This window comes from Coptis chinensis, chromosome 8, assembly GCF_015680905.1.
Source record: "Coptis chinensis isolate HL-2020 chromosome 8, ASM1568090v1, whole genome shotgun sequence".
In the NCBI taxonomy this organism is placed as follows: domain Eukaryota; kingdom Viridiplantae; phylum Streptophyta; class Magnoliopsida; order Ranunculales; family Ranunculaceae; genus Coptis; species Coptis chinensis.
Window position 1 is genome coordinate 63018041 of NC_141463.1, and position 72089 is coordinate 63090129.

At 38.5% G+C, this 72089-nt stretch overlaps 1 protein-coding gene, 1 non-coding gene and 2 pseudogenes across 3 annotated transcripts; 3 read left to right on the forward strand and 1 right to left on the reverse strand.

Annotated features, from left to right (window-relative positions):
* Positions 1 to 1030: 1030 nt before the first annotated feature.
* Positions 1031 to 5708, forward strand: LOC147482348 (phosphoinositide phospholipase C 6-like; annotated as a pseudogene). Its single transcript, XR_015205177.1, has 9 exons — positions 1031 to 1452; positions 1526 to 1722; positions 2693 to 2828; positions 2939 to 3169; positions 3248 to 3485; positions 3598 to 3715; positions 4527 to 4670; positions 4747 to 4833; positions 5277 to 5708. The product of XR_015205177.1 is annotated as a phosphoinositide phospholipase C 6-like (transcript).
* A 7328-nt stretch (positions 5709 to 13036) lies between these two features.
* Positions 13037 to 14603, forward strand: LOC147482349 (protein DETOXIFICATION 46, chloroplastic pseudogene; annotated as a pseudogene).
* Positions 14604 to 18849: 4246 nt separating this feature from the next.
* On the forward strand, positions 18850 to 19485 carry LOC147482350 (uncharacterized). The gene has a single exon (XM_086579293.1). It carries the CDS (start codon positions 18850 to 18852, stop codon positions 19483 to 19485), a length of 636 nt encoding a protein of 211 aa, XP_086435419.1.
* Positions 19486 to 50250: 30765 nt separating this feature from the next.
* LOC147482351 (small nucleolar RNA R71) lies at positions 50251 to 50354 on the reverse strand. The gene has a single exon (XR_015207101.1). It is a non-coding gene; the product is annotated as a small nucleolar RNA R71 (small nucleolar RNA).
* Positions 50355 to 72089: the final 21735 nt, after the last annotated feature.

The following is a 72089-nucleotide window of genomic DNA, read 5'->3' on the forward strand; positions in this document are numbered from 1 at the left end:
ATCCAAATTGCCAAATTTGCGAACAAGAATGCGAACAGACAGGTGATGCGATCGAATATACTACTACCTAAAGTTGGAATTCCAGAAAATTTCGAGTTTTTTTTTTTTTTTTTTTTTTTGATTTTGAAAGGTAATACTACCACCTAGAAATACTCTAATATAATAAAATGAAAATACTCCTATTTGTTGTCCCGTTTTGCACATGGATTTGCTCTATCTACTTACGCTTAGACAAACCTACTCAATATTTTAGATCCATTGGTCTTGTCATTCAGTTTTTAAATTAACCCTTGAAGACAAGTTGTCTGGGGAGGGGACGAGGGGTGGGTTAAGGATATGAGTTTAGCCTAATATATAGACATTCTCTAGTGAAAGGGAAAGGGCGGATAAACGGCATAAACCTGCCGTATGCAGATGGTCCAGTCTATACCTTGAATCAGCTGATCAGGTGTAAAAAAAAAAAACCAAAAGTCAGAACCAACCCTTCATCTCTACACTATATATATTAGCCGGGTTATCAGAAACTACACTTCCTCAATTGAATAGGCTATATCTAATCTCTCATATTTTATAATTTAGAAACACCTCCATCAATTATTCTAATTAACTCCCTCTATTTTAAGTAATTTACAAAAAAACTCTCATCTCACTGAAATTAGAATTAGTTTTTATATTATTTAAAATAATTTAGTCTCTACACTATATGATAGTCGGGTTATCAGGAACCACATTTCTAAACCAAATAGGCTATTTCTAATCTCTCATGTTTTACAATTTAGAAACACTTTTTTCAATTATTCTAATCAGCTCAATCTGTTTTAAGTAATTTACAAAAAATTCTCCCTCACTTGAAATTAGAATTAGCTTTCATATTATTTAAAATAATTTATAAATCTTCTTTGACAGTTATTCAAATTATAATCAATCCCACTTAATATTTTTATATTGTTTAGGCAAATTTAAAGATTCGAAAAAAACCGATCCGTAGCATGGTTCACATAATTGTTTAAAATATAAAACGTGAGTCATGAGTTCCAACTGCTCCAAATATATAGAGAGCCACTTGAATCACCAAAACTTTGTTTTCGATCATTTCAAAACTTGATACGTTAATTTTATATTTAAATTAACAGATGAAAATCATAAATAAAAAAGATGGGGAGTTCGTTATAAGATGTGCATGTGTTTTACAAGAAAATATAAGATAAATGAGGTACAACCGCCGCTGCGTTTGCCAAGTTTACAGATGGAGGAACATTGATGACAGCTGAACAACTTTTGAATTTCTTGATTCATTTTCAAGGTGAAACTTCTGCTAAAGCTTCTGATGCTGTTGAGATTATTCGTCCCGACGACATCATATGTATTGCGTTTACTAGACATGCTTTGACACCGGAAGATTTTCAGTCTTGTCTCTTTTCTGATGATCTTAACTCCGCTATTCGAAACCAGGCGTGCAAACTTTTTTTAGTAAATTATTGCGCGTTTTCGCTACTGTGATTGATGGTATATATTTTTATTTCAGGTTTACCATGATATGACGGCTCCACTGTCCCATTATTTCATCTATACAGCTCACAATTCATATCTAACTGGGAACCAACTAAGTAGTGAATGCAGTGAAGTCCCAATTGAAAAGGCGCTGAAAAGAGCTGTCAGAGTAATTGAACTAGATATATGGCCTAATTCTTCCAAAGATGATGTGCATGTTCTTCATGGACGGTATGTAAAGTTTAGTTTCTTTTGATTTTGAAACTGAATCAATCATGCTTTATGCTTTTGGGACTTGCTTATACCTTCTGTTCGTTTGTTGCTCTAGAAATGCTCATTAAGTATTTGTCTACTCATGGAAATGATTGGGTATAAGGCTATAAGACCAAAAAAATTATAATCTTTAGTTATGGATACTTGAGGTTATGGCCTCCTGGAAATTAATAAATCGAGTTGGGATTCAAAGTATTGATTGCTTGGTTTTCAAGTTTCATGAGGTTCCACTGTTCAGTCTCTTGGTTCGTCAAGGTATTGGTTATCCCAAACTCTTAGTCTGAATGGACTTGGTGGCGGTTAACCTGACACAAGCTGTGCTTCACTAGTTTGAGCGTGCTGCTGAAGTGAATGCAAGAGATTGTACGTATTCTTTAGACAAATATAGGTGACGCTAATACCATTACAAAAAACCTATGAATACTCGATTTGGATTTTTGTATTGTTTCTTGAATCCAACAGAAGCGCTGGGTGGATTGCATGATTGTAATGAATCTTGGTCGGTCTTACAATTATATATCCAAATCACAATCAATGTATATGATGCTAACGAGCTTAAACCAAAAGGGTACTCTGTGCTAAAACTGTGGAACCAAAACACTTACGTGTTAGTGTTAGTAAAACGGCCCATTTCCTGAACGTTTTCTGCATGGAACACTAGTTTACTTGCTCGTCACACATTGGCAAACATGTTACAACTTCGCCCTTGGAACTCTAGTCTACTCACTCTTCACACATTTGCAAACATGCTCAGCTGTTGACCTCGATTTGTACCACTCTTTAAAGTTTTTTTGAGTCAATCAAGGGTAATCTTTGAACGAGTGGCCAGAAAATTAAGCTATCTCAGCATATCCATGATTAATTTTAACCAATATGCTTTTCTGATTAACTTGAACTAATATGCTTTCTCCAATCTCCATAATTCTAGGACCCTGACTAGTCCTGTGGCACTCATTAAATGCTTGAAGTCCATTAAGGAGCATGCATTTTCCACATCGCCATATCCTGTGGTAATAACATTAGAAGACCACCTTAGTCCATATCTTCAAGCTAAAGTAGCCGAGGCAAGTTAGTATTTCACTTTGGAAGTATCTAAATATTTTCTTTTCCTAAAACCTCTGCAACTATCTACCTATCTACTTTTCGCTTCTTATTCATAGCTGTTTGTCTCTAGATGGTCACTCAAGTATTTGGAGAAATGTTGTTCTACCCTAATTCGGAATGTTTAGAGGAGTTTCCTTCGCCGGAAGCATTGAAGTATTGCATTATTTTGTCCACCAAACCACCAAAAGAATACCTTCAACTGCTTGAAGGTAAGACTTATAGGGACAAGGATTTGTTTGAGGAAGATTCGTGGGGCAAGGAGTTACCCGACACTAAACTTGAACTTCCAGTTGATTATAAAGTAAGGAAAAAAATTGTATTTTCTTTTTCAACTTAGTATTTTGCTTACTCCATTAACCTTTGCAATGTTCATTGGCAGAGTGACAGTGAACTGAGTGATCAGATTCAGGATGAAGAGGATATAATTGGCAGCGGTCGTAAATCATTTCAGTTAGGAGCACCACAATACAAGCGTTTAATTGCCATCCATGCTAAAAAGAGTAAGGGTTTGGCTTGAAGGAGTCATTGAAAGTGGATGATGTTAGCGTTAGACGCCTCAGTCTGAGTGAACAAAAACTTGAAAAGGCTAGAGCACATCATGGAACTGCCCTTGTCAGGTATTTAGGATACTCAAGCAACAAGATCTCAGTTCTTCTTTGTTCCACAATGCACTTTTTTATGTTTCTATTATAACCCAGGTGATATTGTGATGCTGGGTTTTTCTATTAGGTTCACCCAGAGGAATCTTCTGAGAGTGTACCCAAAAGGTACTCGTTTCAACTCCTCTAATTACAACCCACTAATTGGATGGATGCATGGAGCTCAAATGGTTGCTTTCAATATGCAGGTAAGGTTTTATCTTTGGTGATGAGAATTATATATGTTCCAGATGTTAAGTTTAAGCTTGGTTTTTGTTTTAGAAACACTTGATTTTCATTCACTATATCTAATAGGCACTAACTTGGTGTTTCATACTGTCTTGTAATCCTATTAGTAGCACTTACACTTTGGATTAAGCTAAATTACAGTCTTCAGTGAGAAAAGCAAGTCGAAGCCTTAGTCTGACATTAGTACTGAAAGGAGTTAATGACAGTTTATTACTTTCTGTAAGGGATGGTTTGGTGTTCACTCTAACATTGCGAAAAACGTATCATTTCCAATGTTGAAGAGGCCGTGTTAAACCTGTAACTCTGAAAAAAATTTGAAATGTGAAAATGCTACAGTGTTCTTCTTCTTTTGGAGTAACTTTGGGTTGTATGAATCTTTGAAACAACTTCCGCATAGCCTTCTAAGGAACGAAATGTCTGAAGGCCAACTCCTTTCAGTTCCAATATGACCTTTTAACCTTTGGGGAAATTATTCACCCTGTCCTGCCAGTTGACCAAGTAGACTAACTTCTCCTAGGACAACAAAGTTTTTCATCCTAGTTCTCCGAGTCAAGTAACCGCGGGATAGATATTTAACCTTAGTCTGCATTATAACATACAGTACTGCTCCTAGACTAATTCGTTTTGCTTACTAACAATTATCATTATTATAATGTAGCCTTTTAGAAAAGAACTGCATCCTTCATATCTTGTACCTTCAGCTTAAAAGATTTGGTTCACTGTAAATGTTGCTACTTCTTATTAGACTAAGAGGTGAATTTTCCATGACAGGGATATGGAAGAGCACTCTGGTTGATGCAGGGAATGTTCAGATCAAATGGTGATTGTGGCTTTGTGAAGAAACCTGATATCCTGATGCAGTCCAATCGACTGTTTGATCCTAAAATTAAACTACCAGTGAAGAAAACCTTGAAGGTGTGTAATATTTATGTTCATGGTGCATGCTTCTTCCTGAAGTAGACCTTGTTTGAGCACTCATTTTGTTGAGCAGGTGAGAGTATATATGGGGGACAGATGGCGTTTGGATTTCAACCCAACACACTTTGATGCCTACTCCCCACCGGACTTCTATACAAGGGTTAGTTCTGGTGTGGTTTTTCTTTATCTAATTTTTTAGTTCATCAGAAGCAGATCTGATCCTTGGTAACCTTCCCTGATCCATGACTATGCCAGAAATATATCCTATTTGCTTGAGGTTGCTTGGCTAAATATTTAATATTCTTCTAGCAGAGTAACAGGAGCACTTAAATTCAGTGACTGGGTGCAGAGTTTCAATCTTTTACTATCTATCTGGGATATGGCCATGGTTCTTATAATATGGAAAGTGGAGCCGTTGGCCTTGCATATATTGAATTAATTGAAACACTGCAGTTAAACTGTGACTCTTTGTGAACTTCGTTTGGTAGTTTTCCTCTTAATATTATAAGACAGGATGGCTATACTGAATTATCCTGATTCTCAGAGGTGTTGCAGGATAGCTTTATTCCCTGAACGCAGTAATTACTATGATTTATCTGGCAGGTTGGGATAGCAGGAGTACCGGCGGATGTCAAGATGCAGAAAACAAAGATAATGGAGGATGATTGAACACCTGTCTGGGACAAAGAGTTTTCTTTCCTATTGACTGTGCCAGAGCTAGCATTGCTTCGGATTGAAGTGCACGAGTATGACATGTCTGAGAAGGATGATTTTGGTGGTCAAACATGTCTACCGGTTTGGGAGTTGAAGGAAGGAATCAGGGCAGTCCCACTCTTCAACCGTAAAGGGGAGAAGTTTCGATCTGTAAAGCTTCTTTTGCAATTCAAGTTTGTTTGACATGGTTTAGTTTGGGTCTTCTATTTAGTGATGCTCTTGGAATGTGCTTAGTATCAGTTGTACTTTTAGAGCTACTGTTTAGTTTTGAGAGGAAGCTCTGCTGGAGTTGGTGCTGATTGGAGACTATCCTTTGTGGATTCTCATGTCGAGCTGCAGGTCAATTTTATTCAAGAAGATTCCATCCCACGAGTATTATTCATGAGAAGGAAAATGTATTATATGTACAGAGAAACGCATGCATCTAGCAATTATCAACATCATGATGATTTCTAAAGCATTCCTTTGTTCACTAAATCGGGCTCCAGAATGCCTAGTATGTATAGAGAACCAACTCTTCAATGTTAAAATAATAATAGAATCCGCAGTATGTGTTGTCAGTCTGCACTCTGCAATAGAATACTCGTGTGCAGATGAAGGGAAAAGATCCAATTCTTTCTAGAACTTTTAGAAAAGCTTGTTAATAAAGGATTATCAACCATGTCCATGTTAACACCACAGCCATAATATTGTACCGAACAAGTATTAACGAAAACATGAAGTATGAGCAGATACTAAAAATGTAATTCACTTGATTCTTTGGCTCTCAGCTCTTCACACATTTGAGTATTATATATTTGTATTTTTAGCATAAATACCTTCCTTGACAACTGAACACACCTTAAAGTTGGGGCCACGGAACATTTAAATCAATAAATTGGGCCGAAGGCCCAATTCCATTTCAAAACAACTCTAGAGAACAGGGTTTTGTGATAATCATTCACAAACCCAATTTCCACGTTTAAATAGCCCATAAACCCAGCTTTTAAATTTTAATAACTCTTAAGGACAAAATAAGTTGGCCCGACTATTTTTATATTTGTTAAATCCCACTTTTACCCTTCCCCGTTTAGTATATAAAGGAAACTAATTTTCAGAGTTAGAAAATCACAAGTCACACTGTGCGCTATGATTTTCTCAAATCTCAAATCTCAAATCTCAAATCATTCTCGAAGATCATTATACCAAACCCTCTAAAAAGGCTTCTAGAAAGGTATATTCAATCATTATACCAATTTGAAATCATATAAGAATTTTTTGTTTAAAACATTTTCCCATGTTGTTATGCTTTTAATTTTGTTTAAAAACATTAATTTAATTTTAGTTTTTAATTTTGTTTGTTCATTAGTTAATATTTTGTTCATTAGATTTTAGATTTAGTTTTTAAAGTTTTGTTTGTTATGTTCATTCTTAATTGAAAATTAGTATTTTGATTTGGTTTTTGCTATGTTTTTGAAGATTATACTATTAACAAAGTATGAACAATGATTGTTCATAGTTTACTAAGAGTATGAACACTGAATGTTCATACTCTTGTTGGACTATGAACATTCATACTCTTGTTTTCACTATGAACATTTAGTGTTCATAATCCACTATGAACAATTGAATTTTCATAGTCAACAAAGATAGTCTATGAGCATTTAGTGTTCATAATCCACTAGTCCAGAGTATGAACACTAAAACATGTTGACAAGAATTGAACATTCATAGTCCATGTTTTTGAAGATTATACTATTAACAAAGTATGAACAATGATTGTTCATAGTGTTTATAGTCTAACAAGAGTATGAACATTCTGTGTTCATAGTGTATGAACAATGAATGTTCATAGTCCACTAGTTCATAGTGTTCTTCATAAGTGTATGAACAATGAATGTTCATAGTCCAGTTTTATAGCACCCCCTAAAACATTAAGACAAGATTGACAAGAATTGAACATTAGTATTTTGATTTGGTTTTTGCTATGTTTTTGAAGATTACATGGACTATTAACGGATTATGAACAATGATTGTTCATAGTTTACTAGGAGTATGAACACTAAATGTTCATACTATAATCCACTAGGAGTATGACCACCGAATATTCATAGTCCAACAAGAGTATGAACATTCTGTGTTTACAGTGGATGAATATTGAATGTTCATAGTCCACTAGGAGTATGAATACTGAATGTTCATAATCCAATAAGAATATGAACATTTAGTGTTCATAGTCCACTAGGAGTATGAACACTGAACATTCTGTGTTCAATGTTTACTAGGAGTATGAACATTAGTATTTTGATTTTAATGTTTTGTTTGTTATGTTCATTCTTAATTGAACATTGTTTGGTATGAACACTAATTGTTGTCTATTTATTTTTGCAGTTTTATATGGATCATACTGTGATTAGTGTTTTTTGCTATAATGGCCGCACTTTTTTCTATTTGTATTGGGTTGAATTCTTCTATTGATGGTGTTACACAAGAGTTATGTGGCAAATGGCTTGAATTGGGATTGATGAGTTTTAACATGTGTTTCTCTCGTGACGCGAGAGATAACTTGATTCAATCTGATGGGGAGTTGCATTCTTTAGCTTGCTATTGTTTTGCAAAGAAGATTCAAATTATTGAGATTAATTTGGTTGTTTGTGAGAGTTTGTTGATTACCTCTAATCATGCAAGTTCATCAAGTTGTGTTGGTGGTGGTGAGGTTGTTGCTTATAAAACTTACAAGTCTGATTTTTGGTGGCATAACCTTGGTGGCGGTGTTGGGCAATGATTTGCTTTAGGTGCACCTGAGTTTTGCTGTAAATTGATAGAGTATTCTATTGTGAGTGGTTACAAATATCAATTAATCAAAAATGAAGAGTTTAGAGTAACCACAGTTTGTGAGAATAAGAATGAGCGAAAATATGAATGGTATATACACTCTTGCGATTCATATGGATGTTTTGAGATTAAGAAGATTAATCTCACACACACTTGTGGTTTTGTATTTAAAGACTACAAACATCCACCTCTCACTTCTTATCTTGTAAAGACTCATATTTTAGATTTTGCTAAAGATAAACCTTCTTTGTCATTGGCGGATATCACATTTTTTATAGTCGTGAGTATGGGCTTACAATTACAAAACATATGGCTTATGTGGGTAAGAAGTTGGCATGGACATAATTGTATGATGATGTTGCTTCATCCTATAATGAACTCTTGTGGAATACAAAAGAGTTGAATCGAAGAGATCTTGGGAATTGTGTTGATCTTCAAGTGAATGATGATGATAAGAAGTTTAAGAGGGTATTTGTTGCTTTTGAATCAAGTATTCATGGTTTCAAATATTGTCACCCAATAGTATATTTAGATGGGACATTCTTGAGATCTAAGTATAAAGGTGCTTGTTGGCTGGTACTGCCAAAAATGGCAATCAAGGTGTGTCCCTTATCTTACTTGCATGTTTTACACCTAATTTAAGTATAAATATGAATTGTTCATACCTGTTTTAGGTATGAACACTTATTGTTCATACCTGTTTCCGCTATGAACACTTAGTGTTCATACCTTTTCAGTTATCTCATATTTTGTTATCATCCATTTTATTAAGTTTTTTCTGTTTTGTATAGTTATTGAGGTATGAACAATGGTTGTTCATAGTCCAACAAGAGTATGAACAATCATTGCTCATAGTTCAATGCTATGAACACTGAATGTTCATAGTCCAACAAGAGTATGAACATTCAGTGTTCATAGTGTATGAACACTGAATGTTCGTAGTCCACTAGGAGTATGAACACTGACTGTTCATAGTCCAATAAGAGTATGAACATTCTGTGTTCATAGTGTATGAACACTGAATGTTCATAGTCCAGTGTTTATAGTGTTCATAGCACCCTAAAGCATTAAGACAAGATTGACAAGAATTGAACATTAGTATTTTGATTTGGTTTTCGCTATGTTTTTTAAGATTATACTATTAACGGAGTATGAACAGTGATTGTTTATAGTTTACTAGAAGTATGAACACTGAATGTTCATAATCCAACAAGAGTATGAACACTAAATGTTCATAGTAGTCCAACAAGAGTATGAACATTCTGTGTTCATAGTCCAGTGTTCATAGTGTTCTCAGTCATAGTGTTCATAGCACCCTAAAACATTAAGACAAGATTGGCAAGAATTGAACATTAGTATTTTGATTTAGTTTTTGCTATGTTTTTGAAGATTATACTATTAATGGAGTATGAACAGTGATTGTTCATAGTTTACTAGGAGTATGAACACTGAATGTTCATAGTCCAACAAGAGTATGAACATTCAGTGTTTATAGTGTATGAATACTGAATGTTCATAGTCCAACAAGAGTATGAACATTCTGTGTTTATAGTGTATGAACACTAAATGTTCATAGTCTACTAGGAGTATGAACAGTGAATGATGATAGTCCAACAAGAGTATGAACATTCAGTGTTCATAGTCCACTAGGAGTATGAACACTGAACACTCAGTGTTCACTAGGAGTATGAACACTGAATTGAACATTAGTATTTTGATTTTAATGTTTTGTTTGTTATGTTCATTCTTAATTGAACATTGTTTGGTATGAACACTGATTGTTGTCTATATATTTTTGCAGTTTTATATGGATCATACTGTGATTGGTGTTTTCTGCTACAATGGCGACACTTTTTCTATTCATATTGGGTTGAATTCTTCAATTGATGGTGTTACACAAGAGTTATGTGGCAGATGGCCTGAATTGGGATTGAAGAGTTTTAATATGTATTTCTCCCGTGACTCGAGAGATAACTTGATTCAATCTGATGGGGAGTTGCATTTTTTGGCTTGATATTATTTTGCAAAGAAGATTCAAATTATTGAGATTAATTTGGTTGTTTGTGAGAGTTTTTTGATTACCTCTAATCATGCAAGTTCATCAAGTTGTATTGGTGGTGGTGAGGTTGTTGCTCATAAAACTTACAAGTCTGATTTTTGGTGGCGTAACTTTGATGGCGGTGTTGGGCAACGATTTGCTTTAGGTGCGCCTGAGTTTCGTTGTAAATTGATAAAGTATTCTCTTGTGAGTGGTTACAAATATCAATTAATCAAGAATGAAGAGTTTAGAGTGACCGTAGTTTATGAGAATAAGAAGGAGCAAAAATGTGAATGGTGACTACACTCTTGCGATTCATATGGATGTTTTGAGATTAAGAAGATTAATCACACACATACTTGTGGTTTTGCATTTAAAGACTACAAACATCCACCTCTCACTTCTTATCTTGTAAAGACTCATATTTTAGATTTTGCTAGAGATAAACCCTCTTTGTCATTGGCGGTTGGCGGATATCACCTTTTTTTATAGTCGTGAGTATGGGCTTATAATTACAAAACATATAGCTTATGCGGGTAAGAAGTTGGCATTGACAGAGTTGTATGATGATGTTGCTTCATCCTATAATGAACTCTTGTGGTATACAAAAGAGTTGAAGCGAATAGATCCTGGGAATTGTGTTGATCTTCCAGTGAATGATGAGAATAGGAAGTTTGAGAGGGTGTAGTAGCTATTTTTATAGATGGACCATAGCATGTATTGGGCAAAGAGATAGGGTCCAGACCACAGTATGTATTGGGTCAAGAGAGTGGGCCCAAGGTGTGTGGCCCATGAAGTAAACCTAAGAGAGGGATATAAAAAGGAAGAGAAGAGAAGAGCAAGAGGGGGAGGGGAGAGAGTGGAGGTGAACTACGCGGCTTGATCCCAAAATGGGTACGTAGGCAACCTTATTGGTGCAGCCGATCCAAAAGAGAGCGGGAGTACGAGTAAATTGAGAGGTCTCGGTAATTGGATGCGACAAATGGCTCCGTCTGTGGGGATGAGCACAAAATCAGATAAGTTTGATATTTCATTATATAATATCGGCTCCGCTCTGCAAGGGGTTTCTGAGATTGAGATGTCGTTTTCAAGTTCCCATCTTTTTTGGGCTAGAGAAGGTAATCGGGGTCGTGCTGTCTTTTTTTAAAAAAAAAGTTGTTTATATTGTATGGAATGAGATCGAGTCAGTTAGAGGGAGTTGGTTCCAGCAACATAGTTTGAGAGAGAAATAAGAGGGGTCTTTGGGAAGTGCAAGTAACAGCGTGGTTGCCTCGGTAATAGTCGTTGCCGCATCTACCCTCGCTCTTACCTCCTCCAATCTACGGTAGAGTTGCAGCTCTGGTGGTTGTTGTGGTTCATCGACCAAGTCATCGCATTTTGAATTTGACGCAAGGGAATTTAATTCATGAGATTGTATTTGATGATTTGTACAAGAGAATGTAAATGTTCAAACTAGTGGGGATCTTGAAATTGAAGACGTAAGAATGGATTTTTGTGCTGAGGAGGAGTCTTTGTATAATGTTATGGTGGGTCCAAATTCAGCTGCTGAGGTTATCTTTGCGTTTACAGTGAGTAGTGGGTTTGAACCAGAAACAATTGCGCTTTCTGAGGACGAACAACATAATGATGTAATAATGGTGGAGACTATGATGCCTATAACTGAAATCTGTGTGGAGCAGTGTGAAGGTGCTAGTACTGTGGATTATGATCGAGCTGAGGGAGTTGGTGGAAGGACAGAATCTGTTTCACATGAGGAAATTTGTACCAAAGAAGATATAAAGGGAGAAGATAGTTACTTTTTAGAGGTTCAACTAGCTGAAGGTCATTATACAGGAGATGAAGAGCGGAAAATGGGAGTTAATGGTGGCAGCACATGTGTTGGGTTTTCCAATATAATTAGTAGATCATTGGTTGATGAAATGAGAGTTGGCAGTGGAGAGGAACTTGCAGTTGTGGAGGAAGGAGCGGATCTTGAAGTGAGAGATGTAATATTTGAAGTTTATACCTCGGAGGAGGTGGTGCTGGATGGAAACATTGAATCATTTTCAAGAGAGAAGCTTGTCCTCGAGGAGGATACTTGCACTGTAGATGGGTGTGGTTGTCCGCATATATGAAACGATACCTAATCAGCTCAAGGAGAATCTGGGCGAAATCTGTGTTACAGTGGATTCAAGCCAAGTACATAATGTTGGTGATGTCAATTCATTCTTGGAGATTGGAGTTACGAAAGGTCATCCTTCAGAAGATGAGGAGGGAGAAAGTGGTGTTGAAGTGGTAAAAGAGGGGCATGTAGTGGCTACTCATGAAGTGTTAGTTAAGCAAATCCAAGTTATCGTGGGAAATGGATTTGGAATGAAGGAAAAGGGTGAAGAGGAGAGGATACCTCAGGGATTGGGGGATTTGTCGTCGGAGGCTTAGATTACATTCGGACTTTGAAATCGGAGTGGGCTATTGTTGAGAAGGTGTTTGATGAAGTGGGTGAGAGAGGTGTTTCTTCTAATTCTTGTAGTTTTAACGTAATGATCGATGGGCATTGTAGAGTCGGAAGTGGAATTTCGGAGGTGGAAAGATGGTTGGAGGTGATGTAAGCGAAAGGCTATTTTTTGGATAATGGGGAGTGTACTTTGGTTGTTGGTTTTTTAGGTAAGATAGGTTGTGCTGGTAAGGTGTTTGTGCTTTTTGAGAAGATGGTTGAGAAAGGGAGTGCATGTTACGTTAAGAGTGGACTGCTATTAGGTGATTGATGAAGATGAGGCGAGATTAATTGTTGTTGTGCCTGTGAGGTTAATTGCTCGTCATGGGGAATGCTTGTAGTGAATGGCCGCAGGACATTCTATTTCGTATACTCTCATTGGTGACTATTAGAGATGCTGTCAAAACAAGGGTGTTATCTGCGAACTGGAGATATCTTTTGTGTTCACATACCGTTGAAGCTGAGTTGGTTAGCTGGATGCGACAATTACGACGTCAAATAACAATTTCATGCATTAGTCCTGTTGACCAAAAATCGTAATTTAACCACCCCACATGAAGAAGAAGAAGAATTTTTTTTCTAGTACTAGTAGTAGGACTGTAGGAGTAGTACTACTGAAGAAGAAGAAGAAGAGAATATAGATGAGTTTGAAGCAGGGAATGAGAGTAATATATTAAAGCAGATAAAAGAGATAGGATTATTTGCTGGACCAGCGGTGGGTTTATGGATATGTGGGTCTTTAATGAGTTTAATTGATACTGTTGTTATTGGTCAAGGGAGTTCTCTTGAACTTGCTGCATTAGGTCCTGGGAATCTAAGTTTTTGGTTTCACTTGTATATCTATCTTGCTATTTGTTGGTTTCACTTGTGGAGTGGGAATGCTACTGCTTACAAAAGTCATGGGTGCACAAATATTAACTGCTTTTACTGGACCAAAGAACTTGAGTATAGTACCAGCTGTGAACACATATGTCCAGATTCAAGGTTTAGCATGGCCCGCTATTCTTGTTGGATGGGTTGCTCAAAGTGCAAGTTTAGGCATGAAAGATTCTTGGGGCCCTTTGAAGGCGTTAGCGGTTGCCAGTGCTGTAAATGGCATCGGTGATATTGTGCTCTGCTGTTTCTTAGGCTATGGTATAGTGGGTGCTGCGTGGGCAACCATGGTGGTCACAAATTATTGCAGTTTTTATGATGAGTGAAAGTTTGAACAAGAAAGGATTCAATGCTTACTCTATTTCTGTTCCATCACCCAAAGGACTTCTGAAAATATTTAAGCTTGATGCTCCAGTGTTCATAACAATGATTTCAAAGGTGGCCTTCTACTCCCTGCTTACTTATTTTGCTACATCTATGGGTACAAATACCACTGCAGCCCATCAGGTTATGATTCAAGTGTTCTACATGTGTACTGTATGGGGTGAACCCTTCTCAAACTGCACAATCATTTATGCCTGAGTTAATATTTGGGATTAATCGAAGTTTGAAGAAGGCAAGAATGCTTCTCAAGTCTCTCATGATCATTGGAGCAATAACTGGATCTGGGTTAGGAATCATTGGAACAGTAGTCCCTTGGTTCTTCCCCAATCTTTTTACTTCTGACCTTGAGGTCATTGGAGAGATGCACAAAGTGTTGCTTGCATACTTCATTGCGTTAATGGTGACACTAGCGACTCATAGCCTTGAAGGAACATTGCTGGCTGGTCAGGATCTTCGGTATCTAAGTTTTTCAATGGGCGGATGTTTTTCTTTGGGCTGTCTTGTTGTACTGCTGCTTAGCAGTAGAGGCTATGGTCTACCATTAGGGCAGGAAATGGAGCGGGTTCGGGTCAAATCAGACTATATCCATGCCCAGATCCATTTTTTCAATACAAACCCAGATCCGGATCCATGACCCGAATGGATCCAAAATGGCATACCATATCCGAACCATTTTGTAAATGGGATAATCGGATCCGACCCGAATTGCAAACCACAAGTTCTCAATCACCCACGTGTCTACAAACAAGAGAGACCTATTATTATTTGGAAGATATATTAACAAAATTTTATATTTTGGATTCGGATCTAGGAGGATCCGAACCGTTTAGAGTAAAACCATATTTGAATCCAAATTAAAAATGGATAATCCATATCCAACCCATTTTCTTATTCGGACTCATTATTAAGGTCCAAACCCGTTGAAATGGGTTTGGATCGGGTCGGATTCGTGTCAAAACCTGCACCATTTCTAGCCCTATCTACCATGCTGCTGGTGGGCCCTTGTAGGATTTCATTAGGTCGGTTTTCAATCGCTTTAAGGCGATTGACTTCTTCTAATGGCTTACTTTATTCGGAGGAGTTCAGCCAAAGTCAATTGGAGAGGATGAAAATAGTGTAAAATTCTTTAAGCCTACACAGATCATCAGGACCATTACGTCAGCTGATTGTATGATTGTGCGCTACATGCTTCGGCTTCTTTTGGGAACATTATGAAAGCGGGAATACTCACCACTATGCTACAAAGACTTGGTTCTCTGTGAATTCGGATGTGGTTCATTGTTGTGGTGGTGGTCGACAGATGAGAACAACGATGCAGTAAGTTGTGTGTCTCGAGTTTAGTTGAGCTTGCACATATGCAGGAGGGCGGATGGGAGGAGACATCTATAGACCCACATGTAAATATAGAATTTGGGGCAGGTTGAGCTGTTCCCGAATTTGCATTCTGAAGGAGAGCGGAGGGGTTCGAGAAAACCCTTCGTGGATATGTCGTGGGGCTATCCGAAGGAGTGCGGGGGGGGGATGAGCCATCCGCGGACCCTCGTGTCCGAATCAAACAGGGGGCAGGTTGAGCTGTTCCCGGATGTGCATTCCGAAGGAGAGCGAAGGGGTTCGAGAAGACCCTTCACGGATATGTCGTGGGGCTATCCGAATGAGTGTGGGGGGATGAGCCATCCGCGGACCCTCGTGCCCGAATCAAACAGCATGTGTGGGGCAGGCAAAGTTGTCTCGGACCATCATGTCTGAAGCATCGAGCGGGATAGAATCCGTGGACCCTCATGTCCAAACATTGCGTGTGGGGCAAGTAGAGCTGTCCCGGACCGTCGTGTCCGAAGCCTCGAGCGGGATAGGATCCGTGGACCCTCATGTCCAAACAGCGCGTGTGGGGCAGGCAGAGCTGTCTCGGACCGTCGTGTCCAAACAGCGCGTGTGGGGCAGGCAAAGCTGTCCTGGACTGTCATGTCCGAAGCCTCAAGCGGAATTGGAACTGCGGAACCTCGTGTCCAAACAGCGCGGGTGTGGAGGGTGAACCCTCCACAGACATGAGATCCGAGTCAAACCTGGGGGCAAGCTAAGTTGCCCCTCATCAGACTCCACTCCAGAGCAGAGATAGCGGGGGGATGAGCCCTCCGCGGACATGAGATTTGAGTCAAACCTGGGGGCAAGCTGAGTTGCCTCTCATCAGGCCCTCCACTCCAGAGGCGAGGCAGCAGGGGATGGATGAGCCCTCCACGGACATGAGATCCTAGTCAAGCCTGGGGGCAAGCTGAGTTGCCCCTCATTAGACTCCACTCCAGAGCAGAGATAGCGGGGGGATGAGCCCTCCGCGGACATGAGATCCGAGTCAAACCTGGGGGCAAGCTAAGATGCCCCTCATTAGACTCCACTCCAGAGCAGAGATAGCGGGGGAGATGAGCCCTCCGCGGACATGAGATTCTAATCAAACTTGGGGGCAAACAGAGTTGCCCCTCAATAGACTCCACTCCCGAGTAGAGACAGTGGGGGGGATGAGCCTTCCGCGAGCCAGAGTTCCAAATTGCAATTGGGAGCAAGCTACATATCCAGAAAGAACAATACTATTGAGTTCGACAAAAGAGAAATAGAGGGGAGGGGGCCCTTTGCGGACGGGATATCAAATTCCATGAGTAAGTGCAAGGGGGATGAGACCCTTGGCGTATACAATGTTGAGTTCTAAGAAAGGGTGAGACACTCCGCGCACATTGTAGTAAGTTATGTGGAGGAGAGCTTATGGCGGGATGAGACACTCCGCGGGTATGGTAGTGAATTTTGTAGAGGAGAGTGGATAGCAGGGTTGAGACACTTCGCTGGCATGAGGATTGAGCTTGAAGAGTGAGAGCGAAGGGGATGAGACCCTTCGTGGATACGCTAATGAGTTATATGAACGAGAACCGATAGAGTGAGACACTTCGCAGACATGATGATTGAGGTGGAAGAGGGAGTGCCAAGGGAAAGAGACCGTTCGAGGAATGGTAGTGAATTATGTAAGGAGAGCTAATAGCAGAAAGAGAATGAGGATTTCGAGTCCCAGACTTCTTCAGCCCAGACTATCAAAAGAGGGATCGCGGAGTAGAGTTTACTTATGGTTGACGGTCGTGGAACTATTGGAGGTTTGCAAAAAGAACCATAGCAAAGAGGCTAGAAAGATAGAGAAAGCGTAACCAAGAAAAGGGGTTAGAAGAGATGTAATGCACCTACATATAACAGAGGCCTACGGAGATCTAAGATACACATAATTTATTGGCTGAGGTTGGAGAACTGGGGTAAGTAGTGGTGAAGGAAGAGCAAGACAAGGGGAGGACTATAATATAATTCGCGGCCAACAAAGTCACAGAGTCAAGAAAGATGAGAGTGCAAAATGCAAGAGTACGCAGACAAAGAGAATATGGACGGAGTACTTTACAGACATACGATCCAGTAGCAGAGTATATGGATATGGAATGTCCCGAGGAAAAGAAGACTGCATACAATCTCAGGATACTGCGGATATTTAGAGTTTAGAGAGAGACAAGGAAGTTCAGAGACTTCTCGGCCTACCGTCGTCATCACCGCCAAACCCGAGAGGGGGCAAATGTAGTAGCTATTTTTATAGATGGACCATAACATGTATTAAGCCAAGAGATAGGGTCCAGACCACAGTATGTATTGGGCCAAGAGAGTGGACCCAAGGTGTGTGGCCCATGAAGTAAACCTAAGAGAGGGGTATAAACATGAAGAGAAGAGAAGAGCAAGAGGGGGAGGGGAGAGAGTGGAGGTGAACTACGGTGGCTTGATCCCGAAATGGGTACGTACGCAACCTAATTGGTGCAGCCGATCCAAAAGAGAGCGGGAGTACGAGTAAATTAAGAGGTCGTGGTAATTGGATGCGACAGAGGGTATTTGTTGCTTTTGAATCAAGTATTCATGGTTTCAAATATTGTTGCCCGATGGTATATTTAGATGGGGTATTCTTGAGATCTAAGTATAAAGGGTGCTTGTTGGCTGCTACTGCCAAAAATGGCGATCAAGGTATGTCCTTTATCTTACTTGCATGTTTTACACCTAATTTAAGTATAAATATGTATTGTTCATAATTGTTTTAGGTATGAACACCTATTGTTCATACATGTTTCTGCTATGAACACTTAGTGTTCATACCTTTTCAGTTATCTCATATTTTGTTATCATCCATTTTATTAAGTTTTTTCTATTTTGTACAGTTATTAAGATATGAACAATGGTTGTTCAAAGTCCAACAAGAGTATGAACAATCATTGTTCATAGCACACTAGGAGTATGAACACTGAATGTTCATAGTTAAACAAGAATATTTCAGTTATATCATATCTTGTTATCTTTTGTTGTTTTGTAGGATTGTTTCCTCATGTTGTTGGTGTTGTTGATATTGAAAATGAATCCAATTAGCTTTGGTTTATTGATATGTTTAAGAAGGCTTTTGGGTATGATAGGAGGTATACCTTTCTGAGTGATAGACATCATGGTTTGCTTGTGAACATTCCTCTTGTATTTCCTGGTTCATCAGTTTCTGCTTGTGGCACATAGAGAACAACCTTAAAACAACTTTGTCAAAGAAATGTGGTTTGACAAAAGTTTTGGTGGCCTTATTCAAGAAATGTGCTTATGCTGCCACACATGAGGTGTTTGAGGAGCGCATGGTTGAATTGTTGAATATAGGTGGAGATGCAGTTTCAAATTTTCTGTCTAGGGCACCTTATGAGAATTGGGCAAATACGTACTTCTGTGGTGCCCGGTATGGTGAGATGTGCTCTTCTCTGGCGGAGTGCTTCAACAACTGGATATACAAATAGCGTTATCTGCCTGTTACAGCCATGATAGATGAAATTCGCATTACGATGATGAATATGGCATCTAAATGGAGGAAGGAGTGCAAGAACTGGAAAACTGTTCTTTGTCTTAAAATGGAATCGAAGTTGGTTGAGAGGATTAAGGAGGCTCGTGGTGTGACTGTGATAAGGTCAGATGAGCATGTGTTTCAAGTTGTTACAGAGAAGCATGAGTATCGGGTAGATTTGCGAGAGTGCACTTGCAACAATTGGGGCATAGATGGGTTTCCTTGTCGACATGCGATTGCGAATATTTATTGCAAAAGAGATTCAGTGTATTCATTTATTGAAGTTGCATTTCTCACCACTTCTTTTAGCAGCACCTACTTTCATGGCATCACTGCAATTAGCCGCAATGAGATATGCTCGGATGTTTCGGATGATTTGGGCATTCTGCCACCAGATATGAAGAGGGCTTCGGGTAGACCACGAGTTAAGAGGATTGAGAGCATGGGTGATATGCGTTATACTGCCCACAAATGCAGAAAGTGCTACAAGACCGACCGACATGACCGAAAGACTTGCCTTGGGAAATCTGTTCATGTGCCAACTGACGATGGGGAATCTAGATCAATGGTAGAGTTGCCTAGTGACGATGGGGTATCTAGGGTTTGGCAATGTTTTGATGTGGTAAGCACTAGTAAGGCTGTTTGATGTTTTGTTTTTGATTGACTTATTAATATGAATACAGTTTTGGAATTTATTTTTTAAAGTCTCTTATGATTATCATCCATTTTATTTAGTTTTTTGTGTTTTGTACAATTATTGAGGTATGAACAATGGTTGTTCATAGTCCAATAGGTATGAACATTCATTGTTCATAGTCCAACAAGAGTATGAACACTGAATGTTCATAGTCCAATAGGTATTGTTTCAGCAAGATTTGCCAAAACACACCAGTTGAGGGTTGTGAGTAATGTTTTTTGGAGATGGTGAAGGAGATGGTGATTGGGGAAAGATGAGACTGGACTTCGGTTTTGAAGTTGCCTACGTACCCAAAGATATTGCTTGGGATCAAGTCTCGATTGCGTAGTTCTAGAAAAATGACGAAGGTTGGATTTTATAGGTAGCATTGGTGATAGTTACTTCCTCGTTCTCCAATATTCCAATCGTGGGATGAAGTTGGAGAACTGGCGGAGAACCTGTCCAATCATGGGATGAAGTTGGAGAGGCTGGGACAACAACCGTCGGCTTAATGAGATGAAGTTGGAAAACTGGCGGGACAACTGTAGCTCGTGGAATGAAGTTGGAGAACTGGCAGGAGAACTGTCAGCTCGTGGGATGAAGTTGGAGAACTGGCGGGAGAACTGTCAGTTCGTGGAATGAAGTTGGAGAACTGGTAGGAGAACTGTCAGCTTGTGGGATGAAGTTGGAGAACTGGCGGGACATCTGTCAGCTTGTAGGATGAAATTGGAGAACTGGCGGGACATCTGTCAGCTCGTAGGATGAAGTTGGAGAACTGGCGGGAGAACTGTCAGTTCGTGGATTGAAGTTGGAGAACTGGCGGGAGAACTGTCATTTTGTGGATTGAAGTTGGAGAACTGGAAAGAGAACTGTCAGCTCGTGGGATGAAGTTGGAGAACTGGCGGGACATCTGTCAGCTCGTGGAATGTAGGCTTTGAGCATGGGCTTTTTCATAGATAAGCTCTGAGCATGGGCTCTGAGCGTGGGCTTGTTTATAGTTGGGCTCTGAGCGTGGGCTTGTTTATAGTTAAGCTCTGAGCATGGGCTTGTTTATAGTTAAGGGCTCTCGAGCATGGGCTCTTGGCTCTGCGTGGGCTTGTTTATAGTTGGGCTCTGAGCATGGGCTCTGAGCGTGGGCTTGTTTATAGTTGGGCTCTGAGCATGGGCTTGTATTGAATTGGGCTCTGAGCATGGGCTCTGAGTGTGGGCTTGTTTATAGTTGGGCTCTGAGCGTGGGCTTGTTTATAGTTGGGCTCTGAGCATGGGCTTGTATTGAATTGGGCTTATATTGGGCCACATTTGTGGGGGCCGGAACAGGTATGAACATTGAATGTTCATAGTCCAACAAGAGTATAGTATGAACATTCAGTGTTTATAGGTCAATGGTATGAACACTGAATGTTCATAGTCCAACAAGAGTATGAACATTCATTGTTCGTAGTTCAAAGGTATGAACACTGAATGTTCATAATCCAACAAGAGTGTGAACATTCATTGTTCATAGTTCAATGGTATGAACACTGAATGTTCATAGTCCAACAAGAACATTCAGTGTTCATAAATAAAGCTACATAAAAGCAAACACAATTGGAAATGTTTAATTAAATACGTTATCACCTAATACATCACTTAAACTAAACAAATTAATCAAAAAAATTTCTTAACTTTCTTAATTACCTTAAAAAAAGCAACTCAAATGATAAAAAAAACATTTTTTTTTCACTTTTAATTAATTACCCAAGCTTTCATCCATTTTATTATGTTTTTTATGTTTTGTACAATTATTGAGGTATGAACAATGGTTTTTCATAGTCCAATAGGTATGAACATTTAGTGTTCACAGTTCAATGGTATGAATACTGAATGTTCATAGTCCAACAAAAGTATGAACAGTCAGTGTTCATAGTTCAATGGTATGAACACTGAATGTTCATAGTCCAACAAGAGTATGAATATTCATTGTTCATAGTCCAATATAAGCATGAACACTGAATGTTCATAGTCCAACAAGAGTATGAACATTCATTGTTCATAGATAGTCCACTAGGAGTATGAACACTGAATGTTCATATTCTAACAAGAACATTCATTGTTCACACTTGTTAGACATGAGTTTATAATAGTTTCCAATAAGATAATAAAGATTAAGAGAACACATGATAAACATCAATAATAGTTCACTTTCATAACAAAATTGATTCTTGATTTGTCTTTCATAACAATTGATATACAGTTATATTGACGCACTCACACACATTCATACACGTCAAAATATAATGTTTTATACTTCCTTACATTCATTAATCATTAAACAACCCATTCCGATAATTTTTCATAAACTCATGATTTTATAGAGTCCAGCTTCTTGGGTTGTTTGTCAGTAACCGGCATACAAGTTTAGGGCGCATGTTGTGTGCTTCTTTTGCATTTGTTACTTCAGAGAAATCACATCGACCATTTAAAAAAATAATTTCCATCATTTTGCAAACATGGAGTCCACAATCAGTGCTGCAATTTAGAAAATACAAATCTCAGGTCAATTATAACTTTCTTAATGTAGAAGTTTATAAGAATTTCAATGAATAATTATGCATTTACCTATTGGTTTGCTGCGTACATTTTGGAGACTGTATTCTTACTTGACTACTGAGCAAATGAATTGTCTTTTTCTCCTTTCTGATTTGAAGATTTATTTTCTCAACCAATTTCTTCTTCTGCAAAATAACAAGAAGTTATTCCTTTATTTATATTAGAATATACAAAAGTTTCTTATTATTTTAGTGTTGAAATTACCATGTCTTTTGCAATTTTGGATGACTTTTTCTTGTAGCTTACGGAGTTGAAATGTAACCATTTCTCTTGTTTTCTCTCTATGAACTCGACCACCAGTAGTGTCCAATGGTTTTCTGAATGTAGTGGAATTGCCAAGAATGTGGCACTCAAGTTGATTGTGTCCACTATTTCCATTATATTTTGTGACATTGAGTGCGTGAAATAATAAGAATGTGAGACCAACCATAATATAGATATGAAACAATAATTTGAAATAAATAATTCACCTTTGAGTTCGCAGATAGTAGCATGTTTCTTTTTTGTTTGGGAACTTTTTGCGAAGTTGGACAGACCACCAGCCGATGACCTGTTAAATTGAGCATTTTTGAGATTCAAAACAAAGTATAAATGAAGTAAGTTCTACAAATAAATGAAGGTCAGATATCGAAATTAAAAAATAACAAAGTATATATATTATTCTGTTGATGTAAGGTCAGGTATGAACATTCACTGTTTCTAATTCAATGGTATGAACACTGAATGTTCATAATTTAATGGTATGAACATTCATTGTTCATAGTCCAATAGGAGTGTGGACACTGAATGTTCATGTGTTCATAGCCCAACAAGAGTATGAACATTCAGTGTTCATAGTCCACTAGGAGTATAAACACTGAATGTTCATAGTCCAACAAGAGTATGAACATTCAGTGTTCATAGTGTATGAACACTGAATGTTCATAGTCCACTAGGAGTATAAACACTGAATGTTCATAGTCCACTAGGAGTATGAACACTGAATGTTCATATTTAACAAGAGTATGAACATTCATTGTTCATAGTCCACTAGGTATATGAACAATGATTGTACCATAGTCCAACAAGAGTATGAACATTCATTATTCATAGTCCAATAGGAGTAAGAACACTGAATGTTCATAGTCCAACAAAAGTATGAAAATTCATTGTTTATGGTCTAGAAAGGAGTATCAGAATTTACTTGACAATCAATTTCCCTATCAAACAAAAGGTTTTCTACTAGAGAACCACCTATTTGGAAATTGTCACCATCTCCCCAAGCGATTGTGCTTCAAAAACCACAAGAAATTAGCATCAGTCAAAAATGTTATTTGATGTCATTTTAAACTTGTAAAACACTACAGTCTTCCTAGACTTACCTAGTGTCTCCCACTTTAAAGAAAGTGTTGATAACTTGTTTGTGGCTTTCTTATAATCCATCATAGTAGGGACTTGTCTTAGGGTCTAGCAGTGGGCCGACACTGTCAATATCTCTGACTTGCTTCCCCTATCAACAATTACTTTGCCAGTGTCAAAGTTCTTTACTTTTTTAAGTGGCTTCGTCTTCCCTTCTTTGGTGAAATTGGGGTCCATCTGCTTAGTTTTCCTATCTCTATTGGTCTTCACTTTCCTGGTTATGGAAGTCATTTTAATTTCTATCTCAGCTTCTTTCTCCCCATCATTTCCTTGTTCTTTGTTCTTTTTCCTTGAGTATAGATGACAGAGGAATACCGAGGGAAAATGATGGAGCTCTAAAGTCTGGAGACTCATTTGGCACCATTTCTGCATCCTTATTCGGTACATGATGGTGGACTGCTTTATCAGTTTGAGGTTGCACTTGTTCCTTATCCCCCTCTTGCTGGTCCTTCTTTTTCAACTCTTCCTTCAACTTTTCATTTTCTTCTTTACACAACAGAAGTTCTTGTTCGAGTCTGTTAACCTTCTTTTTCAACTCTTCTTTCAACTTTTCATTTTCTTCTTTGCACAACAGAAGTTCTTGTTCAAGTGTGTTGACTTTCTCCCTCAACTTTTCCTTCAATTTTTCATTTTCTTCTTTGCATAACAGAAGGTCTTGTTCGAGTGTATTGACCTTCTCCCTCAAAATTTGGTTCTCCAGTCTTATTGACATGACCTTATCATCTTCTTCAGTCGTAGGCTAGACAATCATTTCTTTATCTGAGGGTACAACGTCACTGGATATGTTCTGTAGCAATGTTCTTTCCTCATCTATTATAGCTTCAACATTAACAATTACCTGATAAAGTTCAACATCAACAATTAGTGTTTGAAATTTGGACCATGAACAATCAATGTTCATACTCTTATTGGACTATGAACATTCAGTGTTCATACCTATTTGGGGGTATGAACACTAATTGTTCATAGCTACTGGAGTATGAACAATGATTGTTCATAGCCAGTTTAGTAGTACGAACAATATTTGTTCATAACTACTTTTGAATATTAATAATACTAATAATATAGTATATTTATACACTAATACTATAATGTGTATTTATACACTTCATATAGGTTGAAATCTACTTGATCAGAGGGTACAGCGTCACTGTATATGTTCTGCATCAATTTTCTTTTCTCATCTGTTATAGCTTCAGCATCAACAATTACTTGATAAAGTTCAGCGTGAACAATTAGTATTTGAAATTTGGAATATGAACAATCATTGTTCATACTCCATTGGCTATGAATAATCAGTGTTCATACCCCCAGTATGAACACTAATTGTTCATAGCCAATGGAGTATGAACAATATTTGTTCATAACTACTTTTGGATATTAATAATACTAATACTATAGTATATTTATACACTAATACTATAGTGTGTATTTATACACTTCATATAGGTTGAAATCTGATGTTCACCTTTTGAGTATCTTAAAGATTTGATTCTCTAATTGGACAAAGTGCGAAAACAAAGAATTTTCCTTACTCACGATCTTCGTGTGCATATAGTTTTGATTAGGGATTCGAACCAACCTAAATTCTATGACCACTTACAACTTGGTTTTGCTATTTTAGGAAACTAGTGAGTAAGTTTAGCTATGATTGTATTAATACTAACTACTTGGTTTCTTTTAATGCACAAAATGAAAACTTTAAGTTACGTAAACATGCAACGAAAACAAAGATAAAAATTGACTAAGACAAAAGTGGAGAGTTAATTTTCCTCATGTGAAGATAACCTCTATTGTGTGATTTTAAGTTCTTGCATCTTAATCTTCCTAGAACTCATAGACAAGTTCTAATAAAAATTAACTTGATCCCTAACACTATGACTCATCTCTAAGATCATATTGCTAGCATGTAGAACCAAAGCAATGAATTGTCTCTAAGCTCATCACTTTGATTCCTAACTAGACTCTACACCAACTACCATTTTGAGGATAGGATGTAGGTCTAGTTGTTCTTCCTAAACAACTTATAAAAATCACATTACAAAGGTTATCCTTCACATGAGCATCATTAACCCCCCACAAAGGGAAGGTTTAGCTCATGATCCTTGGGATAAAAGATGAAAAGTGCAAAATATAAATGTAAAATGAGAAAGAGAGAGAACAAAAAGAAGAAGAAACTATATATATGAACTTACTTGCATTTAGATTTATTTAGAACAAGAAGAACACAAAGTTTCTTCCATTAAAACTATTACAAGTTTTTTTTTTCCAAACTCCAAACTCCAAACTCCAAACTAAAACTAAAAAACTACTAAAAACTAAAAAATAATACATGATAAAGGAAAAGAAGTCAAGGGAGTAAATGGAGTGCATCCCCTCTTGTTTTGTTTTCTTCTCCATTTGAGAGAAATCTCATTTCCTCCCACGTGAAACACCAAACCACATTTACTTCCTTCTTACCCACACAATCCACAACAAAGTGACACCTATCTTTTTTTCACTATTAACACCTAATCTCATCTAACTTTATTAACTACATGCAAGGTGTCACTTTTGCACCAATTATTTGCACCTTTGTCTTGACTTGTATGACTCATCAAATCTTATGGACCCACATAGTGGGTCCACGTGCACTCCAGTGGCGGTCCGGTCTTTTAGCAATTTTACAACTTCCCACCTATGCGTAGAGTTCATCGCACTGATCGTCTGAGCAGCTCACTTGTCGCATTCAGAGTCCTGGTTCAAGAGGTAGGAGCTTCGGAAGTTTGATGCTTCTGTACGGATTTGTTGGGCTTCACATGGCTGATTTGGAAGAATTCATATATACATCGTTCCCCATGCTTTAACGCATGTTTAACCAATATTTTCATGTTTATTGTGAATACCTACAAAAGTACGAAAATATACTTATTTCATGATTATTAAATACATAATTAACCAAATTTATATGTCTTAATGGGGTTTCATATTACAGTTTTGGGTGCTTATCACACTACCCCCAAACAGCACTTTGCTTCTCCTCAAGCAAAGAAGAAACATTAAAACAGATAAGTGGCCAAAAATGTGTAGTCCTAAATAATTCTCGTTTCGCAGAGTGCGGTTGCATTGACCATATGCAACAAAGCCTTAAACCACTAGGAATTCTCTAGTGGACGAGTTATAGCCTCGTGAGAGTTTTTCAGAGAAGATACTCACAAACTTCATTTATACTACAACGACTCAGTGACAAAAACTCGTTTCCTAAATTAATCTCAGATATCCATACATCCCTTAGCAGGGAACGAGGATTGATTTCTTTGAAACTCAAGTTAATATGCATACAATAATTAAAACATCTACATATAAACATGCATACAGTGTGCTTTACATTGAAAAGTACTAGCAGGGCCGTTTTTGGATCCTTTGGAAAGCGTACCTAAATGGATTCTCACAGGTATGTGTCGAAACACAAATTCGCTCATAATTTTTCCACTTAGGTTTTGCTAACTCCAGATTATGTAGTGGGCATTTCCTCACATACTCAATGATAAATGAGGAGGAGCCGAGGTCGATCAATCACATCTACTACTTATTATCACACCATCCTACTCCTAATTGAGCTAGAGGTCTTTATTAGGTATTATGGGGCTTAGGTGGTAGTGTAGAAGAAAATGGAAATGGATAATAAAAAATGATAAGTATAAGAGAATAGGGTCTTCAAGATATTTACACTCGAGAAATCCTTGTTTTATTTTCCTGCTTCTACCTGAGTTTTCCTATTTTGCTCTTAAGCCTTGTACTTATTTCACACTTTTTTATTTTTGAAACAAGAATCTTAAGAAACATAATTCTATTTTCCTTAGCTGAAGCAAGTAACTAACTTTTATTTAGGTCAAGTCTTTCTCTTTACCTTTCTACATTTCATCCTATTTCTCATACTCATCACTTAGGTAGGTTCTTCTATTTAGGGTTAATAGATGGGTAAGGAATTTTTGGTGAAAATGAAAGGTTTAATGAAAGGTTCAGTGGAGTAACTAGCGGTAAAATTTGTAACAGATAAGAATTTATAGTTATGTCGATCCAAAGAAGGCCTAAATTCTTGCCTAGGGTTTGGGTGGTGATCAAGTAAGTAGAAGCGTGATTTTCTCTATTCGGAAAAACTACTCCTCTATGTCATTACTCACATATCACACATATCGAGGCTTTTTGGTTAGATTCTCACAGGATTGATCGTTTAAGTAACTAACCGTTGGTTCCAGAAACTTACTGCTATGTACAATCGATGATACTCAGTGCATGAATGTTCATGAAAAGATGTATAAGCTATTGCATACATATTATCTTAAATTTCTTAAAAACAAATCCTAATTCGGATACTACTGTGAGATTTCTAGACAATTTTCATCATTGACAAGGAAACAAGACTTTGTTACTAAGTACAATTATTAATAAAAACTATATACATGCTACAATTTGCCTAATTTTTGCTACAGGTTTAAAGCACCCCCAAACAGAATGATGCTTAGTCCTCGAAGTATCAATAGATAAAGAAAGAAATTACCTGAGAACCGTGAGCAAAATTAGGGCTATATTGCTGGAACAGAAAGGTTGGAGAACATAATATATTATACAGAAAGAAACAATGGAAAACAATAGCACACGAAACATAACTATTTAGCTAGATATATGTACAATGGCATGCTCAAATTTACCATCCAGCAGGATGTGTTGGTCCGGCGTCCTCAATAATGAAATGCATTTCCTTAGCATCACGCTAAAAGATAATAGTCTACCAAATTTCTGCCCATTCTTTCTCCAGATTTGTTCAAATGTGTCCTCATTTTTTCATCCTTCGGGTAACAACGAACATGCCTCAGGTATCGAGCGAGATGTTTTCATTGCCTAAACCTTAATGAACGAATGATTTTGTTTGCTGGGCACATAGAATCTACCTTGACCCAGTCATGAAAAGTAGTTGAAAACTGTGGGAAGTGTGTCTTCATGATTCGGCAAGCGGTTACAGGTAAAAGTATATACTGATCCTAAAAAGTGCGAGCTCATTTCAGATTGGAGATAACACAACCTAAGATGTTAAATAATGTACGACCTTGAGCCAGTACATTGAATACTACGCAGGTAGCCTCATTGGCAGTAGAAAAGTGCCAATCTCCCATGATGTTCAGGAGTATAAACAACATCGCAGTCTTCATGTTCATGGTCATGCTTGCTAATGGAATGGTGATGTCGCGCCATGGCACATGGCCATCTCCTTCTCGTGTAATCCCAAAACCATCACCGTAATTAAGATTCGCGAAAAACATGCCAATGAAAGGAACGATAAGAATTGTGATAGATATAATGCCATGTTGTGGCCGGTTCGTGATATGGAAGATCCAAAATTAGGGCAAGCTGTTGTTCAGAAAAAATATGATGTGTGCCACCAACTAGGATTGTGAAACCGTCTAAGTAGAAGCCATGAGCATGGTTGAATGCTGGTGTGTCCTCCATATTAGCATAAAAGTATGCAGCCAAACTTGGAGAATAAGTTTGGTCAGGTTGAAGAACTAAGGAGGACCACCCAATGTTAGTGATGTAGTCACGGAAGAGATGGCCATAAGTATTGGAATCTATCATAGATTGAAAGGATTGCTCAGGAATGAGTTTTGGAGGTGTCATGTTTGATGAAGATGCAATGTTTGATGAAGATGCCATGGTGGATGAAGTAAAGAAATGGGTAAGGATAAAGGCAAACTGGATGGATAAATGAGTATGGAAGAAAATAGACCCTCCTATAATGACATTGAAAATCACATGTTTAAATTGTTCTTATCACAACGTGAAATATGACAATTCTAGTAGGTATTTCTTACAAAAGAAGACAGAAAGATAGCAACAAAATTCATAATACGACGAAAAACGTAATAATATATACGATTATTTATTTATTGACTTAGTATTATTATTCTATTTTTATTAAATAAGAAAATCATGGATTATTATGTTGATTCTAGGGACGTATATCGTGCACCAGACTGTTTAGTTCTTCAATTTGTTGGCTAAGCTGCATTTGAATGTCCCCCTGGCTTGCAGAGAGTGTAGTTTGATTCTCCATTAGGAGAGCGAGATTTTGCAAGAACTGAGAATGATTTTCCAAGATTTTCTCATATTCAACTTCATGCATTTGTTGACATTCTTGGACATCCTTAAGAGTTTTAATGATGATTTCCTGACGAGCGTGTAGTTCCTGCATGCCTTGATGAAGAAATTGTATGCCTTCCATTGGATTATAAATGTTTAGCATGGCATTTTCATCAAAGAAATGTTCAGAGTTTGAGCTTAGGTCGTTCTGTTCATCTGTCAGAGTATCAAAAGTCCAAAAACCAATGGAGTAGTCTGTGTGGAGTACACTATTATTTGCTCTTTGAAGGGGTGTCTCTGGAGAAATTACTGGATAACCCCAACGCATCATAATTTGCGTGACTAAAGTAGGTAGAGGTGCTAACCTTTTTGTTTTCCTGGTGATCGCGTTCCAGAGGTGTTGGATTAGACAAAAATCATCCCTTTGAGTCTGCAAAACCCAAAGTAGGTGAAGTTGAGGCTTTGTGACTTCTGATTGGTGTGATGTACCTACCACATTGTGTCCCAACCAGTGGAGCACAACTCGTTGATTCTGTTTCAAAGAACGTTGAAGAACAACGTGATGTCTATTGCTGACTTCGCCATGAGATACGGTAGCTCATAGTAAAGTTTTGACGGAATCAAATGAAGACTCTGGAAAAAGGAACTCCTGGGTATTTATTGGGATTTGAAGTATGTCGGAGATAATTTTCCTAGTCAATTCAAATCGTCGTCCATAGGCATTGAAGTAGAATTTTCCATTTTCAGGTCCGCTAAATTGGTAGAACATCAAAACCAATTCTGGGGAATAACCAACTGCTGAATGATATAGAAGAGGCGTATATCCTCGACGTACAATTTCGGTGTCAAAATAAGGAGAAAACCGGCCATATTCAAAAAAAATTAGGTAGTCTTTCTCAGACATTATTTTTCTTGGGTGATCCATTTGGAAGTATTACTGAGGGAAGGATAGTGAAGAATGCTTGAAATGAGAATGACTGAAAAGAAGAGATTTATAGCCAATCCATGAGTCTGTACCAATCAGGATTCCAAGTGTAGTTAAATTCGGAATTAATATGTGAAAACACAAGTGACTCATGGGTTGTTGTCACACATACTTTTAGGAACAACAACAATGGGTATCCATAGTAAGTATTTTCATGTCAGAATCCCAAAAACAATTAATGAGATGTTTCATGTTAGAAAATACGGAGGAAAGTTTCACAGGGCAGTTAGACCTACACGTAATTTCAAAATTGATGAGCATACCTCAATAATAAAAGATGGATAGAATAATCGAGCTGCATGTATGACAAGTGTTAGGCGTACCGTGTAGCGTGCACGATCTATTCCGAAAATAATAAGTTGAGATTGATTTATTTTGGTACGTTATTTATTTTGCTTATTTGTTATTGTTTTGATAACTATTTTATGTTTATGATAAGGTAAAAATACAACTATTATACACAATTATTAAATAGGGTACTTCTCCATTTAATACATAACCCGTATAAATGGTGGAGAATTATTTAACACACCATAGTAATATACAAAGCGACAAAGGGAAAGAACGATGTCGGTTACATAGATCTAGATATTCTGGAGCATGTTATGCATGAACGACAGTAAAACAATGATAAACATGGTTATCACGAATACTGTGACAGCCCATTCGCGTTGCTCCTGTTCCCATCGCTCGATCGGATTCATTGTTTTGAATGAAAAGATAATATATGAAGATAAAGCTGTGGAGAGTGAGAGAATGGGATGAGTGAAAGTGGATGAGGAGAGTTGGATTTTATAATGGAAAATCTGACCGTTGGGTATCTGACCGTTTGGATCAGTCCGTTGGGTTTTGACCGTTGGGCTTAGAGAGTAGACCTAGTGCATCAAGGAACAAACTAATATATTAGGAATTACAATAATTGCATAACATAAATAATTTCTCATTCAAAACGTCTGGAGATACAAAATTATGAGAAATCAAACGATATATAATTTTTGATCACTAGAAAAATAAAAATGTAGTGCATAAAGGAAATAAATGACAAAGTCATTTTTAGACTAAGAGGAACAAGCTGCTACTGTGAATTCTCAGGGTTAGCAGAAGATGAACCAGATTTCTCACCGCCGTCCACGATGACCTCTGGGCCGAAATTTGACCGGTTTGGAATGTGGCCTAAAGATCATGCGATTGATATTGGAATTGCCGTTGAGTAGCCATCATCATTCTCTGGAAACGGCCTTGGCCATTACACATTTCTTGCTGGAAGTCATTTTGGGAAGTAAGCATCTCTTCCTGACGAAGAAACATCCTGCGCATGCTAGTGTTCATGTGTCTCAAAGCTTCCATAGGAGTGCTTATTCGGCGCATGGTATCCTTATTAAAACAGTTGAGTGGTGAAAGAGGAGGAGGAGGTACGTTATCACGCTCAATATCATCTCTAGCTATTGGGTCCCAGTGGTCCAAAACACAAGTCTCGAAAATTCCAAATTTTTTGAAAGACCTTGTTGGAATGAAAGGAGTAGCAGACTGGAACCCTAAGTTAAGCATAAGCTGAGTAACAAGTACAGCAAGAGGAGCTAACCTATTTGACGCAGTCGTAAGAACATGGCCCAAGAAATGGACCATACAGAAGGTATCCTTCTTCTCCTGGAGGATCCACAGCAAGTGCAAGAATGTCTTGTTCATGTCAGACGTCTTTGAAGTTCCAATGACGTTGTAAGCCAGCCACTGAGTAACGGCTAGTTGGTTCCGTCTGAGCGAGTGCTGGTACACGCAGCTCGAGCCATTATTGTACTCTCCCTCGAGAAACGTGTCAAACATTAAGTCCATCGTATTCGGATACTCTGATATCAACAGGGTCGGACTATCGGAGTTTATCAAAATCTGTGATGTATTCGATATTAACTCCAGCGTGAGTTCATGTTCTATCCCATCCTCCGTAATCCAAAATTCATCACCCCGGAAACCACCATTGTTGTAAAACTTTAAAACTAAATCCTCCGAGTAATTAGCTGGCACTTTGTGCAACAGATACTCCCACTCCCTATTCGCAATTTCTTTATTGAAAAAGGGATGAAACATGCCCAAATCGAATAGATTTTTAAAATTCCTCTCGACTGTGATTCGTTGACGTGCTGCCATAGAGAGGTCAAGATGCTATTCTGAGGGTTTAAATTGCTTGTAGTGATGGAGTAGATGGTGCTGGAGCAAAGGGCTTTGAATTAGTGGTGATTAGCCCGCGTGCGTGGGTCCAAATCAGGCTTGCTAAGCCGCGTTCGTGAGTCTAGTGTTAGGGGAACCAAGATCCATAATTTAGGGGGGAAGAAATAAGGGAGGTTGACACGTGGTATGCCTCGCGTGATGTTTTTTTTATGACCGGACGCGTGATTTGGGTCAAGTCAAATTTTTGGCCCAAGCCTATATGAAATCCGGAAATTACCTTTATGTCCCGAAATGTTCCTAAATTTCAAATGTAGAATTTCGATTCGTTTTAACTCCAAATTGATCGAACGAGATGTGAAAATGATCGGCATTAAAAATTCCATCCAAAGGAGTATGGCTAAGGCCTATTCAAACCTTTTTATTTTTATTTGGGGGTTGAACAGAACGCAACCCCCCATTTTTTTTTTTTTTAAATTTATTTATTTACAAATTTTATATACAAATGTATAAGGGGAGATGAACGTGTCAACAACACCGGACTTCAAGAAGAAAATCATTATTGTAAAATCAGGCAACTGTCATGTCGGCTCTGGGGTGAACCCAATCCAGCCAGACTGTGGCTTAACCTTTAAGTTTTGGGGGCCTAGGGTTCAGGGCGGTACCATCCCTGACCAGTGTGCAATGATCTAATAATAATATTACCCTTAGTACATATGGTATAGCCTCAAACCGCTCCGAACTGTCATCAAATAGAAAACTATTTGGGGTTGGCCTGGTGAAATCTATTGCCCGTGTGAACGAGGGACCATCCGATGTTGCATATCACGACTCTCTTTGTGCACAACACTTAGTGCAAAGGTGAAAATAAAAGACACAAGTATAAACAAGTTGAGTCTTTTAACGTCAGATCCTCAAGACGAATGTAAGTCTTTTAACTAACATCAGATCCTCAAGATGAATGTGAGTCTTTTAACGTCAGATCCTCAAGACGAATGTGAGTCTTTTAACGTTTGATCCTCAAGATGAATCCCAACCTGTGGAAGCAACGGGACGACGACGAAGTTTATCCTGCTGAGCTGGTGTCAGACAATAATATACCTTATACCGGCTCATATCGGATAGTAGATCAAGACCTGGACATTAAAGGTGTTTGACAATTCATACACCACCCCTTCCTTTTCGCACGTCGCTTTCGAGAAAAGGTACTACGACCATTACCTATTCGAGATGGGTGAGATTTACACCAAATGATGAGCTAAAGATCGCGAGGAAGAGAATAGAAAAGGGAAGAGAAGGAAGGAGTGGAAATTTTGGGTACCCATTGTTTACCATAAGGCACGTTTGCTCGATAACAGAAGACATTTATACTCACTTCTGATTAGAGTTTTGTGGACTAAGGTTCGGCGCTTGCAACCAAACACTCTAGGGATTTTTAGAAAAGAAAATAGAAGAGGGCCCAGCTACCCTAATGACGTACTTTCCCTGTTTAAATCACATGGAAAGAAGTACACCAGTGAATCTATTAGTTTGTGTAGACTGGATCTTTGAGAAGAGTCTCTTCGACATCTGGAGAGCGCAACTCATGATAATGTTTAAGGCATTGGCCATTTACTTGAAATTCGCTGTCATCATTTTAAGTTTTTCGAAGAGATAGCCCCATAAGGGGTGACAGCAAAGACAGTGAAAGGACTAGACCATCTAGTTTTTAATTTTCCTGGAAAAATGTGTAATTTCGAGTTGTACAACAAAACTTTTTGACCAATTTTGAAATCTTTTCTTAATATGTGTTTGTCATGCACTCTTTTCATGTTGGCTTTATAAAATTTTGAGAGATCATAGGCATCACTCCGAATTTCCTCAAGCTCATTTAACTGCAATTTTCTCTTTGCGCCTGCCACATTAGTATTATAATTGAGGCTTTTGATGGCCCCTAGAGCACGATGCTCAAGTTCAATCGGCAGATGACAAGGTTTTCCAAAAACGAGGCAATAAGGAGACATCCCTATAGGTGTCTTAAAAGCTGTTCTGTATGCCCACAAGGCATCAGATAATCGTGGAGACCAGTCTTTTCTAGATGGATTAACAGTTTTTTCCAAAATGGATTTGATCTCTCTATTAGAGACTTCTACTTGGCCACTGGTTTGAGGATGATACGGAGTTGCCACTTTGTGCGTGACTCCATATTTCTTTACTAATGATTTAAAAAATTTATTACAGAAATGTTTTCCCCCATCACTTATTATAGCTTTTGGAACGCCAAATCGAGAGAAAATATTTTCCTTTACTAACAAAACAACCATTTTATGATCATTAACACGACATGCCAATGCCTCAATCCATTTTGACACATAGTCAACTGCTACCAGTATGTATAGGAAGCCATGAGAATTTGGAAAGGGACCCATGAAGTCGATGCCCCATACATCAAAGATTTCCACAATTAAAATGGGATTTAAGGGCATCATATTGCGTTGAGTAATGCGTCCTAGCTACTGGCAGCGGTTGCATGTTTTGCAATGCTCATGTGCATCTCGAAACAGTGTTGGCCAATAAAATCCACATTGTAGAACCTTGGCCGCTGTTTTCTTTCCACTGAAATGACCACCATAAGATTGTTCATGGCTGAAGGATAACACGTCATTGTGTTCCCAGTCGGGAATGCAACGGCATATAAGTTGGTCTGAACAATACTTGAAGAGGTAGGGATCATCCCATAAATAAAATTTCACAGTGGATAAGAACTTTTTTCGGTCATTACGAGACCAAGATGAAGGGACTTCCTTGGTAACTATGTAATTTACTATGTCAGCTTACCAAGGGGACGAAAAAATGGAATATAAGTGTTCATCTGGAAAGGAATCACAGATAGGTTCGGTATCAGTATCAACATCACTGACAAGTCTTGATAAATGGTCTGCAACCACATTTTCGTAACCTTTTTTATCTCTAATTTCTAGAGTAAATTCTTGTAAAAGGAGAATCCATCGGATCAACCTCTGTTTTGCATCTTTTTTCGCTAATAGGTAACGAAGCGCCACATGGTCAGTATAGACAATTGTAGAATAACCCACTAGGTAAGGACGAAACTTATCCAAGGCATATACAACGGCGAGAAACTCTTTCTCAGTGGTGGTATAGTTACGTTGAGCTTCATTAAGGGTTTTACTCGCGTAGTAAATGACAATTGACTTATCTTCTCGGCGTTGCCCTAGTACAGCTCCAATAGCATAGTCGCTCGCATCACTCATTAATTCAAAAGGTTTAGACCAATCAGGTGGTTGAAGTATAGGAGCAGTAGTTAAGGCAAATTTTAAAGTCTCAAAAGCTTGTTTGCAATTGAAATTGAAGTCAAAAGCGGCATCTTTAAGCAAGAGATTGGTTAAAGGTCGAGCAACCTTTGAGAAATCTTGAATAAATCTCCTATAGAAACCTACGTGTCCTAACAATACGCGAATGTCGTGAACTATTTTTGGTATAGGAAGTGAAGCAATTTTTTCTATCTTAGCTTTGTCAACTTCGATTCCGTCCTTTGAAATGATATGTCCTAAAACTATTCATTTTGTAACCATGAAATGACATTTTTCCCAATTAAGAACAAGGTTTTTCTCTTCCCAACGTGTAAAGACCTTTTCAAGATTTGATAGACAGCTATCGAAAGAATCTCTATATATTGAGAAGTCGTCCATGAATACTTCCATAAAACGTTCAACCATATCACTGAAAATGTGAAACATGCAGTGTTGAAAAGTACCAGGTGCATTGCAAAGGCCAAAATGCATTCGTTTATAAGCAAATGTACCAAAAGGACAGGTGAACGTAGTCTTTTCTTGATCAGCAGGATCTATGACTATCTGAAAATATCCTGAATAACCTTCAAGAAAATAGTAATATGCATGACCGGCTAACCGTTCAAGTATCTGATCGATGAAGGGCAGTGGAAAGTGATCCTTACGAGTGACTGCATTAAGTTTGTAATAGTCAATGCATATTCGCCATTTCACTAGAATACGAGCGGTGATGCATTCATCTTTATCATTGCGCACAACTGTAATGCCAGATTTCTTTGGAACACTGGACTCACCCAAACACTATCAGAGATAGGGTAAATAATACTCTAATCGAGTAATCTTAAAACTTCCTCCCATACCACATCTTTCATGTTTGGGTTTAGATGACGCTGCGGTTCACGCGACGTCTTAGCATTTTCTTCAAGATGTATGCGATGGTTGCATACACTAGGGTCAATGCCCTTAATGTCATCGAGGGACCATCCAATAGCAGAACGGTGTTGTTGAATGACATCTATTAAACGGGATTCTTGATCGTTAGTCAATTGTGATGATATAATAATTAAATGACTACCATCTGGATCAAGATGTACGTATTTTAATTCCGAAGGAAGAGGTTTTAAGTCAGGGGCGGGTGGAGTGGGTATTAAAGATTCTTGAGGAAAGTCGTCTTCCATGGAGTAAACAGACTGATGTTCATCCAAGTCACTAGACATCACGGTCGTAGGGTCAAATAATGGTATTGACTCTAATAACTCGTTTACTTCTTGTGTATAATCATCGTCCTCAAATTCAGAATCGCTAAAGAAAAGAAATTGGTATACTTCATCTTCAGGAAAAGAGTTTGTTAAATACTCTTGCGCAATGTTGTCAACCCTGTTCACCTCACCATCAATGTCAGGCTCTGGAATTTGTTTCGTCAACTTGAACATATTTACCTCGACCGAAAGATTTCTGAAGGACATGGTCATGGAACCATTCCTACAGTTAATAAAAGTATTAGCAGTTGCTAGGAACGGAGGTCCTAAGATGATAGGAATGGAATCACATGCAACTTCTGTATCCAAAATAACAAAGTCTATAGGATAGTAAAAGTCTTGGACTTTTACAAGGACCTTTTCCACAATTCCTTTTGGATACTTAATGGAACGATCGGCAAACTGTAGAGTCATGGTGGTAGGTTTCAGCTCAAGAAGACCTAGTTGTTTAAATAAGTAATATGGAAGTAAGTTCACACTAGCTCCTAGGTCTAGTAGTGCAGTAGCCGTATATTTGTCACCTAAGGTGCATGGAACTGTTGGTCTACCAGGGTCCTTGTATTTGACTATACCATTGTGTTCGGTGATGGATGGAAACCGCTCGTTTAGAACGCCATTGCGAGGAACATTAGTTCTCCTTTTTGTGGTGCACATATCTTTCAGAAATTTTGCATGTTTTGGCAATAGCTTTAAGGCATCGAGAAAAGGTAAGTTGATTGTCAAATTCGCATCAGGTTTATTCTTTGCCAAGCATGCAGGAAATGGTGCCTTAGGGCGGAATTTAGCAAAGGGGTCCACTTGCTTGTTTCATAAATTCTGAGATGTTGACTTTGTTGGATTTGGTGAAGCCCCCGTAAGTTCATTATTGGAAATAGATTCATTGGAATCTTCGGATTCCTTTGGTTGATCATCTGGCATACGTATTTGATTATCTATAGTTTTTCCAGATCAAAGAGTAGTGATTGCGTGCACCTCACCTTGGTTGGGAGTACTTATACCAAGTGCATTGGTGAGTTCAAAGGCAATGTTTGCTGACTTAGGGTTTGGAACTACTTGTCCAGGAAACACGCCTTTCTGACTCTTTTCTTGCGCCAATTGTTGAAGTGATTGTTGGATAGATGTTACAATTTGAGATTGTTGGTTCATGTAAGCTAAAAAAGTCTCGCTTGTCCTATCTATAATGAGTGGCGCAGGTTGTGCAACAGGTACTAGTTCACGATTATTGTTGAGAAGTTGTTGATTATAGTTGGGATTTGGATTGGCTGGAACAAGGCTGCGGTTGGTTTGATAGTTAGCATCGGAAGTATTTTGAAATTGATTTTGACTTTGTTGGTATTGCTGATTATTTCCTTGGCGGTAAAGAATAAAGTTGTTGGTTGGTCGAACAGGTGGATTAGCAAAACCTGGAGGAGCCATCTATGGTGGAGTAGGGCGCCAAGCGAAATTCGGATGTTGTCGCCAAGGTGCATTAGGAATGTTGAATGCACATGCCTCTTCTGATGGTTGAGAAGGGGAGGCATATAACAAGGGACAATAAGCATCAGGATGGTCAGGATTGAGACAAATAACACATCAGGATGGTCAGGACTTGCTGAAGCCTATGAAGATGATTGTATGGTTTTTCATGATCCAAACCATGATACACAGGTAACAAACTAAAAACGTTTGGTGAAATTCGAAAATCACCGACAATGTCCTCGAGTTTGATCACGGGAAAGAAGGTCCTTCTGTAATCTTTGTATAGAAGTCCGAAAGGGGCTTCTCAGCTGGTGGATTTTCGTCAGCCATAATGAATGATGGGAATGGTGACAAATCTTTTTGATTTAGATTAATAGATGAAGAACTTCGTGGAGGTGAAAACTTACGCAAATGCTTATCGTATTTTCTCCTACAATTAGTAAGTTCAAATTCTTTAGTAGAACCAGACCTCAATCTCATGCAAGCATAAAATTAGATCTAATTGACATAAAGAACTTATTATTTCCTAAATTTTATGATTATCTTCAAGCATTAGTGTCACACCCCGAATTTCGATAGAATTCAGAAAAACATTATTTGTCCCCGACTCTTCGATTTCCGAGGTGTGATGCACTCTCCACTCCCAAAAACCCATAAACAGTTTTAAAATATGCGGATAATTAAAACCAATAAAAATTTTAACTTAAACAACAGTCATATTCATTACCAAAAACAATTTACAAATTTAAAATGCAAATAACCTTATCTCAACTGAAAATCTATATCACCTCAAGGGAAAACAAAACTTATCCTGAGATGCAATGCTAACGCAAACCACAAGCAGCAACCAATCTTCTTCATCACTAAACCTGTCAAGACTTATCAACTATGTTCATTTAATGAACACACCCGATAAGCAAACATGCAAATCGGGTCAGCATTATAAAAATGCTGGTGTGAGTAGCTCTAAAAACAACATATACTTATACAAATATATACATAATCCATACGGCAGTTAGTTCCTCCACCGAGGCGCCTTAACTTTCAACGACTAATATAACATACTCAAGTACAATAATTAAGGCAGGTAGTTCCTCCACTGAGGCGCCTTAACTTCCCACTAACCACACAACATACTATACGCATCATAAATAAGGCATGTAGTTCCTCCATCGAGGCGCCTTAGGTTCAACTAGACAAATAACCAAACAAACGTATTATACACGTACCTCATTTCCTGCTCAATCACAGAGTGGGTCGTCTCTGCCCAAGTAATTAATTTGACCCACCCTTCTGCAAAATTATATATAATCATCTATCTACAGATACATCATTAACAAATATATTACCATAATTATATTAATTAAGGTTTTCTTTGCGTGTCCCTATAAGCACGTCGTATCTATGTCTTACCGAGTTTCCCTGGCTACCACAATCGCTACCCAACGCCGAACATGTACATCCACATGCCTCCCTTACATAATGAGCCACTCCGTGCGTAACCACCCTGAGCGGGATGCCGCACACCAGGTAAATCCTCACACGGAAGCCAAATCTATGTAAGCACTACCACTATTCGGCATAAAATATTGCGCATCATCGTTCTATTTTGCGAACGGAATAATCAAGCCACTATTCGGCTACGCCAGGAGGGCCTCCCGAAGGCCATTCAGATTAACTGAAACGCCAGAAGGGCCGCCCGAAGGCCATTCAGATTAACTGAAACGCCAGAAGGGCCAATCACATGAGTTGTGGTAGTCAGGTTCTAGGATTTTCGTTACGTAATTTATTCAGGTGTCATACATTAATGACTCATAATCATATCTACTATATCACGTGCAGGTCAATTGCCTTATTGCACTATGCCACAATATATAGAAATATCTCAATTATATCTCATAGTCACTTTCATTCTTTCACGTGCCAATATATTATTGCACTACGCCACAATCCCGTGGGCAAATATTCACCGATACTATATTAGCATCTCACATATAAAATAATGGAGTGTATATACATTTCTCCAAGATATTGCATTAATATAACTATCCCAGCATATTATATCATGTCACAATGCTTCAACGTATCGCATACATCTTTATTATAACGTATTAGGAATATAATGTCTCCTAACACCTCAATATCGTCACGTGTCAAAAATACACAACATCAATGTCAAATCTTTCTTAGATAATGACAACCAAATATATACTAGCTTCCACAGCATTTTATTACTATATGTGTCAATATAATATACACATAAAACGTAGCACAAATAAACAGTCCACAGTCCACAATCAAAGCCCAATATATATATGCTTTACACACTACTCACGTCAAATCTAAATTAGATAATGACAAACCAAGTTATACAATCTCAACAATATTTTATTACTATATTTATCCATATAATCAAATATGTTAAAAACATTCCCAAACGTCAACATTCGATCAAAGTCAACGGTCAAAGTCAACGGTCAAAGGTCAACACATCATGGTCAAGGTCAAACTCAACATGTCATAGTCAAAGTCAAACTGTCCTGGTCAAAGTCAACAGGTCCTGGTCAAAGTCAATTCATCATTGTCAAAGTCAAATTGTCGTTTCCGTGTTCGACAGGTTCAGAGTCGTAGCCATGGTTCATGGCTAAGGTCAAGGGTGCATGGCTCATGGGCTCATGACCAAGGTCATGGTTCGGACCCAACTGGCCAAGCCCAAACCTTAGAACCCGAAAGTCTAAACATTTAAAGACCCAATTAGATCTATTTTAAGTCCAATGGACTGGCCCCAAGCAATATTAGAAACGGGCCCAAAAACTTTTAGACTGAACTGGCCCAAAACACAACTGAGTTCGGCCCGAAAACAAACAAAGAAAACTGTCCCAAAACTTAACTTAAACTGGGCCCAAACTAAACTTAATTAAACTGGTCCAAAGATTTCAAAACAAAAAGAAAAGGGCCCAACCACTTAAATTAGATTTCGGCCCACATAAAACTAAAACTGAAATTTCGGCCAACCCCCATTGAAATTTCGGCCAAGCCACTTAAACATTTCGGCCCAAACCAAACACTTAAACATTTCGGCCCAACAATCTAAACCGGCCCAAACAAAAACCAACAGGCAAAGTCCAAGAGAAACCGACCAGGCCCAAGCCCAGCCGGTCATCTCCTTCCTCCAGCAGCCTCCACCACCACCAAATCGCCGGCCACCACCATCTCCCACTTCATCATATCGGTTTCACTCACAAACAAAAACCACACACTTTTAATGAAAACGATAACCCCAAATCGTCCAATCCAAACATCACCAAAACTAGATCTAGGAATTTCTTGCCGCCATTAATGGCTGGCCTCAAGCTTCCAACAGCCCACTCAACATCAACCCAACTACCACCACCATACATCAACAATTCAAAATCCCAACCAAAACAGTTGGAACTACAAAAACGATCTTGCGATAACCGCGAAAAGCGTTGGCCCATTAAAGCTTCCTCAAAGCTTTGGCGGCTCGTCCCATTCACCAACAACCAACCTCCAAAGACTCACTCAAACCCCCACTCATCCATTCTCACCCAACCAAGACAACTACCAATCTAAAACAGCCCAACCAAACCCCCACGGATCCGACCGCCATTTCAATCAAAACAAAACAACAATACCCCATTCAAGACAACTACCAATCCAAAAACCAATTTTACCAAAGTTTCGACGGTTCCATAACAAATCTGAAATTTAACAAGGTTTAATAATACGAATGGCACGAAGTCCAATACCACGGATAATGAACGATCAATACACGAGAAAACCATAAGTTTGGTGAAATAGCAAAATAGCTACTCACCGATCCGACTCGACCAATTCCTCCGAGTCGAGCGTTTTTAATATATTTTATTATCTTCCAAACCCTATTCTCTAGAAAAATTTTTTATATATCAAAACCCAAGCCCAACCCGAACTTCGGGCGAAAACCGGCCCACGTATCTCAAATCCAAATCCAAAGAAATTTTGAAAATAAATAATTAAATTAATTAATTAATAATTAAATATGTCTTTTAAAAATAATAATGGCGTTACAATTAGAGTTGAACAATGTAGGCCTAAAATTAGAGGATTGAACAATGTAGGCTAAACTAGAATACGTGTGTATAAACCAACAAATCACAAAATAGATATGAGGGAGGCTTTTCGTGCAAGCACGGTTCTAATTAAGTAACCTCAATCTTTCAAGTTTCCTAGACACTGTTGGAATATGATTAAGATTTAAGGAATTAAAGTTTATGCAAGGTCCTAATTAATTTTATTTTATTAATTTTATTTTTATTATTTTATTATTATTTTTTAAGATTTATGCAAGGGAGAAAGTATAAGAATGCAAATACGACCTACTCATACAATACTAGATGCAGTAGCATGTGAAGATACTCTACTCATACGTATATCAATACAAATAGGCAATGTTGTATCATCTATAAATACTTCAATACGTACAGGCAAATACACATCAGTAATACGTACATGTAGGCAAATAGGTATATATATATTTCGTATACGTATATCTACACTAACAGGCAAATTGTAATCACTCATACGTATCTAGATACATTAGCATGCGAAGATATTATACGTACGTGGATAGATACGACAATGCAAAAATGTTTACTATACATGCAACGTATTATACCTAAACTAAAATACGACTCTTGTATTGCATAATAATTCGATTTCGTCAATACTTATTGAGATTGCGAGTGTCATATAGAGTTTAGAAACAATTTACCCAACTCAGATTTTAACCCTCGTTAGAATGATCTCATCTTTCTTGACAAAATCGACTTATTAAACAAGACCGTGTACTTATACGTAGAGAAATACTAAACATGCAACAATAGACACTTATACGTATAGATAGAGATAACCATGCAAAATAGTACCATTTGTATGTATATATACATTAATATACAATTCATACTCACTTAATCGCATATATATATTTACTGACATATTAACATGATTCATGCATATTTCTAGCCTAATACGTAAATAATAATCCATAAACTAGTACATAATAACTACATACATGGTATTCATGCCAAAACAGTATAAAATTTGGAACCTGTAGCTCCCCCCAAGTCCGCCAAAGAAATGAAACAGACGTTTTAACCCGTCGACATCGTTAATCCCAGAAGATATTTGAAGTATCTATTACAGGTCCAGAGAGTTAGGCCTGGGAATGGAACAAGATTTATTAGTGGATGCTGAAGATGGAACAGGAGCACCAACAGAGAATAGACACCCGCGGACGCGAGTCCAGTATCGCGCATGCGCAGGATTCTTCCACAGAGAGCTCAAATTTGTGTAGCAACCTTATATTATGGTTTAGTTTACTTTCCCGGTCCTAACTTTTTGTTCTTGGAAGTATAACAAAAAATCCGATAGTGGTCAGGTCTTTTGCATGGCCAAAAAAAAAAAAAAAAAAAAATGAAACAAAACAAAAAATATAGAAAACAGAAAAAAAGAAGGAAGGATGAGAGTGGGGGGTTCCCCTTGGATCAATTTCAACTTTGTAGCACAAGTCCTTGGTTTTTAGAATGGCAGCGACGCCATTTTGATGTTCACCTTTTGAGTATCTTAAAGATTTGATTCTCTAATTGGACAAAGTGCGAAAACAAAGAATTTTCCTTACTCACGATCTTCGTGTGCATATAGTTTTGAGTAGGGATTCGAACCAACCTAAATTCTATGACCACTTACAACTTGGTTTTGCTCTTTTAGGAAACTAGTGAGTAAGTTTAGCTATGATTGTATTAATACTAACTACTTGGTTTCTTTTAATGCACAAAATGAAAATTTTAAGTTACATAAACATGCAACTAAAACAAAGATAAAAATTGACTAAGACAAAAGTGGAGAGTTAATTTTCCTCATGTGAAGATAACCTCTATTGTGTGATTTTAAGTTCTTGCATCTTAATCTTCCTAGAACTCATAGACAAGTTCTAATAAAAATTAACTTGATCCCTAACACTATGACTCATCTCTAAGATCATATTGCTAGCATGTAGAACCAAAGCAATGAATTGTCTCTAAGCTCATCACTTTGATTCCTAACTAGACTCTACACCAACTACCATTTTGGGATAGGATGTAAGTCTAGTTGTTCTTCCTAAACAAGTTATAAAAATCACATTACAAAGGTTATCCTTCACATGAGCATCATTAACCCCCCACAAAGGGAAGGTTTAGCTCATGATCCTTGGGATAAAATATGAAAAGTGCAGAATATAAATGTAAAATGAGAGAGAGAGAGAGAACAAAAAGAAGAAGAAACTATATATATGAACTCACTTGCATTTAGATTTATTTAGAAAAAGAAGAACACAAAGTTTCTTCCATTAAAACTATTACAAGCTTTTTTTTTCCAAACTCCAAACTAAAACTAAAAAACTACTAAAAACTAAAAAATAATGCATGATAAAGGAAAAGAAGTCAATGGAGTAAATGGAGTGCATCCCCCCTTGTTTTGTTTTCTTCTCCATTTGAGAGAAATCTCATTTCCTCCCACGTGAAACACCAAACCATATTTACTTCCTTCTTACCCACACAATCCACAACAAAGTGACACCTATATTTTTTTCACTATTAACACCTAATCTCATCTAACTTTATTAACTACATGCAAGGTGTCACTTTTGCACCAATTATTTGCACCTTTGTTTTGATTTATATGACTCATCAAATCTTGCGGGCCCATATAGTGGGTCCACATGCTGTTCAGTGGCAGTCCGGTCTTTTGGCAATTTTACAACTTCCCACCTATACGTAGAGTTCATCGCACTGATCGTCTGAGCAGCTCACTTGTCGCATTCGGAGTCCTGGTTCAAGAGGTAGGAGCTTTGGAAGTTTGATGCTTCTGTGCAGATTTGTTAGGCTTCACATGGCTGATTTGGAAGAATTTATATATACATCGATCCTCGTGCTTTAAAACAAGTTTAACCAATATTTTCATGTTTACTGCGAATACCTGCAAAAGTACGAAAATATACTTATTTCATGATTATTAAACACATAATTAACCAAATTTATATGTCTCAATGGGATTTCATATTAGAGTTTTGGGTGCTTATCAAAATCTACCTGATCAGCTTTTAACATGTTGAGTGTTGTGCTTTGGAATTGTTCAATCAATTTCTTCAGATTCCATCTCGCACACCTTGGGAATTTGCTTTCATGATTTTCCACCTTTTTTATGAGTGTGGTGTGCTCACATATCCGAAACTGCAATATGTATGATGAAACCCATATTTAGTGCAAAAAATGTTATACAAACAGGCATTTACAAAGATTTCATACATAAACAATCATTGTTCATACTCCACCAATTGTTATACAAACATATATTAAGGAGATGCAGTTGAAATACTATACCATAAACATTATTGTTCATCCATTGATCGTCTTTATCTTTGTTTTTGTGCTTTTTGGTTGCAGCAATCAATTTGTGGTGTATGGCATTGGGCCAAGACAACTTTCTCAATGATTCCAAGTCTTCTACAGCCTTGATTAAAGGCCAAGTTGCTCTGTAATTTGCATTAGCAAAGAAACAAGTGGTGAACATATAAAGCGACATCAGCCTTGAGAAATCTTCAGCTGCATGTTCATCATTTCTCTCATTCAAGGTCTACAATATTGCACCAATAAAATCAGCCTTGTTAATTATTGATTTCTCCCTATCACCCAAGTACTTTGATATGAATCTTGTTTTTTATCTTTAGAACCAATATTCTCCGTTGATTAAAAAACATTTCTGTTACAGGCAGCCCAAACATTATACTTATCTCCTCATAAGTCAGCTTTAGACTTTTTCCATCTATCTGAAATTCATTAGAGTTGTTAGCATATTTGTCTAAGAGATGAAATATTTCTTTGTTGGGCTTGTTTACGTTATCTTCTACAATCTCCTCTTCCCACAAAGCTTTAAACATCAACCATAATGGTGTCTTCTTCATTGCCTCAACATATTTTCATGGAATTTTCTTTTCCTTTAGAAGTTTTACTAGATTTTTCATCCAGGGGAAGCTGCTTCGCAGTTGAGGTGCCAGTGCTTTGGTCGATACAGTTCCTTTCCCTGATCTTCCTTTTCCTCCTCTTCTGCCTTCTTTTTAGAAACTGTTTTCCTACTCTTCTTTTTAGGAACTACTTTGTTGCTTGACTCTTTCTTCCTTTTCTTGGTAGAAGTGTTACTCGATGCTAGCTTTTGTCTCTTAGTTGCAGATTTCGAACATGATGTTTTCCCTGGGGACTTAGTCTTCTTTGATTTGTTCTTTTTCTTTGAGTTGCTTTTCATCCCTAAGAGTAAGTCCTACAAATAAATGAAGGTTATATATCGAAATTAAAAAAATAGCAAAGTATAAACATTATTATGTTGATGTAAGGTCAGGTATGAACATTCAAAGTTCATAGTTCAATGGTATGAACACTAAATGTTCATAGTCCAACATGAGTATGAACATTCAATGTTCTTAGTCCAATAGGAGTATGAACAATGAATATTCATAGTCCAACAAGAGTATGAACATTCAATATTCATAGTTCACTAGGAGTATGAACACTGATTGTTCATAGTCCACTAGGAGTATGAACATTCAGTGTTCATAGTGTATGAACACTGAATGTTCATAGTTAACTAGAAGTATGAACAATGAATGCTCATAGTCCATGAGCATTCAGTGTTCAGAGTGTATGAACACTGATTGTTCATAGTTACTAGGGGTATGAACACTAAATGTTCATAGTCCACTAAGAGTATGAACACAAATTGTTCATAGTCCACTAGGAGTATAGATAAGAGCCCAAAACTGTAGTTTTAACCCCTTAATAATACTACTTTTAGACCAATTATGCGAGTAATAAATAAGAGTTAATGCAAATTACGTGCTTTTATGTATTTCAGGCATGGAACTCAATTATGTGCAGAAATGTGTCACTTTGTCGATATAAAGGGAGCAAAGGGTTGGTTGCTAAGAAGTTCTGTGATAAAGGTCAAGATTCAAGGAGACAAGCCTTTATGAAGCCCAGTCAAAAGCTGAAAAGTCAACACGGGCAGAAATAGTGCACAAGTCAGCAAAACTTCCAAAGACTATATCTTTTGACTCAGGCCTCAGATTTGGGCCTACCTTACGTCAAAATGACCAGCTCGGAAGGAGCTTTCCACTGGTCCAAGCCTTGACCCAATCAAAGGAGCAGAAATGGATAAAAAGTTTGCTGATGTCAAAGCTAGCTGAAACGGGCTCTGTGGACTGAAGAAATTGGGCTTTGGGCTCGATTTTCCGGCCCAAAACATGGCTCCTCAGCCCATGCACAAAATTGTGGATCTGGTATCCTTCTTTACATAAAACAAGACTTAGCTCTTAAGAAATATATAGTTATATAGCTTAGAATAAAAAGTAGCCATTAAAATAACTTGTAGATCTAGTTTTTGAAATTTCAATTAGTTAATTAATTAGTTTCATACATTGTTTTAGATTAGTTATTTGGGAATGATTGTTCTTTATTGCTTAGATAAATAAAATAGTAGTTCTTGATCATTTCGGTTTTGCCATTTAAATATGTAGATCTAAGTTCAATTCTTGTTGTTATTCCATTCTTAGTATTAATTATATTTGAAGTATTGTTAGTTTAAATTAGTAAAGTTCAAATCTTTATATTATGTCTAGTTTTAATTCAATGGGAAATGATAGTTTGATGAATCAAGGCTAAACCTCCATTAGAGGGGTTTGATGAAGCCTTGATGAAAACTTGATAGTGTAGTATAGAATCGTTGTAAGAATCTATTCCACTCTAGAAGGTCGTTGATTCGCCATGAGAATGGGTGGACGACCTCACATGCTACTTATAAATTGGTAGAAATGCCATGTATAATTAGGGATTAGAACGATCAATTCTTACCGTGAGAACGTAAGAATTGGTTTACAACAAATCTACGCTAGTTTATTAAGTTGGAGTCAAGGTGGAATCAAATTCCCCTAATTCTCTATCTAGATTCAACTCTTAGCAATTTGTCATTTTGTTATTCGTAGCTTGTTATTTGAATTCACATCGTAGTATAAAGTCCCTCGTAAATCTCTCATTGACTTTGGATAGACCATCAATTGTAGAAAACTTGAATACTAAAGGACTAGGAGTGGAACAAATCTTCTATTCCAACTCTACGTCAATAGATTCTAGAGTAGAAAACAAATATATTTTGGTAAGTCTAGTAACAATCCAGTTTATAGTTTTACTTGCGTTTAGAGTTTCCTCGCTTTATTCATTAGTAAAACTATCTTTTTATGTTTATCAAATGGCGCCGCTGCCATCTTAGTACTCTTTAGTATTGTTTTCTGTATACTTGATAGTTTTTCAAAGTCCCATACCCCACCCACCCTTGTTTGGATTCTCACTGTGGTTGTCTATTCCAGCTTTGCAAGTTTCCACAAAAAATTACTCGGAGCTCACCTGCGCCCTGGGAAAGCCAAAGTGGAGCGCACCCTGCGCCCACACGCCTGGAATCCCACCCTTTGGCTGAGCGCCACATGCGCCTTACCAAGGCAAAACACGAGTGCACCCCGCGCTCACACGCCTGGAATTCCAACTTTTGCCCGAGCGCAACCTGCGCCCTACCAAGGCCAACTTGGAGCGCCACACTGCCCATACACGCTGGAACTCCAAATACCTGACCCGGGCGACCGCACCACGTCTTTTGGCTGCCCGATTTCCACAGGTTTGATTCAAATTTCCATTTCTTCAAGATTTTCAGTGTTCTACCTTGTTATATACACTGACCAAGCGTAAACAAGACCCTATTCATAAGCGAAGCAAGGAGGCTTTCAGGTACTCTTTTCTTCCACACCTCGCATCTTCTGTTAGAGATTCATACTAGCATATCAGGATTGTTTTGAGTGTTGTTGTGTTTCATTAAGATTGGTCTTAGCCTTGCATGAGATTAAGGTCGGACCAAAGAAAAACACCTAACGTAATTAACCGACAACGACAACAAACAAGTCTTTCTAGTATACCACTTACTACACCTCTAGCTAGCATACCACACACATCACCTGAAGTAATGGCTGAAGAAAGAGAGTCTCCTCTCTCGGACTATTACAAAGCCTTAAATGATAGCCCTAAATCTTGCATCGTTCTATCAGACCCAGTGGGGGATTTCCGAATCCCCCCAAATATTTTTAATTTGTTACCCGTTTTTCATGGGTTAGACCATGAAAAGCCTTATCGCCATTACGTGTGGGATTGACCAAGTCCTTACTACTATACATTTCACCATCCTACGGTTGGTCTTTGAACAAATTAAACCGAGGGTATTTCCACTTCACCTTAGCCGATAAAGCGTCTTGGTTAACGCCCAAAGCGCCCTAATTACGTGGACTTCGTGGGCTAAACTTGTTCAACTATTCATGGAACATTTTTACCCACCAGTGAAGACTGATAAAATGCTTTCCAAGATTTATTTCTTTTGACAGAATCCTCATGAATCATTTTCAGAGGCTTGGAATCGTTTCACCGATCTACTTATAAAGTGTCCACATCATAACCTCGCGAAAGACACGTTAGTTCGTGCCTTTTTCATCAAGGGACTTCTACATCACCATAAAGAAGTCCTTAACATAATGAATGGGGGTAGTTTCTTAAGTAAAGGAGCCTCAGAGGCTTAGAGCATCTTTAGCAGTGATATCAACCTAGCATCAAGAATTTGGTGTTTTTTCAACTTCAGGAGAACTACATGTTGATGAAAACACCAAAAAAACACCAAACAAAACACCAAATCGACCAATATTTGGTTCCAGGTTTGGTGCTGCATCAAATCACTCACGCGGTTTTGCCAAAACCGCGTGGTTTTTCCAACACCGCGTGGGCTTGGGCTGCTAAATGGGCTTCTATGGCGCAGTTTTGGCAAAACCGCGTGGGCTTGGGCTTCAAGGGGCGCGGTTTTGCCAAAACCACGTGCGTTTTTTCTGAAAATTAGAACTGTGGTGCATAGAACTTGAAAAATTATGAGTTGTGCATAGAAGTTAAGAAATTAACAATTGTGCAATTGAAGAAATTAAGAATTGTAATTCAAAATCGAAAAAATTAAAGAAATTAAAAACCTATGATTATGATTATGCAGTCCAAAATCTATGATTATGATATAATCATATAATATCCAAAATAATCCAAAACTTATCATATTACATCAAATTTATTTAGCTCTCTTCTTCTTACCCTTTACCACTCAATCCTCTCCTCTCTATTTTGACGCTCGTCGTTCTGCTCCTCTAAGTTCCTAATCCGAGGCCGATGATCTTCTCTGCCTATCGCTACGCGGAGGTTAACTACTTCACTGAAGTTCCTCATATCCCCGATGTTCTTTCCCGAACCTCGGCTGAAAATCGCTGCGTACACTTGCTGCATATCCTCATATAATCGCTTTCGAAGTCTCGTCATACGCAATTAAACTTCACCATGGTATATGACAAAAAGTGTATTATGGGATTGGTTCATTATGTGTTTAATAATCATGAGAAAATATGCCTCCTCTCTTTCTTGGCTATAATGATACAAGGCAGTCCTCATCCCATCAAACATAAGAACCCTCTCGAACCCGGGGACTCGAATCGACAAGGTTCTCATATCTTTCCTAACCTCACCCACTATCTTGGGCCAAAATCCAAGAAAATAACAAATTATTGGTGAAAGTACATATTATATATATAATGAAGAAGATAAATAAAAAAATGAATTAAACTCACCATGGTATAGACAAATGTGGGGATCAATATCCCTTGACTTATTTTCCTCACTCTAACTTAGTGAAAATGAGAAGAAGCATTTAGGCACCTCGTAATAGAATGGAAATATAAGTAGGCTCCCCATCTCTCCAGTTTTTTATTACATAAGTCCTTGTCCCAAACATCCGAGGGGATTTAATCCGCGTGAGGGAAAACCGCAGTTTGGTAGATATGCATCCTATCCCAAAATGAGGTTGTGGGTTAGGAATCAAACAATGTTAAATAAGTCATTGTTTGGTTTCACTTTAGCATGTATGAGCGGATGAGGAATATCAATTCTAGCTCACGCCTCATCCCTTCTAGGCCCCACAAACTTTTCGTTTTGCTTTAATGTTGCTAGCCCGACCAAACATCAGAGGCAACAACGGACCCATGGAGACACGGTTCCACCATCTATAAAAGTCCTTGTCAATGAGCTCTTTACGAATCCTTAGGGCCTTGTCTATGAGTCTAGGCGAAGATCAAAAAACGGTACTTTCTCCACCTTTCTGCTTTTTCAGGTTTGTTTTAGAGATTAAAAACTTTGTTTTAACAAGTGGTCAGCCCGATTATCGCTTCAACAACAAAAGAAGACGATCCGCCAAGGACCACCATTTCTTGGCATGAACTTCATGAATATGAGTTCTACCCCACGACTTCAATAATCTCATCACCCAACATCCTAGCATGGGAGCATAACGCCCACCATCTATAATCCGCCTCCAACAACAAAAGAAGACGCCGCCCACCAAGAACTTCAAACCCGAGTTCTACCCCACGACGCGTCACTAACATCTGTGGCAAAAAATCAACTTCAAACCCGGACGCGTGTGGCAAAAAACACGCAACAACGCATCTTTATAACCGGATCATCAAAGGCAGTAGACAAACACCAAGGTCTCCACTCAATAGATGACAATAATCTAATATCAATCTGAGCACGAGCCATAAAGATATTATTCATAATCTGCCCTCTACGAGTCAAGTGAGGCCCTGACCAACTAGCAAATCTAGGGCGAGTATCAGCAATCATGTCTATGTTAGGACAAAGACATCGAAAGTACTCATAAAACCAAATCTCTAAAAGTCCCGTGAATCCTGCAATCGAGGACTTCTACTTCCGAATGTCTGTGAAGCTTTATCTAACGCCGATATCAATGTGGCATATACTGAGCTACCCAGGTCATAATCTCTCATAGTATGCAAATAAGATACATAAGCATAATATCCCAGTCGTACCGTAGAATGACCATTGGGAAACAAAACATGCCCAATAAAAAACATCAAAAAAGCCCTAACATACTAATCAGCACCCTCACTACCCGGTATAACAGTCAAAGCTAACTCAGCTCGTGTATCAGGATGCAAGAGGGGTTCCATATATGTAGTCTTCATATGAGATAGCTTAATCCCAGAAGAATCATAAGCATCCGCACCCAAACGAGGAAAACTCATAAGCATACTATCCATATTCTCATAATTTGTATGAAAAGGTATTGGTTGGCCTATACCGATACTCAACCCATAAATCATAGTGAAGTCTAGTGGTGTGAACCCTAACTCTGCACAAGGAAAATGAAATGTATGAGTTCTACTCCACCATCTTTCTACTAAAGCTATGACCACGCCTAATCACGCTCATAATCCGTATCAATCAAAATGCCCAAAGGTGTATACAAAATACTATCTCTAATATGTACAAACTCATCCAAACTCCTAATAACCTTCCACCACTCTCTAACACCAAGTAAAGCCGATCTAACTCGGTAGTCAACAACATGTTGATATTATAAAAAATAATAATGCGTATAAGATAAATAATTAATTGGTCCAACTCAACTAATTAATATTCAAAATATTTAATCAAAACTAATTAATTACCCGAGTATTAGCCATCGCGACTCGACCGTGTTTTGTATCACGCGGTAGAAAACACAACTTCCATATCAAGTGCTTCTCGGTACAAATTGCCAATCGAAGTCGTTCATCCGATACTCCGATTACATAGGGATGTCTATCGGTTAGTATCGACATCCTCGGGTTCTTCTCCCCCACTGTCTTCTCCCCCACCGTATTCTACTTCCTCAGGTTTTCTCCCTCATCGCCAATGTCGTCTGTGTACTGCCAATCATCACAGTTGAAAGGTTCAAAAGGATACATATCAAATTTTAAGAGTTTAGGTAGGTTTTTCTTTTTTTTTAACTAAGGAGAGGGTTTTATAATTGTTAGAAGAGGTGAAAGTGACTGAACCGTGCGGCTTTGGAGTTGTATATATAGAAGTAGCACGCGGGGAAAGTGGGCGATTTACTATCGGCCGCCATTAACAAACACCCAAGCTTTAACAGCACCTCCATTGACGCTGTTCAAAGCTATCAACAACCCCGACATCACCCAAACACCAAACCAACAATCTTCCCACACCACCAACAGTTTACCCAATCCACAACCCAAAAAAGAGTTCAAACAAATAATCCGGACGGTTTCAATCTTGCGACGCCATTACAACCCTTTTTTTAAAGCTTCAACATTTCAATAACAGTTCAATAAAATGTACAGGCAATACTATCGGTGGGGCTTTAGCCGCCATGAACAGCGCATAAGCTTTCCCCCAAATCGCGACCACCAATCAGGAACCAACCCACACACAACACAGTATAACAGTTTCAAACCATGTACACGACCAAAGTTTGTTTGGGCTCGCGCTGCCATTAACGGGCCCAAATCAAGCTTCGACAGTTCAACATCAAATTTCCGAGTTTCAATCGAGTTTCAAGAGACAATTTAACCCATTTTAACAACGACAAGACGAATGATAATAACAGAATAATGAACCGAAAACATGAGCAAAAACTTTTAACAGTAAAATTAGACGTGAACTAGAAAACTAATCTACTCACCTTTATGAACAGCTCGACGAATCCTTCCTAATCCGAATCGTCGCGCTCTAACGCTCTAGCCAACGAGCTTCTATCTCTGCCTCCATTTTTATTATTTTATTCTCTAAAAACCCTATTCTCTAGAACAATGTGATTATATACTTGGGTTTGAAACCCAAGCCCAATACAGACTCGGGCCTAGAAATCAGGCCCACGTATCCCAAATCCAATCCAGCGAATTTTAAATAAATAATTAATTAATAAACTAATAACTAAATAAGTATTTTAAATACGGGCGTTACACCTGGGGGCGAGTGTTAACTTACTCCCGTATTATCTATACAAACAAATAGGTCTACAAGAGATGCAACCTACTTAAATGACGTTGCAATTAGCGGATCGATCAATTAAGTACCCTAAGGGTGTGGTTGAAAATGTGCTTGTTAAGGTCCAGGATTTCTACTATCCTGCTGATTTTGTTATCTTCGATACAGAAGTCACTAACGACTCTATTCCGATCATTTTAGGGCGTCCCTTCTTGGCGACATCGCCAACGCTTTATAAACCTAGCTGCGATGGGTCGATGTCCTTGTCTTTTGGCCATATTTCGGTTGAGGTAAATGTTTTAAACTAATGAAACAGCTTGATTCGCCTATAGATGGAGAGGTTAGCATGATCGAGAGCTTAGCTCAAGATTACTTTAATAACACATTTCCGGAAAACCATATACATAAATTCCTTTCTTTTGGAAGTTCAGATTTTATCGATGACTCCTACATAGAGGAAGTCAACACCATCTTCGAAGTCTACACAAATCGTAGACCGCCGGTTGCTCCATATACGAGTTTGAAGACCTGCTTTGCCTAAGCAAGTATTCATTACTCAAGATGAGGACCCTCCGAAGCATTTATCGATATTCCCCCCATCCCGGTGCTTAAACCTCTTCCTCCTGAGTTAAAGTATATTCAACTTGATCCAGATGGTAGTCATCTGGTAATTATATCTTCTCTATTATCTAAGGAGGAAGAGACATGGTTGATCAGGGTGATTAGGGAACATTGTTCTGCGATTGGTTGGTCCCTAGCCGACATTAAGGGAATTGACCCTAATGTGTGCACTCATCGTATCTATTTAGAGGATAACACAAAGACTTCCCACGAACCTCAGCGTCGTTTAAACCTTGCCATGATAGAAGTGGTCAGGGAAGAAGTCTTATGGTTACTTGATGCGAGTATCATATACCCAATCTCTGATAGCGAATGGGTCAGTCCCATTCATGTAGTTCCAAAGAAATCAGGGATTACCATGGTACGTAATGCCAAGGGTGAATATGTTGCCATGCATGGTCCTATGAAATGGAGGATGTGTATTGATTACAGACGCTTAAATGTCATGACACGAAAGGATCATTTTCCTTTACCCTTTATAGATCAGATGCTTGAACGTCTAGCTGGTCATTCTTTTTATTGCTTTTTGGATGGCTACTCTGGCTATTTCCAAATTATTATTGATATTGATGACCAAGAAAAGACTACCTTCACATGTACCTTTGGAACATACGCCTATAAACGAATGCCTTTTGGCCTTTGTAATGCTCTTGGTACCTTCCAGTAGTGTATGCTTCATATATTTAGTGACATGGTAGAACGTTTCATGGAAGTGTTCATGGACGATTTTTCTATCTATGGAGGTTCTTTCACTGAATGCCTGTCTAACCTTTCTAAAGTTTTAACGCGATGTGAAGAGAAGAGTCTCATTTTAAATTGGGAAAAATGTCACTTCATGGTGAAAAAAGGCATAGTACTAGGTCACATCGTATCTAGTGATGGCATCGAAGTAGATAAGGCCAAACTAGATAAGATAGCGACTCTACCTATACCACGGACTGTCCGTGATATTAGAGCCTTTCTAGGCCATGCAGGTTTTTCTAGGCGTTTTATCAAAGATTTTTCGAAAATAGCTAGATCCTTAACTAATCTGCATTTCAAGGAGGCCATCTTTGATTTTAATTTTAACTGTAAACAGACTTTTGAAACTTTGAGAGCCTCCTTAACTTCTGCACCCATTATACAACCTTTCGATTGGTCTAAACCTTTCGAACTCATGTGTGATGCTAGTGATTATGCAGTTGGTGCTGTCTTGGGACAGAAACTAGATAATAAATCCACCGTTATTTATTATGCTAGTAAAACTCTAAACGATGCTCAAAGGCATTATACAACTACTGAAAAAGAATTTTTAGCTGTCGTTTATGCTTTAGATAAGTTTCGTCCTTATTTGGTTGGTTCTAAGACTCTAGTTTACACGGACTATACAGCCCTTAGGTATCTTCTCGCAAAGAAGGATGCTAAGTAGAGGTTGATCCGATGGATTCTTCTCCTGCAAGAATTCACATTAGAAATAAAGGACAAACGAGGGGTTGAAAACGTAGTTGTCGACCACTTATCTAGACTTACAAACGACGATGATAGTGATTCTGACTCTATACCGGACTCTTTTCCGGATGAGCATCTGTATGCTATATTTTCTACACCATGGTATGCTGACATAGTGAATTATTTAAAGGTCGATATTATTCCTTATGACCGGTCAAGAAATGAACGTAAAGAAGTTTTTTGCCAGAGTTAAGTTATACTACTGGGATGAGCCCTACCTTTTTAAGTATTGTGCAGATCAGATTATTCGTTGTTGTATTCCCTAGTGGGAATATAATGAGGTACTCTCATTCTTCCATGAAAAAGAGTGTGGTGGCCATTTCAGTGGTATGAAAACAGCTGCTAAAATTCTACAATGTGGGTTTTATTGGCCTACTCTCTTTAAAGATGCCCAAGTGCATTGCAAGGCGTGCATTTGTTGCCAACAACTTGGGCGAATCACAAAGCGTAATATGATGCCATTGAATCCAATTATGGTGGTAGAAATTTTTGACATATGGGGCATTGATTTCATGGGTCCCTTTCCAGTTTCCCACAATTTCATTTATATTATAGTTGTCGTGGACTACGTGTCTAAGTGGATAGAGGCCATGGCTTGCCGTAGCAATGACCATAAGACAGTTGTGTTTTTCGTAAAAGAGTATATTTTCTGTCGATTTGGCATTCCCAAGGCCATCATTAGTGATGGAGGAACACATTTTTGCAACAGAGTTGTTGTATCACTAGTAAAGAAGTATGGAGTTACATATAAGGTAGCAACTCCGTATCATCCACAAACTAGCGAACAAGTAGAAGTTTCTAATAAGGAAATCAAAAAGATCTTAGAAACAACTATAAATCCTGATAGGAAAGACTGGTCGAAGCATCTATCTGATGCCTTATGGGCGTATAGGATTGCTTTCAAAACTCCTATAGGTATGTCTCCCTTTAGACTTGTATTTGGGAAGCCTTGTCATTTGCCCATTGAATTGGAGCACCGTGCTATGTGGGCTATAAAAAGCCTTAACTTCAATTTTGATGAGGCTGGTGTCAAGCGCAAGTTGCAATTGAATGAGCTTGAAGAAATCTGTAGCGACTCTTATGATCTTGCAAAGGATTATAAAGCTAACATGAAACGTATTCATGATAAGCAAATCTTGCGCAAAGAGTTTGTGGTAGGTCAAAAGGTCTTACTATACAATTCCCGTCTACATATTTTTTCAGGGAAATTAAAAACCCGTTGGTCTGGTCCTTTTCTGGTTACTGAAGTCACCCCTTACGGGGCAATCACCTTGGTAAATCCCAAGGATAACAGCACCTTTCAAGTTAATGGCCAACGGTTGAAACATTTTCACGAGCTATTGTCCCCTGATGTAGAGGAAGTCCTTTTATAGGACCCTGTCTATGAGGACTGACCTTTTTCATTGGTGTACTTCCTTTCATTTTCATATATTGGTAAGTGCACCACTCAGGTAACCGAGCCCTCCCTATGGAGTGTGTGGCTGTAAGTATCGGATCCTAAGTCTACGGTTAACATAATTCACCTTTTCCACTCTTACATGTTTTCTCAGTTTTTAAGTCATGTTCCTCTATGATGTGAATTATGCATTTATTGCCTTCTTATTTTTCTTATATTAAAATTTTATTCATAAAAAATAAAAATTAAAAAATTGTTAAAATCACAAACATAATAAGTTAAGAAGTCTCGGGAATCTGACTTTAAAAGACCCATTTTTTAAAACAAATTTTTCTAAACTTGTTTTCTAAAATTTGTTTGGGGGTGGGGTGTCCGGGTTCCGTCCTGGATTGTTCAACTATCCATTGGTGTTGTTTAGGCCATTTAATCGTATTTCGATCTGGGTTGTCATTATCTATGAAATTAGATTTCATTCGTTCGTATAACTTACATCATGCACATACTTTGAGGCATTTTCCATCTTCTTACATGTCACCTACGGTCGGACTAGAGCATTTTATGGATCATTGGATTGGAAATTCTCTCCTAATCATTTCCATACCTCATTCGCAAAAAACAGCCTGGTAACGAAGCGGCAAATTAAGTTTGAAGTTACGCGAAATATCAAAAAACAAAAATCAGAAAATCAAGTGGGCTTCGGCCCAATCTCGCGCGCACGTGCGTCTCTTTCCTTCACACCAACAGTCACGATTTCATCTTCTCCAAACCGCCATTAACAAACTACAAACCTTCAAACACCTAACCTAAATAAATAAATAAGAAACCTAAATACACCCACGCCCAAAGTTAAAACCCACCCCAAATCCCCTCCTAACTACAACCACCACCACCACCACCAACTTAAACAACCAAACACCACCAAAAATTAAAAAATTCGACTGCTACCACCACCACCGTGCCTCCTACCATTATTTTTAGTTAGGGTGTTTCAAAACAAGTCCCCTACCTTATTCAAACCTACACATCTTATAAAAACTCCAATGGCTGGCTCAAATATTGCGAAAGCACGCTTTTATATGGTGACTAGATGGTTAGGAGAGACTGGAGTGGTTTGTGGTACTCGACAGATGATTTTTACCATGAAGATTTGGTCCGAGAGTTTTATAGGACGAGGGAGTTAAATGGGGATCGAATTTTTGTTAAGGTGGCCGGGAGGGAGGAGGAGAGGTTACTACCGGGGTTGTTGGTGAGATTTTAGGCATTCCACCTAGACACCATCTCGATGCCACATTACAGGATTCCCGGTTCTTGCTGTAGAACCTTTGATGAATGTGATTGTTGCGGAAGGGAACTACAATCTTGAGCTCGCATTGTGTTCGCCGATCGTCTCTCTGAACCAACCAACCGGTCAGATAGCTCGATGGATTGGTAGGAATGTTATAGGGAAGGAGAAAAGTCAGCGATATATTGGTCCGAACGCCTTCATGTTTTATGGATACTCGGAGCGTAAGTATGAGTTCTCATTTTGGAGTTTTTTAGTATCATGATTATGAGAGTTGGAAAGAGCATTGCACCTCTCCCTGTTTTGATAACGAAGATCATGATAACCTTGAGAGCGACTCACGAGGTCCGATAGGATTTGCCCGAAGGAGCACGAAATCATCATATTTATACGGAGTGTATCCAGAGAGTTTGGAGGTTGCCTGAAGAGAGGGTAGTCGAGGAGGCTGACTCGGAGGATGAGGATGACATGGCATGTTTTGATGCCGATGCCTTAGAGAGGTGTAGGTCGGATCACGAAGCGCATGGCTGTGATTCACCGTGGGCATCGCGTTCTCTCAATACTATTTGTGAACCTCCGAACTTCGACGGACTACCATGCATCATAACTTCAAGACTCGTGCCCGGCGCGAGGATGAGCGGTGGGAACAGACGAGGGCCGAGATGGAAGCTTCGGCGCCCGGTTCGAACAACATGCTTGCGCTTTCCCACCCCTGGGGGTTCTTCTTCCGGAGGAGCGATCGTGAGGCATGAAGTCGTCGCCCCAAAAGACGGATGGCTCTGGCCCATCGGAAGCCCAAGGGCCATCTGCTTCTCAAGCGCATTCCACTACTAGCAGCGAGTGGTTTAGGGATCTAATGAGTTGATTTGTTTTATTGTATTTGATTTTATTTAGTACGGATGTAAAAAGATTAGTTCAGTAATTAAATTTGAATTTGGTTGTCGTATGTTATTTGGAATTCAATTTTAATATAAGTTGGTTAATTTCGAATTATGCGTTGTTCTTATCATTAATCCCACCTTCCCGAATTGTTTGGGGGTGGTATTATTTAGCCAAGCATAATTCGTTACATGATCATCTATTTTAAGAAGTTGTTTTGGAGTAAGGGTTGAGAATATTGCCGATATGGGCATCGCAATAAATAGATATTGTGTTAGGATGAAATCTCAATAAATTAGGCAGTATCTAACCTAAATTCAACCTAAAAGATATTAGGTTTGTTTTGGAATAGAGAATATGGGTTGTTTCCGTTTTCGGTTTTGGAAATTTTATTATTTCCGACAATTGCCTTAAAACTTTTTGGTAACTTCCCGATTCGTTTTAGCAACTTAAATCCTATAAAAACTGCATTCATTCTATACTCACAACCCCAACTACATCTCATATTCATCTCTCACGTTTCATTCCCACTTTACCTTATTTTTCCTTTGCACTTCAGCCTCACAGCCTCCCCGGAAGACCTGGCTCTCAAAGACTGTCGAGGAATTCTACCTCGAAGAGCGACACTGCCCCTCCAAAGACAAACCTAAAGCCACCTGCGCCCAAAACACTGGAATTCCAGTTTTCATCCTGAGCGCACCTCGTGCCCATCCCATGCTAAAAGTGAGTGCACCCTGCGCCCAAGTGCCTGGAATTTGAAACTCAACAGAGCGCACCCGCGCCCATCCCAGGCATACCTTGAGCGCACCTGTGCCCTGACCCCTGTGGGAACCAAAAATTTCAAGTTTTTCGAGGGTTGTTCCGGAATAGTTGCAGCTGTTCTAGAGAGTAGTTTTGTGATGACTTCTCCTATAGTAATACCAGAGCAGTCTTTCGAACACTTGTTAGGGAGCGAGTCTTATGGACATTGGTTCCACGAAAGGATCATGCAGTTCGGATGGAGGCATCTTCTGGTAAGTGAAGACGACTCGTATTCACCTAAGCTTACTGAATTTTTCTACAATAATGTTAAGTTCTATTGTAACCAGGATGGAGAACAAGAATTCTCCATCACGGTTGATGACACACCCCTAGAATTCAATAAGTATGTGGTAGCATTAGTTTTGGGAATACCAATACCTGATCTTATTCACACGTGGGGATATATGACCGATAATTCATACCTCTATGACTATACATATTTCCATGAGTATTATGGGGGAGGGGTATTTCGTATAATGGACCAAGGGCGTTACAACATAACCCTTGGTAGCCTGTCCCTAAATGTAGGCACCACCATGTTATTCATCCTCATGAATATTCTAGGGGAGTGGCAGTTTACTTCTGCAAATAGTACCGATGGTGACGTTTTCCTTGCTTTAGCTGAGGGACGTCACCGATATGACATTCCCCGAGTATTAGTGGTTAGTCTTAAGAGAGCCCAAAGCATGCGCCATAAGTATCTTCTTATGCCTGTTTTGGTTTGCCGCATCCCGCTCAGTTGTCTACCAGAATTATGTACCCAGTTCACGGATTGGAAAAGGGTTGAAGTCATGAGACCCACCAATTGGGTGGTTCACTCATTTCGAGTAATGACTTGGCCGGGATGGTAGGTGCAACCTCATTGGTTGCTCCTTACACCCCATCAGACATAGTAACACTAGACAGGTTAGCACAAGTTGATGACACACGGCGGCGGGCTTGGCAAGTTATCATGGCATGGCAGGATGCAAAAGAACCTCATCTCTTTGAAGAGGGAAATGAGGAGGACAATGTTTAAACGGGAGTGCAGGTAAGTGTTAGTTTCTGTAAGTGTCTGCTTATGTCCCAAGCAAATTTGTTTCTCATTAACTTCATTACGGGTGGAACTCTTATAGAGTTGCGCCAGTTTTGTTTTCTATATTAGTATGTTATAACCTTGTTTTGCAGATGTTCTGGAATTTCACGCGTTTCAATGGTATTTTCCTACCTTCTTTATTTAAAATACTTTGAGGACAAAGCATGCTTCTTGTTTGGGGGAGGGGGGGGGGCATAGAAACACGTGTAATTAAGATATATTATATATATATATATATATATATATATATATATGTATAATATGCACTTGTTTTCTAGCTAAAAAATTCAAAAATTTTAAAAAATATAAATAAAAAGTATCTTATACACTTTGGAATATTGGTATTGTTTTCTTTCTCTATGCTCTCAATAATCTAGAAGTCTCACGTAGCTTTTCCATTAGAATAGTTTTTAGAAACTTAGGCTAATATGTAGGTAATAATCGTTGCATCTATCTATAAATATGTTACATGAGTATCTATGATTGTTAGCAGTAAGTTTCTAAAATCTAGGCTAGAGTACTTATTCTACAAATCCTGTGAGAATATAGCCTAAAGCCTTATATGAGTGACACATTTGAGAAATGACACAAGGGAGAAGTAAAATCCGGATAGAGAAATCACATGTCCACTTGCTAGATCACTATACCATATCCTAAGCGAGAATTTAGGCCCTCTTTGGATCGATATAGCTAGAAATTCCAACCTATGAATTATTTTCCGCTAGTCGCCCCTCTGAGCCTTTCTTTAGCCTTTCATAAACAACAAATACTTTACCTTGTTACAAAACAAAACAAAATAAAAAATCAACCTACCCAATTCTTTGAATAAGTTTGAGAATAATGATGAAGAATAGAAAAGAGAATAACCTTTGAAATCAAGAATTCATTAGTCGCTTCACAAGAGAAAAGTAAGTTTCCATCCAAATAAAAAAATAAAGAGTTAGAACTCCAAAAATATAATCAAGGAGTCAAAATCCAAAGAAAAAGAAAAAAATATATATATATGGCTAAGGATGGAAACAAAGTGTAGAAGCAAAAGTAAAGAATAAGGTTTTCTCTAGTTACATAATATGAAGACTCTATTATCTCAGACTTGTTCTCTTTGAATATCCATTTCCTTCCTTCTTAAACCATCTCCTAATCCCCGTAACACCTAATAAAGACCTCTAGCTCAATTAGAAATAGGTTAGTGTGATAGTAAGTGGCAGATATGTTTGATCGACTCTGGCTTCCTTGTGTGTCATTGATTTTTTAGGTAAAGTGTGCCCACTGCACACTGGAGTAGCGAAACTTGAGTAGAAAAATCAGAGTGGTTTTTGTCTTGACATTTATGTGAGGACCTACTTAAGGACGCTATTCCGAGTTTTCATAAACGGACACGCTAGTTCATCTCATAGTATTACTCATTGTAAAATATGTTTATTAAGTAGATGATAGATTATTATGCATATATTAACTTAGGTTTTCGACTTGATTATTCTCAGATTCATTACTAGTGAGATGTATAGATAATTGAGACATAGATAAGGAAACAATAGTTTTATTTCCGAAGTCGTTGTAGTATAGATGAAGTTTGTGAGTACCTTCATCGAAAACTTTCACGAGGGCTATAACTTCGTCCACTAGGGAATTCCTAGTGGTTTAAGGCCTTGTTGCATATGGTCAATGCAATCGCACTCGGCGAAACGAGATTAGTTAGAACTCCATTTTTTGTCACTTATGCTAATTTCTCATATTTGCTTGAGGACAAGCAAAATGTCTGTTTGGGGGTGGTTTGATAAGAGCCCAAACTGTTTTAACCCCTTAATAATACTACTTTTAGACCAATTATGCGAGTAATAAATAAGATTTAATGCTAATTACGTATTTTTATGTATTTCAGGCATGGAACTCAATTATGTGCAGAAATGTGCCACTTTGGCGATATAAAGGGAGTAAAGGGTTAGTTGCTAAGAAGTTCTGTGATAAAGGCCAAGATTCAAGAAGACAAGCTGATAAGAGCCCAAAACTGTAGTTTTAACCCTGTAACAGACATACTTTTAGACCAATTATGTGAGTAATAATTAAGAGTTAACACTGATTACGTGTTTTTATGCATTTCAGGCTTCAAAGTCCATTATGTGCAGAAATGTGCCACTTTAGCGAGATAAAGGAGCAAAGGTCGGTTACTAAGGAGTTCCGTGATTAAAGGCCAAGATTCAAGAAGATAAAGCCTTTCTAAAGCCCGGTCAAAAAGCTGAAAAGTCGACGGGGCGTAAACAAACACAAAGTTAGCGAGAACTTCCGGCCATATCTTTGGACTCGGACCTCGAATGGGGCCTACCTTATGTCAAAACGACTGGCTCGGAAAGAGCTTTCCAATGGTCTAACCCGTGATCTAATCAGAGGAGCAAAAGTGGAAGAAAAGTCTGTTGAAGCCAACTGCAGCTGAAGAGGCCTTTTTAGGACTGAAAGAATTGGGTTTTGGGCCTGATTCTCTGGCCCAAAACATGGCTCCAAGCCCATGCATGATTTTTGGATCTGAAAGTATAAAAACAAAAGCTTAGCTCTTTGTTAATGGTAGATTTTTTAGTAGAAAATAGTAGATTTTTAGGTTAGAAAATAAAGGAGCTTAGAATAGAAAGTAGCCATTATACTAGCTTCTAGATCTAGATTTAATTGTTTTAATTAAGTTTAATTTCAAATCCAATTCTTGTTTTAGATTAAACTATTAGAATCATTACTCTTAATTAGTTTGATTAATAAAATAGCTAGTTGTTAAATTTCGATTCTTGTCATTTACATTTGTGTTAGATCTGATTCATTTACTACTTGTTATTCAATTCTTAGTTATTAATTAGATTTTAATTATTGTTTAATTTAGATTAGTAAATTTCAATTCTTTATATCATGTTTAGTTTAACTTTAATCGAAAATGATTGCGTAATGATTCTCGGCTAAACCTCCATTAGAGGGGGTTGAGAAGCCTTGATGAAAGCTTGATTCCGACTATTGTAGAATTGTCGTAATTTCCTTTCCACTCTAGAAACGATTAGTTCACCATGAGAATGGGTTTAATCCTTCACATGCTAGTTATGAATTAGTAGAAATGCCATGTGTAATTAGGGATTAGGAAGAACCAATTGTTCTAATGGCGCGTTCAATTCGGATTCTGACGATTAAATTCGCCGTTAATAGGATTAAGTTGAGTTAAGGTGGAATCAATCCCCCTCTAACTCCTTATCATCGAATCAACGTAGCATTCCCTTAGTTATTTTGATAACCGACTAGTTGCATCTTGTGAGTAGTTGCATCGTAGTCTAGTTGCCTTTTCGTAAATCTCTCATTAGACCTTAAGTAGAGTAATTACACGTGATAACACAGCATGCGGAAGGACTAGGAGTGGAACGAATCACTCTACTCCACTATATCTCATAGGATTGAGAGTATAAATCTTTGATAGAATAGGCATCATAAGCGTTTAGTTTTACTTACGTTTAGAGTTTCATCGCTTTATTTCGTAGGTAAAACTATTCATTTTATGTTTTATCAAATGGCGCCGCTGCCATCTTAGTTGCACTTTCGCATTGTTTTCGTAGTGTAAGTACTTTTCTTAAAAGTCCCATTTCACCCACCCACCCGTGTTTGATTCATACTGTGGCTTTCCGTTTCATCGTTGAGAAATTTCAGCGAGAAATTACACTGAAGCCCAGCTCGGAAGGAGCACCTACTCTATAGCTTTGAACAACGGTTGCGACCCACCCCCATGTGGAGCGCGACCCTCCCTAAAAACACTATAATTTGAAAATTACCCGGAGCGACCGCGCCCTTTGTTAATTTTTCCGGAATTCTACAGTTTTGACTCGAACTTTGATTTTTCAAATTTTTCAGTGTTCTAACCTGTTATATATACAATTGAACACGCCAGAAACAAGACGTTATTCATAAGCGAAACAAGGATGCAATCAGGTATTCCTTTCTTCCATACCTCGCATCTCCTGTTTGAGTTTTATACTAGTATATCAGAATTGTTTGGAGTGTTGATGGGTTTAGCTAAGTTTGGTTTTAGCCTTGTATGAGATTAAGGTCTGGCCGAACAAAAACACAGAACGTAATTACACAACAACGTCAACAAACAAGTCTATCTAGTATACCACCCACTACACCTCTAGCTACTATTTCACACACATCACCTGACACAATGCCCGACGAAGAAGAGACTCCTCTCTCTGACTTTCTACAAAGCCTCGAGCGATAGCCCCAAATCTTGCATCGTTCTAGCGGACCCATTGGGGATTTCGAATCCCCCAAATATTTTAATTTGTTACCCGCTTTTCATGGATTAGACCATGAAAAACCTTATCGGCACATCGTAGGATTGAACAAGTCCTAACAACATTCCACCATCCTACGGGTTGGTGCGGAACAAATTAAACTCGGGGTATTCCCTTTCACCTTAGCCGATAAAGCGGCGCCTTGGTTAACTCGCCCAAACGCCTAAGTCTCAGGACTCATGGGCTAAACTTGTTCACCGTTTATGGAACATTTTTACCCACCCCTAAAGACGGACGAGATGCTTTCCAAGATTCATTTCTTTTCGACAAAATCCTCATGAATCATTTTTTCGAGGCTTGGAATCGCTTCACCGATCTCCTTATAGAGTGTCCACTTCATAACTTAGCAAAAGACACGTTAGTTCGTGCCTTTTTCAAATGACTTCTACACCACCATAAAGAAGTCCTAGACATAATGAATGGGGTAGTTTCTTAAGCAAAGGAGCCTCGGAGGCTTATAAATTTTAGAGGATCAAACTAAGCGAAATAACAACTGGGGGGGTAGTGATGATATCCACCGCTCCGCTAGTTCATCAAATACAGTTAAGGCCGCCGGTATGTTTGAAATTAAACACGATTCCGAGCTTAAAACTCTAATCGAATCACCCACTAAAAAGGTAGAGGTCATTTCTGTTCAACAAAAGTCTATCCCCGTCATGAATGTAAATTCAAATCCATGTAGTTTCTGTTGGAGCCCTGAGCATCCCGACTCCCACTGTCCTATAGCCTATGAATAGGCTTGTTCTATTAATAGTGAACCTAACGCCCCTTGGAGACAAAATCCCAACTTCGGTTGGAGAAATAACCAACACGTCACACCTCAAGGGTACAATAATCAATATGTTAGGCCTCGCACGGCTTTAACCAAGCCCCACTACGACAAGGGCGTGGTCGGGGAATTTCAATAATTATAACAACCAAGTGCAACCTCGACAAGGTCAAGCACAAAGTCAAGGTAGTTATAATAATTATAATGCTAATAGAGGTATCGTTCCAGTAAATAATAACTATCAAAATCCACCCATAAATAATTCACGTGAAATAGTTTCAGCCACACCACCCGTGACTACTACACCCACACAACCGGATCGTCTTGACACCTTCATACAAGTGAGCCAAAAACTTTTCCAAACCATGGCTCAATCTAACCAAATGTGGTTCTACAATCCGTTAATAATTTAACCCAACAGTTGGCTCAAGATAAAGCCCAACCCAAAGGTGTGTTTCCAGTCACGCAATACCTAATACTAAAACAACAAATACAGCCTTTGAGGTAACCGATAATACTAGTAATGAATATGAAAATGTAGGTGAGCTAAAGGCCATCACCACTCTCCGTTCTGGCAGAGTGGTTGATAACAAAGTAACTATGCCTATAGTTACCCTACCAGTCGCTCCTACACCTGCTATTTTACTAGATACCGAAATAGAAACTGAAGAGCCTACCACTATAGAGGTATCAGTTACAACACAACCTAAGAAACAGAAAGCCACGGTTAAACATCTAGGTGATACCATTGCTAAATATAAACAAAAACCGCCGTTTCCACAAAAATTAGCCGTGTTAACTAGGGATACAAATTATGAGGAGATTAGGGATGTTTTCAAGAATCTAACTATAAACCTTCCCTTCCTCGAAGCTATAAAAAAGCTACCACACCATGCTAAGTTTCTTAAGGAATTGTGTACTACTAGGCGAAGACCAATATACCAAAAGACGCTTTTTTAATGCAACAATTCCCAACTTTATCCCAACATAATGGAATTGTTAAGTACAAGGACCACTGGTCATCCCATCTTGCATAAATGCACCTTAGGAGATTCTTATCTGACGACCGTTATTAGACTTGGGGGCTAACGTTAACTTACTCCCGCTTTTATTTGTATAGATAAATAGGTCTAGACGAGATGCAACCTACTAAAATGATGTTGCAATTAGCTGATCGGGTCTATTAAGTATCCTAAGGGTGTCGTCCGAAAATGTTCTCGTAAAAATTCAGGATTTTTACTATCCCGCTGATTTTGTTATCCTTGACCGACGAAGTCGATTAGCGACTCTGTCCCGATCATCTTAGGGCCCTTTCCGGCAACCGCCAATGCGCTCATTAATTGCCGTGATGGTTCAATGTCCATGTCTTTTGGCCATCTTGTTTGTTGAAGTCAATGTTTTTAAAACAAAGACACAGCCATTACCCGATTAGCCTATGGATGGAGAGGTTAGCATGATCGAGAGCTTTGCTCGAGATTATTTCAACAACACGTTCCCGGATAATCATATGCCCAAATTTCTTTCCTTTGGAAGTTCAGACTCCAACATTTCCATCCCTACACTAGTCGATACACATATTACGAATAAAGATGAGATAGATGACTTTCTCAAAGATGTAGAGGACTATCATAGTAACGAGGATATGACCAATCTAGATGAGCAATTCGATGAGTTTCTTAGAGCAGGTGATAATTCACCTTATCAAGAACTACTTTCCACAACATCCACCTCATCTCCCCTCCTTCCACCCTTTCAAAGGAATCTCGAGTTTGCACTTGATCCTGTTGTTTCTTCTGTGCTTCATAATTTTTTAAATTCACCTAGTAAACAAATACATTAGAAGACAAAAGTGTGTGACACCTTCATTTTCAGACTTGAGACAATCCCTACCTACACTATGAATGAGTTTTGTACTAAACCCACATCCTCATTTTTTCCATGCTTTCCTTCTACAACTTACCCATATCCACCATATTCTCCACAACCATTCACTCTTCCACACTTATTCACTAGGACACCCTCTCGTTCAAAAAAAAAAAAAAAAAAAAAAGGTGCATGCTAGGTTAAGTAATAGGGTTATCCGACTTCGCTTTCATTTTACTAGGTTGCGTCATAGGAAATCTTGGTGCTTGATTGTGTTTGGATATGTTTTCTGTGATATTTATTTATGGAATGATCCACAACTATTTCGGTTGTTGATATATGATAAACTGCATGTTCATACATATGTTTAGATAAGTCTCGAGTATCTGACTATAAACAACTCAACTTTTGTGTTTGGTGCATTTCCTTTCATTTCCATATATTGGTGAGTGCACCATTAAGGTAACCGGGCCCTCCCTACGGAGTGTGTGGCTGTAAGTACCGGATCCTAAGTCCAAACATAATTCCAACATTTCCACTTTGCATGTTTTCCACTTTTTGAGTCATGTTTTCTCGGATTTTTATGTCCTTCTTCATTGTTTTCTTTTTAAAATTAAAATAAATAAATCCTTTTGTTTTATTGTTTTCTTTTTAAAATTAAAATTCGAATTCCTATATATATATATATATATATATATATATATATATATATATATATATATATATATATATATATATATAAAAGAATAAACATAGTAATATAGGAAGTCTCGAATCGACTTTAAAAGACCCATCGCTAAAAAAAATTTTTAACCTCCGTTGTAAAAATTTGTTTGGGGGTGGGGTGTTCGTGTTTCCGTCCTAGAATGTTTATGTCCCATTACAGTTGCTTAGGCCGTTTAATTGTATTACGATTCGGGTTGACATAATCCATGATTTTAGAGTCCAATTGTTCGCATAACGTACGTCATGCACGCACTTCAAGGCATTTTCCACTATCTTATATGTCATCCACGGTCGGAGAATAGAGTGTTTTATGGATCATTGGATTGGAAATTCTCTCCTGATCATTTTCATAACTCATTTGAAAAAATCGGACCGGTAACGAAGCGGCAATTTTGATTTGAAGTTTCGCAAAAATCGAAAAAAATCACAAATTTCGATTTGGGCTTAGGCCCAACCAGCCCACCCGACCGAACACTTTTACCTTACCATCACCAACAGATTAAAGCGATCATCTTCCACAATCCGCCATTAACTTCAAAGCTTAAAACAAAACCTAAAAAAATAATAATAAAAGAAAACCTAAATTAACCCACCCACAATCAATACCCAACCCAAATCGACTCCAAATGCTCTACCACCACCTCCACCAAATTAAATAAGCAAAACCACCGGAAATTCCAAATTTTGTTGCTGCCACTGACCACCTCCCACCACCACCACTGTTTGCTTCCGGTTGGTCGATTAACAACCCACCACCACATCCCATTTAAACCCCCACTACATTCCAAACACCAATGGCTCAACAATGCCGAATTTTGCGGAGCAAGCTTTTACAGCGACCACTTTCGCCGTTTTATGGTGATTTAAATGATCGGTCGAGATGGAATAGCTTGTGGTACTTTCGACCGAAGTCTATTACCACGAGGACTTAGTCCGGCGGTTCTACAATCTGAGGGAGTTGGAAAGGGCGAGGATTTTTGTTGTGGTGGTGGCAAAAGAGGAGGAAGGAAGTGACGATCGGGTTATTGGTGAGATTCTAGGCATCCAGCCTAGAATCCATTTGATGTCACGTTGCAGGAGTCCCAACATAATGGGGTAGAGCCATTGATGAACGAGACAATTCATCGAAGGGAACTACAATGTGAGGTCGCGTTGTGTTCGTCGGGCTTCCGCAGGACCAACCCGGTGAGGCTGCAGGCTCGATGGATTGGTCGGGCGAACGCCCCGGGAAGGAGAAGGTCGGCGACATGGGCCTGAACTGCCTCCACATCTTATGGATACTCTAGGAGCGAAGTATGAGTTACGCATCTTGGAGTTTTTACTTAGCATGATTAGGGGGAGTAGGGAAGTCTGTTGCCCTCTCCCCTGTGTTGATAACCAAGATCATGTTGAAATTGAGAGCAGCGATCGATAGGGACTTACATCACCCTACATCGTAACCCTTGCATCTATAAGGAGTGTGTCCAATGAGTTTGGAGGTTGGCTGAGGATAGAGAAGAAGAAGAAGTGGATGGTGGAGATCGAGAATCTTTGAGGAGGCCGGGGAAATCGTAATGCCTCGGAGGATGAGGAGGATTTGACTTGTTTTGATGCGGATGCCTTGGAGAGGTGTTGGTCAGACGCAGAACGCATGGCTGTGATTCATCGTGGCATACGTTCGCTCAACACCATCTGCGAAGACCTCTAGACTCGACAGGCAACGATGCATCACAACTTCGAGATCCGTACACAGAGAGAGGATGAGAGGTGGGAACAGATGAGGGCCGAGCTAGAAGCTCAGCACCAGTTCCGGGCTGACATGCTCCCACGATTCCCACCTCACGGGGACTCTCCCTCTGAGGACACACCATCGAGGCACGAGCGTCGTCGTCGCCGAAGGGCGATCTAATGGTGTCCGCCCATCGAGCCCGTGATCTCGGACCGTGTGCCCTCCGCTACCAATACCGGAGTAGTTAGGGATAGCATCGTTTGATGTTTTTATGTTTATTTGTAGTTTAATTATTATTATTTATTTTAATGTAAGTTTTATTTCCGTAATTTGAATTTTGTAGTGAAATGTACTCCGAATAAAAATTTTAATATAATGCGGTTATTTTTATTATGCGTG

Coding starts and splice junctions, on each gene's coding strand:
- LOC147482350 (XM_086579293.1), top strand. CDS start 18,850: ATGGCATCTAAATGGAGGAAGGAGTGCAAGAACTGGAAAACTGTTCTT.